The sequence below is a fragment of the Gossypium raimondii genome, chromosome 5 (assembly GCF_025698545.1).
Source record: "Gossypium raimondii isolate GPD5lz chromosome 5, ASM2569854v1, whole genome shotgun sequence".
NCBI classification, from domain to species: domain Eukaryota; kingdom Viridiplantae; phylum Streptophyta; class Magnoliopsida; order Malvales; family Malvaceae; genus Gossypium; species Gossypium raimondii.
This window is the reverse complement of record NC_068569.1, coordinates 48,438,928-48,511,016: the sequence shown is the minus strand read 5'-3', so window position 1 is coordinate 48,511,016 and position 72,089 is coordinate 48,438,928. Positions and strand designations below refer to the sequence as shown.

At 36.4% G+C, this 72,089-nt stretch overlaps 3 protein-coding genes and 1 long non-coding RNA gene across 5 annotated transcripts in view; 1 reads left to right on the top strand and 3 right to left on the bottom strand.

Annotated features, from left to right (window-relative positions):
• Positions 1-5,377: 5,377 nt before the first annotated feature.
• Positions 5,378-6,349, top strand: LOC105767126 (uncharacterized). Its single transcript, XM_012586639.1, has 2 exons — positions 5,378-5,834; positions 5,937-6,349. The coding sequence occupies exons 1-2, from the start codon at positions 5,378-5,380 to the stop codon at positions 6,347-6,349; spliced, it is 870 nt and encodes a 289-aa protein (XP_012442093.1).
• A 6,327-nt stretch (positions 6,350-12,676) lies between these two features.
• LOC128041239 (uncharacterized) lies at positions 12,677-47,475 on the bottom strand. Of its 2 annotated transcripts, XR_008195958.1 has the most exons (5): positions 47,345-47,475; positions 45,611-45,670; positions 44,991-45,032; positions 41,012-41,158; positions 40,032-40,914 (listed from the first exon to the last, which is right to left on the bottom strand). It is a non-coding gene; the product is annotated as an uncharacterized LOC128041239 (long non-coding RNA). The 2 variants fall into 2 exon arrangements; XR_008195957.1 differs by lacking the exons at positions 40,032-40,914; positions 41,012-41,158 and adding an exon at positions 12,677-12,715.
• LOC128041238 (uncharacterized) lies at positions 41,167-43,587 on the bottom strand. The gene is made up of 2 exons (XM_052630826.1): positions 41,811-43,587; positions 41,167-41,737 (listed from the first exon to the last, which is right to left on the bottom strand). The coding sequence occupies exons 1-2, from the start codon at positions 42,385-42,387 to the stop codon at positions 41,544-41,546; spliced, it is 771 nt and encodes a 256-aa protein (XP_052486786.1). The 5' UTR covers positions 42,388-43,587; the 3' UTR covers positions 41,167-41,543.
• A 24,539-nt stretch (positions 47,476-72,014) lies between the features above and the next one.
• The window catches only part of LOC105767701 (senescence-specific cysteine protease SAG39), a 1,727-nt gene continuing 1,652 nt past the window's right edge, over positions 72,015-72,089 (bottom strand). The window contains exon 2 of the mRNA XM_012587276.2: positions 72,015-72,089. This exon is cut by the window's right edge and continues 509 nt beyond it. Coding sequence (XP_012442730.1) covers positions 72,015-72,089 — 75 coding nt within the window.

Sequence of the window (72,089 nt, the reverse complement as noted above, 5' to 3'; positions counted from 1 at the left end):
ACGTCGCTCTTATAGGACGCGCTTAAGAGCTAGAGCTATGGATGTCAAACTCAATGAAAGGATGTAAAGGATGGAAAGGACCCAAAGAGAGTTGTAAGAGCAACTGGCCAAGTCGCAGCAAGAGGCGAGAGATTTGATGGTGAGATCTCGAGAGGAATCACTCGAGCAAAGGGATCAAATGGCCAAAATGATGGAAACAATGACGGTTTTGGTCAAAGGAAAGGGACCTGTGCAGAGCCCTGATATCGTAGAGCTGCCTCAGTCAAGAGCTAATCAAGATCCACTTTATCCCCCAGGGTTTACTCCACCTTATGTCCACGCAATGCAAAGAGGATATCCCCAAAGAGAACCTACAGTCCTGGAACAACATCATGCTTCATCTGCTCATCCAGGGCAAGGAATATTTGTATCGAACCCTGGGGCTAATCCCTCAGATCCAATTATTTCAGACCTAGACGATCCTGTAGAAATAGCAAGGCTAAAAGTCGATGACAATAATGCTCAGGATAAGTATAGGATCTTGAAAGAGAGGATCAAGGCAGTAGAAGGTACTGAAGTTTTCTCTGCTTTGAGTGCCAAAGAGCTCAGTTTAGTACCCGATCTGGTTCTACCCCCAAAATTCAAGGCGCTAGATTTTGAGAAGTATGATGGAACAAGGTGTCCGAAGGCGCATCTTATCATGTTTTGCCGAAAGATGACTGGTTATGTGAATGATGACAAATTATTGGTATACTGCTTTCAAGATAGTTTGGTCGGCTCGGCCCTTTGATAGTATAATCAGTTCAGCAGAGAGAGGATCCGATCATGGAGGGATTTGGCATCAGCATTTTGTGAGCAATACAATAATGTATCGGATATGGTGCCTGATCGACTAACTTTACAAATGATGGAAAAGAAGCCGACAGAGACTTTTAGGCAATATGCCCAAAGACGGAGATAACGGTCCTCTTTATCAACACTCTAAAAGCGCCGTTTTATGATAAGTTGGAAGGAAGCGCCACAAAGGACTTTGCGGATATTAATATCTGAGGAGCTTATTGAAAACGCCGTTAAGAGTGGGAGAATGGAAGGTCCCGAAAGATCAAAGAGGGCAGTACCCGTGATATTAAAAGAGAGGCAGAAGCCCATATGGTTGGAACCGAGAGCCACTGTACCTCCAATCCGTACCCCGCCCAATCACGACCTCATTATCACCCACATTCAAACTTCTACTTTCCTCCTCAAGGTCCTTACTATCAAGCACCTCCGTCTTACCCCGTTTATGCTATGAATAACCAAAGACCATTCACCATGTTCTCACCAAACACCATGCCTACACAAAGCCAACCTAAAAATGAACAAAGGCCAGCAAGACCCAATCCTGAAAGACCTCAGTTTACACCAATTCCTATATCATATGGTGAATTATACCCGAAGCTATTGGAAAAATAATTAATATCCCTATATTATATGGCACCCTTGAAGCCTCCATACCCGAAGTGGTATGATCCTAACGCTAGTTGCGTGTATCACGCTGGGAATCAGGGACACTCTACAGAAAATTACTTGGCCTTTAAAAGAAGGGTTCAAGGTCTCATCGATGCTGGCATTTTTCGATTCGATGGTGTTAGAAATGTGACAGGAAATCCTCTCTCTAACCATATTGGTGGGAATGTAAACACCGTGACAAATGAAGACAATTGGCAAGCTAAAGGTTATGTTGCCGAAGTAAGGACATCTTTGCGGAAGGTATGAGAGATGATGGTTGAAAATTGCTTGCTTTGCCCGTCTAGTAGAATTCTCAAAGAAGAAAGTACAAAAGACCAGAGTTTCTGTGATTTCCATGGCGTCGAAGGGCATGACATCCAATCTTGTAAGGAATTTAGAAAATTACTTCAGGACATGATGGATAATAAGGAGGTCAAGGTCTTTGATAGGGTGGAGGGGGCCGAAGAAGGAGAAATATGTGCCTTTGATAATCAATCGATGGCTTTCTCTTATAACGTCGATAGACCTTTGGTGATTGATTACGAGGCAAAGAAGGAAGAAGTTAGTCGAGAAGTTAAACCAAGTTTGATAATCAAAGTACCTACTTCTTTCTCTTACGAGGACAACAAAGAAGTGCCGTGGAATTATGATGTCAATATCGTTGTACCTGAGGGCGAAAAGTCTAAGGTTGTGAGTGAAGGTGTCAGCGGAGTAGGACGTTTTACTCGCAGCAGAAGATGTTATTCTCCCGAGACAGTTGAACCAAAGAAGAAGGCTGTTGGCCCGAGCCAAAAGGGAAAAGCACCAATGTATGAGGTTGAGGATGATATTGAAATACCGCTTGAGTAAGAAGTTAAAAAGGCTGTGAATGAAGAGGAAGCACATGAGTTCTTAAAGTTTATTAAGCATAGTGAATATAATGTTATAGAACAATTAAACAATCAGCCGGCCCAAATCTCTGTACTATCTCTATTGTTGAACTCGGAGCCACATCGAAACGCCTTGCTAAAAGTGTTAAATCAAGCTTATGTGGCAAACAATGTATCTGTGGAAAAGCTTGATAGGTGGATAAATAATCTGAATGCGGATAATTTCATCTCTTTTAGTGATGACGAAATACCGCCGAATGGTAGGGGCTCTGTAAAAGCGTTGCATGTCACAACCAGTTACAAGGGCTACATAGTACCAAATGTGCTCATTGATAATGGATCTGCACTCAACGTTATGCCCTTGGCCACGCTTTCTAGGATGCCAGTTGATATGTCTTATCTGAGGCATTGCCATTCTATAGTAAGGGTATTTGATGGGACGCGATGAGCGGTCAAGGAAAAGATCCAAATTCCTCTAGAAGTGGGGCCATGTGCATATGATATCGAGTTCCATGTCATGGACATCACGCTTTCATACAATTACCTCTTAGGAAGACCTTGGATCCATTCTGCTGGGGCAGTTCCTTCATCTCTCCATCAGAAAGTAAAGTTTATCATGGATAGCCGCTTGATTACTATCGTTGGTGAGGAAGACATCGTCGCATCTATCTCTGCTGATGCACCCTACATCAAAATAAGCGAAAATGCTGTAGAATGTTATTTTCGCTCCTTGGAATTTATCAATGCTACATTTGTTGTTGAAGGGAATAAGATCCCCACTCCCAAACTGTCGAGGAATACCAAGATGGGAATTAAGCTGACTGTGGGAAAAGGAGCTCGAGTGAGGAAAGGCTTGGGAAAATATCAATAAGGGATGGTTAGAGCTTTGAAACCAACGCACCACCAGGGTCGATACGGTTTGTGGTTCAAGCCAGATATACATCAAAGAAGAAAATAATTATAGAAAGATCGAGAAAGAAGAATCGCGAGAGCTTCAGGCTGAGAATTAGAATGGGAGTCGTTGGCGTATCCTCCTTTGTCAAGAATATTTACATCAACAGGGGTGATGTACCCAGGGCAGGACAATTTGCAAGTCACATTATTGATTGAAAAGGGTCTTCAGAATATCAGCCTAAATGCTATTGACAATGAGAATGATGTAATTGAGAATGCTTCAATGATACGCCCTTGTCCTCCTTGATTCGCTTTAAACAACTGGACTGCTGTGGATCATCTTGTAGTTTTTAAGTCCCTTTTAGAGTAATGCCCAATGTTAACCTTTCATTTTGTGTGTCCTTAAACAGTAGGGTTCCTTTTGTAAGAGCTTATGTTTGCTCTTTATCATTTCAATGAACATTAATGAAGATGCATTTTGTTTTATATTGTCATGTTCTTTTCACTTCTATTAACTTTGCGACTACTCGTTCTATTCATATCCTTTTCTGGCATGTATCTCATATCATCTCATATCATTGTGTGTTGATTCCAATACCTCAATGCTTCTCTATAGCTTTTTCTATTCACCTTTCAGGTGCTTAGATATCAATGGCATGAACAATCCCGTTATGAATCCTGAAATCAATTTTGAGAAGGCCGTTTGTTTAGGAGAATTCAAAGCTGACGAAAATGTTGAAGATTGTGTCTCGTCTCCTGAGTTACTGAAAATGGTAGAACAAGAAGAGAAACATATTCTACCCCATCAAGAATCTGTTGAGGTAGTGAACTTGGGGAATGAAGAAAAGAAACAAGAAGTGAAGATTGAGACTTCCATTTCAGAAGACACCACGCGGGATTTGATCGTCTTGCTCCATGAGTACAAGGATGTGTTTGCCTGGTCTTATCAGGATATGCCAGGGTTGACCATATATATTGTGGTTCATAAGCTCCCACTGAAACCAGAATGCAAACCTATTCAACAGAAGCTAAGAAGGATGAGACCCGAAATGCTGTTGAAGATAAAAGAAGAAGTCAAGAAACAATTTGACGCTGGCTTCCTACAAGTCTCCAAGTATCCAGAGTGGGTAGCTAACATAGTCCCGGTACCGAAGAAAGATGGCAAGGTGCGAATGTGCATGGATTATCGTGATTTGAATCAAGTAAGCCCCAAGGATAGCTTTCCTTTACCATACATCGATACTTTGGTGGATAATACGACAAAACATTCTTTGTTTTCTTTCATGGATGGTTTCTCAGGTTATAATCAGATAAAGATGGCTCCAGAAGATATGGAGAAAACTACATTCATAACAATGTGGGGGACCTTCTGCTATAAGGTAATGCCGTTCAGATTGAAGAATGCTGGGGCAACATATCAGAGAGCCATGGTGACTTTGTTCCATGATATTATGCACAAAGAAATAGAAGTTTATGTCGATGATATGATTGTCGAATCTCGGGAAGAAAAAGAGCATGTTGGGAATCTCAAGAAGCTGTTCGAAAGGTTAAGAAAGTTCCAGTTGAAGCTTAACCCAGCCAAATGTACGTTTGAGGCTACCTCAGGAAAATTGCTAGGTTTCATTTTCAGTGAGAGAGGTATCAAAGTTGATCCAGACAAGATAAAAGATATACAAGAACTGCCTCCCTCGCATACACAAAAGGAAGTCAGAGGATTTTTATGAAGGTTGAATTACATTGCTCGATTCATTGCTCAACTTACCAATCAGTGTGATGTAATTTTTCGACTCCTTCGAAAACATAATCCAGGAGAATGGAACGAGGAGTACCAAGTGGCCTTTGATAAGACAAAAGGGTATTTGTCTAATCCTCCGGTACTAGTACCGCCGACCCCTGGAAAACCCTTAATATTGTACCTGACCATGTTTGAGAACTCAATGGGTTGTGTATTGGGACAACATGATGAGTTAGGGAAAAGAGAAAAGGAAATTTACTACCTTAGCAAGAAGTTCACAGAGTATGAGGCAAAGTACTCTTCAATTGAAAATTTTTGTTGTGCATTGATTTGGACGGTTCGAAGGCTCAGACAATACATGCTATATCATACGACATGATTAATTTCAAAACTGGACCCAATAAAGTACATGATGGAGTCACCTGCACTCTCAGGAAGAATGGCACGATGGCAGCTCCTACTGACTGAGTATGACATCGCATATGTGAGCCAAAAGTCAATAAAGGGAAGCGCAATAGCTGACTTCTTGGCAAGTCAAACCATGGAAGAATATGAGCCTTTGAGATTCGACTTCCCAGATAAAGACTTGATGTATATTTCAGAAAAAGAGAATAATTCGTCAAAAGAGAAATCGTGGAAGATGAGCTTTGATGGTGCATCAAATGCATTGGGGAATGGAATCGGAGTAGTCTTAGTGTCACTTGAAGGGGACCATTACCCGCTTATTGCCAGATTGAATTTCTTCTGTACCAATAATATAGCAAAGTATGAAGCTTGCATCATGGGACTCCATGCAGCTATCAGGAGGAAAATCAAAATTTTAGAAGTACACGGGGACTCAGCATTAGTCATTTATGAAATTCGAGGAGGTTGGGAAGTGAGAGATTTGAAATTAGTCAAGTATATCGATCTCGTTGCGAAATTGGTCAAAGAATTCAAAGAAGTGACTTTTAACTACTTTCCATGAGAAGAGAACCAATTGGCCGATGCCCTGGCCACCTTGGCTTTAATGTTCAAGGCAAACAGAGAAACTGAAATAATGCGTATCCAAACGAGCATATATGAGACCCCCGCACACTGTTTTAGCATTGAGGAGGAGTCAGATGGACGACCATGGTTCTATATTATCTTGGAGTATATCAAGAATCAAAGGTACCCCGAGCAAGCAAATGAGAATGACAAAAGAACAATCAGGAGAATGGCGATTGGATTTGTTCTTGATGGGGATATTCTATATAAAAGAGGAAAAGATCAAGTACTCCTGAGATGCGTGGACGCTGTTGAAGCTAGAAAGATACTTGAGGAGGTTCATGAAGGAATTTGTGGAATGCATGCCAGTGGTTTCACCATGGCCAGACAGATTATGAGACTTGGTTATTATTGACTGACGATAGAAAGGGATTGCATTGGCTACGGACGAAAGTGCCATAAATGTCAAATTTACGGCGATAAAATTCATGCAGCTCCATCGCCCCTATATGTCATGACTTCTCCGTGGCCTTTTTCTATGTGGGGCATAGATGTTATAGGGCCAATTTCCCCGAAAGCTTCCAATGGACATCGATTCATCTTTGTGGTTATAGACTACTTCACAAAATGGGTAGAAGCCACTTCGTTTGCTAATGTGACGAAGGCTACAGTCTGTAGGTTCTTAAAAAAGGAGATCATATGTCGATACGGTCTACATGAAAGAATCATTTTAGATAATGCTTTAAATTTGAACAAGAAGATGATGAAAGAAGTATGCGAGCAATTGCAGATAAAGCATCATAATTCTTTACCCTATCGTCTGAAGATGAACGGAGCAGTAGAAGCAGCTAATAAGAACATCAAAAGGATTATCGGAAAGATGACTGAGAGATATAAAGACTGACACGAGAAGCTACCATTCGCTTTGTACGTATATCGCACCTCTATACGGACGTCTACGGGGGTAACTCCTTTTTCTCTGGTCTACGGGATGGAAGTCGTTCTGCTTATCGAAGTAGAGATCTCATCCTTTGCGTTTTGATGGAGACAAAGTTAGAAGAATCAGAGTTGGTTCGAGCTCGATATGATCAATTAAGCCTTATTGAAGGGAAACGCTTGAAGGCAATTTGTCATAGACAGATGTATTAGAAAAGAATGATCACGGCCCATGATAAAAAGGTACGACCAAGAGAATTTCACGAAGGGGAGCTTGTACTAAGAAAGATCCTCCCGATACAAAAAGACTTTCAAGGAAAATGGTCACCAAATTGGGAAGGGCCATACGTTATAAAAAAGACATTTTTAGGAGAGGCTCTGATTCTTGCTGAGATGGACGGGAAAGAATTAACCAATCCAGTGAACTCAGATGTTGTGAAGAAATATTATGCCTAAAAAAACAAAAACAAAAACAAAAACAGCAAAAAAAAAACAAAAAAATAATAATAGCAGAAAAAACAAAAAAATGAATGAAAAAATCAAGATGAAAACCTGAAAGGGGCGTCTTGATAAACAAAAAATTAGTATGAAAACCCGAAAGGGCGTCCTAACGAAGCAGATTCAGAGTTAGGGAGCAAGACAACTTTAACGGGGAGTCGAATGTCGAGGTTGCAACATTGAAGCATTTTCAGAAGCTTGGAATATTCTACACAAAAAGCCGTGCCCGAAAAAATCCAGGATGAAGAAATGTGGAGAAGTTCATGCATTGGATATCTAGAGCATTTGTGGCAATTGAATTCACATTCCTTTCTTTATGATGCTTCATTTATTAGAACTTCCTTGTCATTTTTTCTCTGATTTGTTGCTTTTGAAAAAATTGAATGTGAGGTATTTGTTTCATACCTACTTTTTTTATGCATCTCGTGTTTGATTTATTTGAATGATAAATAGGAAGATGACATACTCTAAACAAAAGGAATGTTGAGCATTACCTGGATGAGAATTTAATAATTACGAGGGTCCCAAAGCAAGAACAAAGTTCAGCAGGGGCAAGAGGGTGATATATGAGGAAATGTGGATTATTCGCAAAACTTGAAGATAAGTACAAAACCTAAGAGAAAGTCGAGAATGGAGGCAATGAATGAAGGCCCTCACGAAAATCAGAAAGGGTCATGTGACAAACAACCCAGAGTGCATAGCATGATCATGTAGACATAAAAACATTTAGGACAAACTTGTGCATATCATAATAACATCATACATAACATATACAGGTATACCAATAGAGCAAGGAATTTTGGGAGAAAGTTGCACAGAATCAATGAAAAAGAAGGCTTTTAGTTTCACCTGATGTTTTTTGAAACCCTGTTTCTTTCAAGAAATATTTTTTCAGTTTATGTTTTTTTCAAAAAAAAATCAACTTATATTGCGAGAGGTGAGTTGAGCCTCGGGTCACATGCCGAGGTATTTCTTTTAAATTTTTACTTTTCAAAAATCAACTCATATTGCGAGAGGTGAGTTGAGCCTCGGGTCACATGCCGAGGTATTTCTTTTAAATTTTTGCTTTTCAAGAAATCAACTCATATTGCAAGAGGTGAGTTGAGCCTCGAGTCACATACCGAGGTATTTTTCAATTTTTATTTTTCAAAAAAAATTAACTCATATTGCGAGAGGTGAGTTGAGCCTCGGGTCACACGCTGAGGTATTTTTCAATTTTCGTTTTCAATCGACTCATGGTGAGAGGTGAGTTGAGCCTCGGGTCGCATACTGAGGTATTTTTCAATTTTTATTTTTCAAAAAAAATCAACTCATATTGCGAGAGGTGAGTTGAGCCTCAGGTCACAAACTAAGGTATTTTTCAATTTTCATTTTCAATCGACTCATGGCGAGAGGTGAATTGAGTTTCGGGTCGCGCGTCGAGTTATTTTAAATCTCTATTTTTTTTAAAAAAAAAGGGTTTTTGGACAATCGAACAAAATTCAGTGCTTTTAAGTCTTTGCTCTATCACTGTTTCACAGCGACGAGCAAAGAGGGGCAGTTGTAATCACTGAATTTTACCCGGTTAAGGTTTCGGGCCGAGTGGTCTTATATGGGCCCAATGATTGGGCCTATTAGGATTTAATTTTAGACTTGTCTGGGTTTTAGCCCATTTTTAATTTTTGTTTTAAATATTAATAGTAATAATGAAAAATTCTGAAAAAAATATAAAATACAAAAAAATATAAATTACATTTTATCCCTTAAACTTTTCAAAAATTACATTTTGATCCTTAACTTTTTCTAAAGTTAAATTTTGACCCCTAACATTTTGTAAAATTACATTTGGGCCCCTAAACTTTCAAGTAATTACATTTTGGCCCCATATTCTTATAAAACTGTGCTTTTGCCCTAAAAGTTTTGCATTCTCTACAGTTTAGTCCTCTAGACATGTCAAATCACCCCAATCAGCGGCCTCCCTAGGCCAATATTGCTCCACTATCACCTGAAGACAAAGGGAAAGAAGACAAAATCAAGAGGATTAAAAAGAAAAAAACTAAAGGAGAAAGGGATTTTTGGGCAGCAAAGAAAAGAAAAAAATTAAAAAAATAACAGCAAAACACTAAGGAAACAACAGCCAAAGCCATCGCCACCATCACGCCACCACCATCACCACTCCATCGCCAAAATCACCACCTAAAAGCCAATCAAGAAACAACCAAAAAATTCAAGAAAACTAAAAAAGAATTCAAAGAAGCAGCAGCCAAGAACCAAATTTTGGGGAGAAAAAACGCTTACCCTTGAGTCGTCAGCCACCGAGTGCGAAGAGGAGCTGAGGACGAGCACGGCGGTGGTGCCCTCCACTTTGGGGTCGTCGAAATAGAAGAGAAAGAGAGGAAAGAAAGAAAAAAAGAAAAAAAAAAGGAGAGAAGGAAAAGAGAAAAAAGAGAAGAAAAAGGAAAAGAGAAAAGAGGAGAGAAGAGACTAACCATCGTTGCACCACCAAGCCGAGGCAGCAGCGGTAGCGCAAACGGCGGTGGGCTAGGGTTCGAAAGAGGAGGAGGAATAAGAAGAAAAAAGAAAAAAATAGAAAGAACAAAGAAAAATAGAAAAGAGAAAAGAAAAAAAGAAAAAAAGAAAAAATAATATATCAGTCGGGTTGATCCGACCCGACTTGACCCGCACCAGACCTGACCCGACCCGCCTTGACAGCAGACCACCCAGCAGCCCAAAATAACACCAAGAGGGAAAAAACAACAGCGGCCCCAAGAGGCGTGCCGGGCCTAATCCTGTGTAGCAAATTAATCTAGCAGTGCCTAGCAAAGCCAAAGAATAGGCCAACCAAAGAAGGCTGCTCAGCCAAGAAGTCTCTAGGCCATTCTAGCAAAGAGGCAAAGATTCACCCAAAGGCTCAAATGCCCAATCTGCAGAAAAGAAAAGAAAAAGAAGAAAAGAAAAAAAGAAAAAAAGAAAAGAAAAGAAAAGGCCCGAATTACGTAGCCCGTTGGATCAAGCCGATAACTTTGGGCTTTTGGTAATTTCTTTAAATCCATTTTAATTTAGTCAATTTATTTAAATATTATCCCATTTTAATTCAATTAGTATTTTTATGGTATTTTTGAAATATTATTTTGCTTATTTTATTTTATAATTTTAAATTTAAATAATTTCATTTTTAGAATAGAAAAATCATTTTAATGCACAAGGTAACGAACCGATTTAACATTAAGTCATAGAATTCATCGCTATGTTGGGTGAATATCGTTGGCTCGTGTTAAATACGGGACGCCCTTTTAAAAAATAAAAAAGAAGTTTCCTGTGTTTTAATAGAATCACGATTAAATATTAAGTTGAATCGATTTGACACTAGTTCGATGATTTCATCGCCATGTAGGGATGAATATCATTGATTCGTGTTGAATACGGTACTTTTAAAAAAAATCGTGTTTCAAAAATTTTCACGTTTTCAAAATTTCTCGTGTTTCAAATATAATAATAATAAAATTTCATGTGTTTTATATTCTTGTTTTTTAAAAAAAACTCCGTGTTTCAAAAATTTCCGTGTTTTTAAAAAATTTACGTGTTTCAAAAAAAATCTCGTGTTTTTAAAAATTTTCATGTTTTAGAAATTTTTGTGTTTCTAAAATTCTCGTATTTCAAAAATTTCCGTGTTCTCAAAAAATTATTGTGTTTCAAAATTCTCGTGTTTTCAAAACAAAAATTCCTGGGTTTCAATCAGATCACGAGTAGATATTAAATTGAAATCGTATTTTTGAAAATTAAGACAACATGCGTTTAACGAGATGCCAATTTTGGGCGTCGCGAGGGTACTAATACCTTCCTTGCGCGTAACCGACTCCCGAACCCTAATTTTCTCTGGATTTTGACGTAGACCTAAACTTGGCCTTTTTAAAAGAAAATTTATAAAATAATTTTTTATTAAAAGGAGGATTTATTAGGTGTCCAATCACACCTAGGAAAAAGGATCAGTGGAGACTCCCATTTTAAATAAAATCGAAACTCCGTTTTCAAATTTCTAATAATTACTTTTACTAGCGCCCGTGCATTTTTTTTAGGTCGCTACACCTGTTAATAAACAATTAAATAATATTGTAGATCTAATAATAAATCTTTCACAAAAGTTGTATGATACTGATAAAAATTAATAAACTTAAAACATATAATCTAGCAAAAACATCTTAAAATAGCCCACTAGAAGTAAACTTGTTACAAAAAATAATAAATAACCAAGAATTTATAAAATCTCAATTAGAATACCTAACCAAAAGAACAAAAATAATAAATAACCAAGAATTTATAAAATCTCAGTTAGAATACCTAACCAAAAGAACAGAGAAAATTTTAAATAAAGTCGATAATTTCCCATCCAAGAAAGACATAAAAGAACAAATATAACTCCCTAAAGCAGTATGAAAACAAGCTATAAATTTAATCACTAATTTCCAAGAAGAGAAATAAAAGATTTGGAAGAAAAAATTAGTACTTTTGCTAAAACATTTGTAGGGCATTAGATGAGTTTTAACAGTAACAAAGAGATAGTTCTGTATAACAGTACATGAGAATTAGTAGAAAGACAAGTAAGTGAAAAGGGACTCTCAGGTGTGCAAGATAATAACTGTACAGCCCAAATTTACCTGGGCCCAACAAACCCACCTAACCCTAGCCCAAATCAAATCCAACCAAAAGACTTAGCCCAATGCCCCAAATTACACCCTGGCCCAAAACCTAACCCAAAACCCGATTAAACCCAAACCCAGAGCCCAAAACGAGGCCCAACTAGCCTAACCCAAATCGAGGCCCAATCCCAACTCCAAGTTAGACTAGGGTTTCAGAAACTGAAACCCTAAGCGCCACATCTAGGGTCTTCAGACCCTCGGTCCTCTGCTATCGCCACCAACTCTGTTACTGCCGCACCTGCTCTGCCACTTGCCTGCAGAGAAATCATTGTACCAAAAAATAAATTAAAAAATGTTGTAAGAATGGCTATAAAGCCATAACAGAAATTGTAAATGGGGTTTGACCCCTTTTTTTAGAGAAAAACAGATTCAACAAAAATAAAAAGAAACAAAACTTTCTTCAGGGGTGATTTTTTTGTTTTGCTCTTGAGTTCTCTTTCTTTTTCCATTTATTTACTTTTATTTTTTTTGAGTTTTCCTTTAATTTCATCTTTCGAAATATTTATATAAAATAACATTTGTTTTATTTTAAGAAAAGAGTATACAAATATATATACAAAAAAAATCTGACCTTTGAACTTTTCGACCATCAGATATCGGCGGGCTGCCATGCAATGACGGGTTCTGGTAAGGGTCGATGACCGATTCCTTAGCCGAAACTTGGCCGGTTTCTGGGGAAAAAGGGGGAGTTGAGAGAATGTTTGAAGTTTTTTTTATGAAAAAAGGGAAAATGAAATTTTGTTGAAAATTTTTGAAATTTATAGGGGTACAAAACGACGTCGTTTTGGCCTAGCCCTAGAACACCCAAAACGACGCCGTTTAAGGTTAGCCGACTAGAACCGACCTGACCCGCTACAGAATCTGCGTGTGTTCTTACGGAGGGGCAAATTGCACTTCTAGCCCCTCCACTTTTTAATGTTTTCTCGTTCAGTTTTTTTTATATTTTTAAAATTCCCCCTTGAGTTTATTCTGGATTTCAATTTAGTCCTATTTGAACGACGCCGTTTTGGAAGAGAAGGGAAAATTGCCCTTTCAGTCCCTCTATGTTATTTGCGCGTTCAGCGTAGTCACTCCCCTTTGATTTTATTTGTGATTCAACCCCAAATTTTAATTTTTTATTCGCTTTAGTCCTTTTCTTTGTTATTTTGGTTGTTTTTTTTAAATTAATTAATCTAATACTATTATTATTATTATTATTAATTTTTATTGTTATTATTTACTCATTTCTACCTTTTTAATCTTAATTTTGTTATATACATTATATATATATTTCTACAATATATACACATATATTTCGCTAATATAAATATATGTACATTTTAAAGTTATTATAAATATATTTTTATATTTCATTTTTCATACATACATACACTTATATCCATATGTACATATACATATTTATACACACTTCTATTTCATAATTTCAAAAATATATACGTATATCCATACATATTATATATATATATATATGTATGTATGTACTTATGTATATTTTTATATTTCATAATTTCAAAATATCTACATACATATATATACATATTCTATATATTTTAAAATCTATATATTTTCAATATTTATAATTCATATATACATATATTTTCAATATATTTTACAATGTATATATGCACCTATATATATATACCTATACACGTTTTTTTTATTTTTATAAATATAAATATACCTACATACTTTTGACATATTTTAAATATATATATAAATTATCATCATTTACTTGTTTATATATTTTTATTATTATTTTCAAACTTTGATGTGTACTCACATATATATCTTTTATATTTTTATAATTTTGTTCATTTTCTTCGTTTATTTATTTATTTACATTTCCAAAATTATTATTTTTATGCTTTAGTTTTTTATTTGTTTATTACTTGTTATCGTGTATATGTGATTGATTATACTTATGTATATATTTGTCTTCTTTTATTTATCTTTTTGTTTTTGCTCGTATTATTTTTCTTACATTATCATCATTGTTATTTCATTACATCCATTTTTAGCCAGATTCGTAAAAAGGAAAATTTTGAAAATAAAAGCAATACTCAGTATTTGAGATCTTTGAGAGGATTGAGCCCTAACGTATTGGGTTCCAATTTTTTCGTTGAATCTAAATAATTGAGAATGCTCTTTAATAAAAAAACATAAATAAAAGCTCATTATTGGGAATTCAATAAGTTGTGTCCTAACGCATTGGATATGACACGTTGTTTTCTCGAGACGAGGACTTTTCTAAAAAATAAATAAAGGCAACATTCAATGTTTAGAATTTTGAGAAATTGTGCACTAACGTATTGGGCCGCAATTTTTTATTTGACTTAAACAATTGAATATCCTTTTAAATTTTACTATACGATTTTTTGGATAATCTCATTTTTGAAGAGGTGAAATATCATGCCCTAACTCATTGGGTGTGACATTTTCTCTCCCAGAAATGAGAGGGTCTTAACGGCTAATTTGATTTATACAAGTTTTTTTAATACAAGGATCGTATTTTAAAATCTTTGCACATTTTCGATACTAAGACACTAATTAATCAACTATGTACCAATTTTGGGCGTTACGAGGGTGCTAATCCTTTCTCGTGCGTAATCGACTCCCGAACCTATTTTTCTGAATTTCGCAGACCAAAAGCATTGTTTTAATAAATCTAAACCGTTTATTAAAAACAACCGTTTTACGAGGTGACCAGATCACACATTATCAAAAAAAATTAGTGGCGAGTCTCATTTTCGTTTTCATTTCCAAAATCCAAGTCGACCCCGTTTTATCAAAAAAATGGTGTCAACAATAACGTTGTTTCTAGATAAGATAAAGTCCAAGTCCCTCAATTAAACCATGTAATAATCCTTGTGGTAACCCAATTTGGAGATTTGCTCTAAGGCTAAGATTAGAAGTCTTCTCATTAACTACAAACGCTCAAATACAAACCATAAATAATTGTATAGAAAATGTTAAAAGAAATATTGATCGAGTAGCTTAGACTGCAGGATTACCAGGTCCTATGCCAATAATACCTAGATTTGAAATATACAACGATCTAGTAGAAATAGATTTGGTAGATGATGAACGAGATGAAGAAAAGATAAGAAGATGCGCAAAATTCTATAACCATAAAGATTTCTTTAAAGCTTATGAAGAATGTGAAAAAAGATTAAGAGTATTTTATAACCCTCATAGGACAAGAAAGAACATAATACATAAAATGAGCAGTATTAAGAAAAGATCGGACAACGTTATAGAAATATTCAGAATAAGGCAGGAAGAAATAATAGAAAAGAATCTTTAGGAACAAAATCTAAAGAATCCAATAACTTGGTAGAAAATGAGATAAAATAATTTCTAGGAAGAATTCCAAAACAATTAATTGACATGGAAAATTTTCAAAACAATTAATGGTGTGTATTGGGTATATTTGTTTCCATAGGCATCAAATATGGTCATTATTACATGGGCTCCTAAGTCTAGTCTCGTCATTCTTTTAATTCCAACCACTTTTAATCCTAAATGAGTATAGTTCATTCTATTTTCTTGATGCATTTTACAAGATTCTGTTCTTACTAATGGTATTATGATTGTATCATTATCTTCGCATTTTATAGGGGTTTTTGCCAAATTTTTTTTTTGTACAAGTTGGGTTTATTTCCAAAATCTTCCCTTTTTATATAGAATATGTGGGCTAAAATGTTTATGACTAGCTGGCTTAAGGTTTTCTAGATCCTTCTCTATATCTATTGTTTCTGTTAATTCTATTTTTTCATTTTTTTTCAAGGTACTAAATACCGGACAATTTACCAAAAAAAGCCATTTTTTTAAATTACAGAAATGGGCCCGATATTTTATTATTTACTGGAATGGACCCTTTTTCCCGAAATCGCGTCCACGTTAGCGCGATGTCAGGAGATGTGCCAGCAAATTGCGGCAACATCAGCGCGCTTTGCTGACATGGCAACAAATTGTGTCCTCGAGGGCGCGATTTGTTGCCACATCAGCAAAGCACGCTGACGTGGCCGCGATTTGCCTTTTTTCTCACGTTAGGCTTTTAAGGTTTAGGGTTTAGGGTTTTGGAGAAAAAGTAAACAAATAAGTCGCGCCCACGTGTACGCGCTTTTACTACAGTAGGTCCTGAAAAAATAATTTCGAGTTGACGTTTCTGAGCAAATAGTATAAAATCGCTATTTGGTAAGAATTTGTGAAATCGCGCCCTCGTGGATGCGCTTTTGCTACAATAGGTCCTGGAAGAAATAATTTCGAGTTGACGTTTCTAAGCAAATAGTATGAAAAACGCTTGAAGTAGGATGCTTTATGAGAAGAATTTATGAAATCGCGCCCTCGTGGACGCGCTTTTGCTACAGTAGGTCCTGAAAGAAATAATTTTGAGTTGATGTTTCTGAGCAAAAAGTATAAAATCGCTTCTAGCAGGATGCTATTTTATAAGAATTTGTGAAATCGCGCCCTTGTGGACGCGATTTTGCTACAGTAGCATGTTTGGGTTGAGGCTATAAATGAGGCAGAAAATGTTCTCAGAATGCATAAGTCACAGCAGAAACAATTTAGAGAGGCTAAGAAGGTTAGAGTTTCAAATATGAGTGAACGTATTAGTGCTGTTATTTATTATGATGATGAAGTTTGCCACAACCGAGAATGGTGTTGTTTTTTTGTCCGAGAATACGGTGCGACTGGTTTTTAACCAGAACATAGATTTGACAGAACTTCGTAAAAGAATTAGGCATAAAATTTTTAGAACGACGCCAATGAAAGTTCTGTCTATTATGTATCGATTCTTTTCTTTTGTTGATCTGGTGACATATGACTTGTTCGACATAAAAGGTGTTCGTAGCTTGGAGGCAATGGTGCAGACTCATCTTGCTAGTGGAGCACCTTATATTGAGTTATATGTACAATTTACATCGCCAAATGATGTACTTGCGACCAGTGTTCGAGATGTATACACGACCCCTGGCCGACATTCGGTTAGCGGGTTACAAAACACGGAAAATCTCATGTTTGGTAGCGGTGTTGAATGCACATCCCCCGCAAGACACTCTGTCAATAGATGGGACATGTACGTCGGTGGCTCGATGTTTGATGCTGGAAATACGTACTGGAGAACGACATCAAGTTCTAGTGGTTGACAATCTACATCTAATTGGGGACGTTATGAAATGCCTAGAAGAAGGGATGATGTACTCCTACGACGCCAACCGTGAGGGACCTCAGACGCTGCGTATGATTGTGCGTTAGAAGATGACTCGATGTGGATCCACCTCGAGAGCCCCGCCCGATGGTGCGTGGTTGGCTTATTTTCCGAATCAAGCCTATTCCAATGTAACTCAAGATGCCGAAAGGAGTTCAAATGAAGAAGAAAATCCACGATTCAGAGCGCATCACCTCCAAATTTCACATGCATAATGTCGATCTGTCTGCAGATGATGCGTTAGTGTTTCCAGATCTACCACACCGGTTGCGTGATCGTACAAGTTCAAGGCTAGATTCGGGTGAATTTGAAGTTGGTAATCAGTTTACCAACAAGGATAGTATTATTGGTGCTTTGAAACAATATAGCATAAAAACGGCGTTAACTACCACGTCGTTAAATCCAAATCTGATAAGTTTGAGGCGAAGTGTGCGGTGCAAGACGGCACATGTTCATGGAAAATCTACGCCTCGTTAAGGAAAAAGACAGGGTTGTGGGTGATTAAAAAGTACAAAGGTCCACATATATGTGCTGCAGGTACAGTATTGACGGTATCTGAATAATACTTTTATTATGTAATGTTGCATTATTTAATGTACTCTGTTTATAGGTGTTTCACAACATCATCCCAAGATGGATTCAGCTATGTTAGTTAGCTTGATACTACCCACGGTAAAAGTAGATCACAGGAATTCAGTGCCGGTGTTAATTGCCAATATCCGTAGGCAAATGGGGTACACGCCCTCTTACCGCAAGGCTTGGATAGCTAAGCAAAAGGCGTTGGAGAAGATGCATAGTGGGTGTGACGCCTCATATAATGAAATATGGCAGTGGTGTCAAGTGCTAGAGAGATACGTCCCAGGTGCCATCACAAACCTTGAAACGAAACATGCATACTACAATGATCGATTGCTACGTGGATGCCAAGTGTTCAAATGCCTGTTTTGGACCTTTAAGCAATGCCGAGGCGCATTTCCATACTGCAAGCCGTTGGTACAAATTGACGGTACATTTATGTTTGGTAGGTATACTCATCGGCTATTGCTTGCAGTGGCACAGGATGGCGGTGGGAGAATTCTTCCAATTGCATTTGCAATAACACCGGGGGAGTCGTCTGATGATTGGGATTTCTTTCTCTCTAGGTTAAGGAGGCATGTGTACCCCCAACTTGATATCTCTGTTATTTTAGATCGGGGCGCCGGTATACTAGTTGCATTTGATCGACAGGGATGCTTATGGCAGCGCACACACCATCGATATTACCTAAGACACGTTGCTTCCAACTACTACAGGCAATATCCATCTAAGAGCGAACGACGACAAGTGACCAACGTGGGTATTTAGTCTATATCTGTGTTATTTCGTTTGTCAATTTGAATTAGTTTTATTGGTAGAAGTGGTATGTAATATTTGCTATGAACTGATATTGGCAGGGTATGAAATAAATAAAGACCATTTTCACGAGATGTTGGCAATTTTACGTTCCATTAACGGAGAAGGGGCGGACTACCTTTGTAACATACGTTTCAAATAGTGGGAACAAGCATACGACGGCGGCCTATGATATGGCCATAAGACATCAAACCTGGCTGAATGCATAAATTCTGTTCTTAAAAGAACGCGCCATCTATCAATAACATCGGTTGTGCGAGAGACATATTTTCGTTTGGCGGCGCCATTTCCAAAGCGAGCAGCAAGTTATGCAGGCCAGATATAGGGAGGCCATGTATTATAAATTATAAATTTATAAATTTATAAAAAATTAGTTTAGGGTTTTTAATTAATAACTCAAAAAATTTCTATTTTATTACATCAAATAGTATCAAAACATTCAAAATATTTGTACAAATAAATTTAATTACAAAAATAATGTTTGTGCCTGCTGCATTCAGTGTCACATGGCGGCCGTCGACGGTTACGCGCTGGATTCCTCCTTCGTCCAGCTTCCGGCGGCGGTTATGGTTCCTCCGGCGGGGATTCTTGTTCTTCCGTTACAGAAGTTAATCTAGATATGATTGTCGAGTTGGGACGACGAGCCATACATCGATGAATCATAAATTGTTAATCTAGAGGTGTTTGCATCGCCAAACGCGCATTGATCGTGTCTGTACGGCTTGCCCGGTGATTGAAATCGGTACGGATGGTGATTCCTTTGGGATTGGTAAAGGAAGAGCTCGCCATGGATCTGCTCATGTATTCGCATCGACATCGTTCTCAGTTCGGATGTACTCGGACTGAATACCAGATCGGTCATCGAAACACCGTTCTCTGAATCTATCTACATCCAAATTATCGTGAACATCTCATGATCGTCACCCACGGTCACGAGTTGATCAAATCATCACGTACATCCATTTTGCAAGAACTCATCCCAATTATCGCCGAATTATGAAATGATAGAAATATTAGTTATATACATAATACTAATACTAAATTAATTACTTTATTGGTAAATCTCAATTTTAATTTTGTTTGTTTCGCTTCATTATTATCTTCCTAATTATAAATCATTTAGATCTACAGACTTCAATCATTTTGTTAATTACTTAAATCAACGAGTCTCAATACCATCTTAGATGTATCGCTAGTTTTGACAAGTCTGCATCGATAACCTCCAATTAATCAAGAATGTATGCCTAATCTATAGAATTTTGAGGTTATCTGATGCCCGACTTGTCATGGAGGTTATCTGACATGTCGGGCATACATTCTTTAGTTAACTGACAAGTTGAGCATATATTCTTCAGTTAATTGGAGGTTATCTGATGCCCGACTTGTCACGGAGCCGCGTACATCTAAGATGGATGCTGAAACTCATTGATTTTAGAGCAGCTGGTGAATTGAGTTGGGGGTCTGCCGTCTTGGCAACGTTATATCGGGAGATGTGCGGGGAGACGCGATTGACAAAAGCAAAAATCGGAGGTTGCTTGTCACTACTGCAGTCATGGGCACGATTTCGCTTTCCATTTCTACGTCCTCGAATGGACCACCCATATACATTCCCACTCATAACGAGGTAAATTTTATATTAGATTTTACAATTATTATGTAGATTTTTAAAAAATAAAAGTATGCTAAAAATTTATTTAATTAGGTGGAACCATTCGACAAGTCATGCTCGATTACCTACCTCTTGAAGATATACTATTTCTATTAGACCAACAATGAAGCACATGTAAGTATTAAATAAAATTGATATTTTCATCATTCGCTAGTCGATTGGTATTTAGTATTTAGTATTATGTATATAACTAATATTTCTATCATGTTCATATAGTTTCAATGGACACCATACAAGGATCCGGCAATTCGGCAAGAATTCCACATGAGTTCTTGCAAAATCCAAACGCTATATGTGAAAGTCGCTGATCAACTACGACCGCGGAGATGCACAATGTATGGTATTACTTGAATTTGATGTAGACAACCGATTCCTGTGGAACCTGAGGTGTTTGACGATCACCACAAAATCGACCTTCGGCAATTGAATACAGACTGCCCGAGATTCTGGTCCGAGTACATCCGAATGTAGGAAGACCGATATGCATATATACCTACTAGGGAACCGATCATCGTTCCGGAGTTAGCGTGCGTGCCGGAATACATGCCATGGTTTAGGATCCATGACAAGCCGTATTTACTATCACCAGAGGAGAGGCAGCGGCAATTATGTGTCTAAAGGGAACGACGTGGCTCTTTAAATCCAAGAAGGGACGCCGACGCAGACCCATCAACTATGCCCAAAAATTCACCCAGCCCATCATCAGCGCCCGTAGAATCACCAGGCCCAACGAGAGCACAAACACAGTCACCTGATTTAGCAGTTCAACCGATGATACCCACGCAACCGCCTTTTCAGATGATGCCAGGTGCGTTTCCTAGCTCTTTTATGTATCCTAAACCGTATATGTTTCCTTTTCCGAGTCCTATGGCAGGTTGGAGCCAATGGCCCGGTTCAGCTCCATTTCTTGTTACGCCGAGTAGACCGCCGATGTATAGGCCAGCGACGCACGAGGGATCGCAAGAGGGGCCATTGGGGAGCTCTTCCTTTTACCAATCCTCACCACCGTATGGGTTTCAAACACCGTCGCTGTTGGTGATGCAAACTCCTTCAGATTCACAATTCTATCAAGGTGGCTCATCGTCCCAACTCCGAAAACCGTATGCCCTACCGGAAGAACCAGAATCCCCAACGGAAAAACCACAACTGCCACCGAAAGTCGGATTTAAGGAGGAATCCAACAGAATCACGATGATCGCCATGTGGCAATCAATCCCATGCATGTATATTATTTTTTAATTAAATTTATTTGTACAAATATTTTGAATATTTTGATATTATTTCATGTAATAAAATAGAAATTTTTTGAGTTATTACTTAAAAACTCTAAACTAATTTATTATAAATTTATAAATTTATAATTTATAATTAAATGCATAATTTAATTAACAAATCTTAAACCCTTAACTTAAAAACCCTAACCTTAAACCTTAACTTAAAAACCTTAAACCCTTAACTTAAAAACCCTAAACTCTTAACTTAAAACCCTAAACCCTTAAATTTAAAACCCTAACCCTTAACTTAAAAACCATAAACCCTTAAATTAAAAATCCTAACCCTTAACTTAAAAACCCTTAAATTTAAAACCCTTACCCTTAACTTAAAAACCATAAACCCTTAACTTAAAAACCTTAAACCCTTAACTTAAAAACCCTAAACCCTTAACTTAAAAACCCTAACCCTTAAATTTAAAACCCTAACCCTTAACTTAAAAACCCTAACCCTTAACTTAAAAACCCTAAACCTTAACCTAAAAACCCTAAACCCTTAACTTAAAACCCCTAACCTTTAAATTTAAAACCCTAACCCTTAACTTAAAAACCCTAAACCCTTAACTTAAAAACCCTAACCCTTAACTTAAAAACCCTAAACCCTTAACTTAAAAACCCTAACCCTTAAATTTAAAATCCTAACCCTTAATTAAAAACACTAACCCTTAACTTAAAAACCCTAACCCTTAACTTAAAACCCTAAACCCTTAACTTAAAAACCATAACCTTTAACTTAAAAACCCTAAACACTTAACTTAAAAACCTTAAACCCTTAACTTAAAAACCCTAACCCTTAACTTTAAAATAATTTGATAAGTTTACTAACCATTAATACAATTATCAGTTAATAATTTTACATTCACATAATGATAGATTTGGAAAAATTGTTTCACTGGTACTAACAATTAATAATTTGATATAATTTGATAATTTTACTAACCATTAATACAATTTATCAATTAATAATTTTACAACTATAATTTTTTTACAAGTACATTCAACTATTGCGATTAGGGCATGATCAACTTGTATGGCCTGGATTCCTACACCATCTGCACAACTTCTGTTGACTAGCTATTTCTCGGATATCCATATTGTTACGTATTCTAGTCGAGCAAGGTCGACCCTTTGGTTTGCTGACGTAATTCTCATCCCATAATGTACTAAAAGGAGCAAGAGATACGGGCGACCACTTACGTTCATCTGGGACCGGTCGAAAAACGTGTCTCCAGACGTTGTACATGTTTTCAAATTTGTACACTTCATCCACATAGCTCATCAGATCCAGACGGAGATTTTGAAAAGCTGCAATAACATGAGCGCATGGATAACGAAGCGCATCAAACATTCCACAGTCATAAGTTCTCTTTCATAAGTGCACATGATATTGCCCGCCAACAACACTTTGGTGCGGTCTGTCAAACTCTGTCACGCGAAACCATAACTTGTCTCGATCGTGACACATTGTGTGCATGGTGTTTGCCCACGCCTTGGCTTTATTAATTTCTTGAACTACCTTACTGCACCATACATGGCCTCCCTACATCTTGCCTGCATAACTTGCTGCTCGCTTTGGAAATAGCGCCGCCACATGAAAATATGTCTCTCGCACAACCGATGTTATCGGTAGATGGCGAGTTACTTTAAGAATAGAATTTATGCATTCAGCCAGGTGTGACGTCATATGGCCATATCGTAGGCCGTCGTCGTATGCTTGTACCCATTGTTCGAAACGTACGTTACAAAGGTAGTCTGCCCATTCTCCGTTAATTGAACATAAAATTGCCAACATCTCGTGAAAACGGTCTTTATTTATTTCATACCCTACCAATATAAGTTCATAGCGAATATTACATACCACTTCTAACAATAAAACTAATTGAAATTGACAAACGAAATAACACAGATATAAACTAAATACACATGTTGGTCACTTGTCATCGTTCGCTCTTAGATGGATATTGCTTGTAGCAGTTGGAAGCAACGTGTCTTAGGCAATATCAATGGTGTGTGCGCTGCCATAAGCTTCCCTATCAATCAAATGCAGCTAGTATACCGGTGCCTCGATTTGAAATAACACAGAAATCAGGTTGGGGGCACACATTCCTCCTTAACCTAGAGAGAAAGAAATCTCAGTCATCAGACGACTCCCCAGGTGTTATTGCAAATGCAATTGAAAGAATTCTCCCACTGCCATCATGTGCCACTGTAAGCAATAGCCGATGAGTATACCTACCAAACATAAAGGTACCGTCAATTTGTACCAATGGCTTGCAGTATGGAAATGCGTCTCGGCATTGCTTAAAGGTCCAAAACAGGCGTTTGAACACTTGGCATCCACGTAACAATCGGCCGTTGTAGTACGCATGTTCCGTTTCAAGGTCTGTGATGGCACCTAGGACGTATCTCTTTAGCACTTGACACCACTGCCATATTTCATTATATGATGCGTCCCACCCACTATGCATCTTCTCCAACGTCTTTTGCTTAGCTATCCAAGCCTTGCGGTATGAGGGCGTGTACCCCATTTGGCTACGGATATTGGCAATTAACACCGGCACTGAAGTTTTGGGATCTGCTTTTACCGTGGGCAATATCAAGCTAGCTAAATAGCTGAATCCATCTTGGGATGATCTTGTGAAACATCTATAAGCGGAGTACATTAAATAATACAACATTACATAATAAAAGTATTATTCAGATACCGTCAATATTGTACCTGCAGCACATGTATGTGGATCTTTGTACTTTTTAATCTCCCACAACCCTGTCCTTTTCCTTAACGAGGCGTAGATTTTCCATGAACATGTGCCGTCTTGCACCGCACACTTCGCCTCAAACTTATCAGATTTGGATTTAACGACGTGGTACTTAACACCGCTTTTATGCTATGTTGTTTCAAAGCACCAATAAAACTATCCTTGTTGGTAAACTGATTACCAAATCCAAATTCACCTGGATCTAACCCTGAACTTGTACGATCACGCAACCGGTGTAGTAGATCTGGAAACTATAACGCATCATCTGCAGACAAATCGACATTATGCATGTGGGCTGGAGGTAAGTATGCTCTGAATCGTGGATTTTCTTCTTTATCTGAACTCCTTTCAGCATCTTCAGGCTCTGTTGGAATAGGCTCCGGTTCAGAAAATAAGCCAACTTCTGCACTATCAGGCCCGGGCTCTCGAGGTGGATCCACATCGGAGTCATCTTCTAACCCACAATCATCTGCAGCGTAAGAGGCTCCCTCACCGCTTGACGTCATAGGGAGTACATCATCCTTTCTTTTAGGCATTTTATAACGTCCCCAATTGAATGTAGATTGCCAACCACTAGAACTTGATGCCGTTCCCCAATACGTATTTTCAGCATCAAACATCGAGCCACTGACGTACATGTCCTATCCACCGACAGAGTGTCTTGTGGGGGATATGCATTCAACACCGCTACTGAACATGGGCTGTTCCGTGTTTTGTAACCCGTTAACCGAATGTCGGCCAGGGGTCGTGTATACATCTCAAACACCGGTCGCAAGTACAACATTTGGTGATGTAAATTGTACATATAACTCAATATAAGGTGCTTCACTAGCAAGATGAGTCTGCACCATTACCTCCAAGCTACGAGCACATTTTATGTCGAACGTGTTATATGTCACCGGACCAACAGAAGAACAGAATCGATACGTAATAGACAGAACTTTTATTGGCGTCGTTCTGAAAATTTTACTCCTAATTCTTTTACGAAGTTCTGTCAAATCTATGTTCTGGTTAAAAACCAGTCGCACCGTATTCTCGGACAAAAAAATAATACCATTCTCGGTGTGGCAACTTCACCATCATAATAAATAACAGCACTAATACGTTCACTCATATTTGAAACTCTAACCTTCTTAGCCTCTCTAAATTGTTTCTGCTGTGACTTATGCATTCTGAGAACATTTTTCTGCCTCATTTATAGCCTCAGCCCAGACATGCTACTGTAACAAAATCGCGTCCACGAGGGCACGATTTCACAAATTCTTATCAAATAGCATCCTACTAGAAGTGATTTTATACTATTTGCTTAGAAACGTCAACTCAAAATTATTTCTTCCAAGACCTACTGTAGCAAAAGCGCGTCCACGAGGTCGCGATTTCACAAATTCTTCTCATAAAGCATCCTGCTCTAAGCGTTTTTCATACTATTCGCTCAGAAATGTCAACTTAAAATTATTTCTTCCAGGACCTACTGTAGCAAAAGCGCGTCCACGAGGGCGCGATTTTACAAATTCTTACCAAATAGCATCCTGCTAGAAGCGATTTTATACTATTTGCTCAGAAACGTCAACTCAAAATTATTTTTCCAGACCTCATCAGAGTAAAGCGCTGCATATCGCATGCCGACTTATTTGTTTACTTTTTTTATCCAAAACCCTAAACCCTAAACCCTAAAAACCTATCATGGGAAAAATGGGCAAATCGCGACCACGTCAGCAAAGCGCGCTGACGTGGCCTCGATTTGCTGGCATGTCCCTTGACATCGCACTGACGTGGACTCGATTTCGGGGAAAAGAGCCCATTCCAGTAAATAATAAAATACCGGGCCCATTTTGGTAATTTGAAAAAAATTGGCTTTTTTTGGTAAATTTCCCCTAAATACCGCTTAAATATATTATTTTCCTTTTCTTTATTAGTTCCAGAGACGACAGAACCTTCATATAGTTCTAGACTGTCCTAATAAATTGTTTGATACTATGTATGTTTATTAATGACGAATCTATCTAATAATTGGATAGTTTCATGTTTCTTTTTTGATAGGTAAACCTTTTTTCTTTTGTTTTTATAACATATCTATAAAAGGCCTTTAAAGTTTCAAAAATTATTTTCTTATAAATTTGATTTGTTGAAACTTTTGGAAGAGTACAATTATCAAATTTTTGGGCAATAGTGTTTATTCTGCAACTAGGTTGTGGTTGGAACTGGTTGATAGAGTCTCTATGCAAAGGTATCTCATAGGACAATGGAAGAAGAAAATGTCTAGTATTACTTATTTGAATTATTATTTTTTAAATATTACAAAGTCATTTATTCAAACAAATAATTATTTTTGAGAAACTAAATTAATATTAAAAAATATAAAATTTTAAAAATAAAAGAAATATTTATAGAATAATTTTAAAATAAAGTAAAAATTAACAGAAAAAATTAAAATTGTCGCGATCCCGGGGACATCCCCGACTCTGGCATGTAACGGTCCGGATGCCTCCGTCGGTGATGCCGTGCACCTTGCCGAGGCATTTGATAATTGCTCGGTTCGGCATTTTGTGTCCTGTCCGATGTACTTAAAAAGGTAGAATAATCATATACACTATAATTGGGAGTTAATTGGTATTGCATGACCGGAGGTGCCAATGGAAAAGTATCCTCAGTGGTGGGTGTAAGTGCTTCGGGATGGAACTCCAGGTGGTGTGAAGATGATCTAGATCGTGTCAAATATTGAGGCTCGAGGTTGTCACCAAAAATATCTTCGAACGATGGAGGAATTTCATGCAGCAGATCCGGATCCATGTTGTGTGATGATGAGTAGGATGCTTCATATTGGGCCTCGAGATTGGGGTTTAAGGTAGTATCAGACTCGATGTTCCTGAATGGCGGAACTCGATTACTGCGCGGTTGTGCGTTCCTTAGTTGCCATCGAGAAGATTCAGGTTGTGCGTCTCTTTGGATTAGCATGTACTGACTTTGGAATATAAAGGGTTTCCCGTGTGTCATATACCATGTTGCATACTTAGGTGTAAGAGAGAACCCTCCATCTAAGACATACAAGGGAGGGCGCCTCAAGTGTTGCTGATTCCATAGAAAGATATACGGTTCATGTTTTTGTGCCCAATTTAAAGCGTCCCAACCCGAACCCTTTTTATCCATTCTGTGGACTTCTTTGATGTCGACAGGATGGTTCGGGATAGGTTGTGCGCAACTGAACTACCTCAAAACCCGACCTCTATCGTGCCACTCTACCATATGGAAATGAATCATCGGCACATTTGACACGAATAGCTGTTGCTGCTCGATAACCCATGATGGTATGAGTACCGTGATATCTTCCTCATTATATGGCATCCATATAAACTGCAAAATAAAGACAACATGTTATTTTTTTCTTGTGCAATTATTGTATTTAAAAAAGAAATATTCGAAATCGTATTTTACGCCATCCTCAGAATGAGTCTATATCATCATACGATACACAGGTATGATGAACGATCGCCCGATTCCCGGTACAATTGCCCATCTAAAAAAAGAAAATTTATCAAATTATTTTTCCCTGGAAAAAAATAAGTATATTATATTATACAATAAAAAAATAGATGGCAAAATTGAACTACATATTTATCTATTAACGAGTGGCCAGACATACGGTTGGTGGCTCATTGATGCCAGAAATGACATTCGGTATAATGCCTAAGACTGCAGTAGAAGGCAGCAACTCCCCATTGTTTTCGTAGACGGCTTTGTCGCTCGACAAAACTCGCGGTATAAGCATGCCAACACTGCTGAACCACAACTAAATCTTCCGGCAAGCCCGAGATCCTCTAATAAGGGGAGATACATTATTGAGACTTTATTTTGATTGACGTTCGGCAAAAGTATCCCACCTATAAGTTGAAGAATGAATGCTCTTGCAGCGTAGATAATGTCCATCTGCGTTGGACTGCTTGGAATATGTTGGAAGTTTTCTTTTGACCAAGTAAATTTAATATATGTTAATCGTCCTTCCTCGTTGTTCGGGGGCACCCTTCCAAGTAACCGCTCGCAAGTGCCCCACGGATCGGGCGCTTTTCCAAGCCCGGTCACTGCTTCGCCGTTTATAGATAGCCCTAGTTGGATTGCTATGTCTTACAGTGTAATATTTACCTCCCCACATGGGAGGTGGAACGTATGTGTCTCCGGGCGCCATCTTTCAAATAATGCCAATATTAAATCAACCCGTAGCTCAGATATCTTAATGTACGTAGCTACCCTAAAACCCGTGACATTCGGGAAAATAACCGGGATCATGCAATCGAGGCCTCACAATTCTGTAAAAATCCTGCATTTATAGTAAATATATAATGCTATATTTCTTGTTTTAAAAATAATTTAAAAGAATATTTAAAATTAAATAAGACATTTTATTTCTCGTTTACCTTATGCATATTGCCTGCAATGTAGTCGTTGTCAAAAAAAAAATTTTTTTTGGGTGCTAGCCTGTCAATGGCCAGCACCACCAATAAGAAAAAAAAAATTTTTGGGTCTTTGGTCACCAATGGTCGCACCAAGATATTTGAAAAAATAAATTTTAACAAATTTAAAATTTAAATTGACAAAATAATAAATAAATGAAAATATTTAAATAAAATATTAAATGAAAAATGAAATTAGATTTATTTTAACAAATTTAATTTATCTAAATGGGGTGTCGCTTAAAAACCCCAAAAAATGAAATTAGCTTTTTTAGAAAACTTTTAAATTTAAATTGACAAATAAAATATAAAAATTTTAAAAATAGATGAAAAAATTAAATTACCCTGATATTAGGAAAATTTAAATGAAACTAAAATAAAAAGTAATGAAATTAAAATAAATTTTGAATAAAAAAAAGGGTTGAAATGACCCATCTACGTTAGGCCTGTGTCACTGGCCCATTTGGCCTTCCAGTGGCCGACCTTACACTTTTTTTTCTTTTGGCCATTTTTTTTCCAATTTTTCCCTTCAGCCAAATGGTCCCCCCAATATAAATAGGCAACTCCGACGGCCACCGCGATTCACCCTCAACCACCTCCAACGACCGTTGTTGTTCACCTTCAACCACCGCCGACAATTGCCAATAACTCCATGGATCCTAATCTGAATGTTCTTTTAAATGACAACGATCACATTGCAAGCAATGTGCATAAGGTAAACGAGAAATAAAATGTCTTATTTAATTATAAATATTCTTTTAAATTATTTTTAAAACGAGAAATATAACATTATATATTTACTATAAATGCAGAATTTGTACAGAATTGTGAGACCCCAGTTGTATGACCCCTGTTATTTTCCCGATCGAAAAGTTATACCGTATTTGAATGTCGCGGGTTTTGGGGTAGCCACGTACATTAAGATATTTGAGCTACGACTGATTTAATATCGGCATTAGTTGAAAGATGGTGCCCGGAGACACATACGTTCCACCTCTCATGTGGAGAGGTAAATATTACACTGCAAGACGTAGCAATCCAACTAGGGCTGTCTATAAACGGCGAAGCAATGACCGAGCTTGGAAAGGTGTCCGATCCGTGCGGCACTTGCGAGCGGTTACTTGGAAGGGTGCCCCCGAACAATGAGGAAGGACGATTAACATATATTAAATTTACTTGGTTAAAATAAAGCTTCCAGCATATTCCGAGTAGTCCAACGCAGATGGACATTATTTACGCTGCAAGAGCGTTCATTCTTCAACTTATAGCTGGGATACTTTTGCCGGACATTAATCAAAATAAAGTCTCAATAATGTATCTCCCCTTATTAGAGGATCTTGAGTTTGCCGGAAGATTTAGTTAGGGCTCTGGAGTGTTGCCATACTTATACCGCGAGCTTTGTCGAGCTACAAAACCGTCTACGAAAACAATGGGCGGTTGCTACCTTCTACTGCAGTCTTGGGCATTATACCGAATGCCATTTCTGGCATCAATGAGCCACCAACCGTATGTCTGACCACTCGTTAATAGGTAAATATGTAGTTCAATTTTTCCATCTATTTTTTTATTTTATACTATAATATACTTATTTTTTATGGGAAAATAATTTGATAATTTTTCTTGTTTTAGATGGGCAGCTGTACCGGGAATCAGGCAATCGTTCACCGTATCTATGTATAGTATAATGATAGAGACTCATTCTGGGGATGGCGTAAAATATAATTCCGAATTTTTTTTAAATACAATAATTGCACAAGAAAAAAAACGTGTTGTCTTTAGTTTGTTGTTTATATGGATGCCATATAATGAGGAAGATATTGCGAGGCTCATACCATCATGGGCTATCGAGCAGCAACAGTTGTTCGTGTCAAATGTGCTGTTGATTCATTTCCATATGATGGAGTGGCACGATGGAGGTCAGCTTTTGAGGCAGTTCAGTTGAGCACAACCTATCCCGAACCCTCCCGTCGACATCAAGGAATTCCACGGAATGGATAAAAAGGGTTCGGGTCGGGACACTTTAAATTGGGCGTAAAAACATGAACCGTATATCTTTCTGTGGAATCAGCGATATTCGAGGCGGCCTCCCTTGTATGTCTTAGAGGGAGGGTTCTCTCCTACGCCTGAGTACGCAGCATGGTATATGGCACACGGGAAACCCTTTATATTCCAAGGCCAGTACATGCTGATCCAAAGATACGCGCAACCTGAATCTTCTCGATGGCAACCAAGGAACACACAACCGCACAGTAACTGAGTTCTGCCATTAGGGAACATCGAGTTCGATACTGCCTTGAACCCCGATCTCAAGGCCCAATATGAAGCATCCTGCTTATCATCACACAACATGGATCCGGATCCGCTGCATGAAATTCCTCTATCGTTCGAAGATATTTTTGGTGATGACCTCGAGCCTCAACATTCGACATGATCCGGATCATCCTCATACCACTTGAAGTTCCATCCCGAAGCACGTATACCAACCACTGAGGATATTTTTCCATCGGCACCTCCGGTTACGCAATACCAATTAACTCCTGATTATAGTGTAGATGATTATTCTACCTTTTTATGTACACCGGACAGGACACCGGACGCCAAACCAAGCAATTATCAAACGCCTCAACAAGGTGCATGGCATCACCAACGGAGGCATCCGGACCGTTACACGCCAGCGCTGGGGATGTCCCCCGGATCGCGACAATTTAATTTTTTCTGTTAATTTTTACTTTATTTAAAAATTATTCTATAAATATTTATTTTATTTTTAAATTTTTTTATTTTTTAACAATTTAATTTCTCTAAAATAATTATTTGTTTGAATTAATAACTTCGTAGTATTTAAAAAATAATAATTAAAATAAGTAATACTAGACCTTTTCTTCTTCCATTATCCCATGAGATACCTTTGCATGGAGACTTTATCAACCGGTTCCAACCACAACCTAGTTGCGGAATAAACACTATTGCACCATAGCTAATGTCCATCTGCATTGGACAACTCGATTAGCCATCTATAGTGCAAATAATCTTCCAACCCTTAATGGCATAACCTTTAGGTGGACATGACAGTATATAATTCAACTCCATTAAAATATGACAATATATAATTCAACCCCAAAATTCGGTTATACACTACGAAAAACTCCATATATAATCCACTCCAAAGAAACTCATTTGATGATATACTACAAAACACTCTCATTTTGATGGCTCTTTCAATTTTTTTTCTCATTCTATTTACACTATCAAAACTCAAACCACCCACTATATATAAAGTTTGATGCCGACAATCAGAAGGCCAGCACCTAAATTTTTTTCGTATACTGGTGCCAGTCATTAACAGGCCAGCACCAAATTTTTTTTCGTATTTTTGGTGTCGGCCATTGACAAGCCAGCACAAAAATTTTTTTGTACTGGTCGTGCCAGCCATTAAAAGGCTAGAACCTAAAATTTATTTTCGTACTGGTGGTGCCGGCCATTGATAGGCAAGCACCTAAAACTTTTTTCGTATACCGGTGCCGGCCATTGACTGGTCTGCACCCAAAAAAAATTATTTTTTTGTTTCGGTGGTGCCAACAATAGATAAGCCAGCACCTAAATTTTTTTTTCGTACTGGTGGTGCTGGCCATTGACTGGCAAGCTCCCAAAATTTTTTTTTCGTACTGGTGGGATCGGCCATTAATTGGCCAACACCCAAGAAAAAAAAATTTCGTACTAGTGGTGCCGACCATTAACATGCCAGCACAATTTTTTTTAACTGGTGGTGCCGACCATTGATTGGCCAACACCCAAAATTTTTTTCGTACTGGTGGTGGCGGTGATTGACAGGCCAGCACCCAAATTTTTTTCGAATACTGGTGCCGGCCATTGATTGACCAGCACCTAAATTTTTTTTTCGTTTACTGGTGCTTGGTGCTGTCCATTGACAGGCTAGCACCCAAAAAAATTATTTTTTCGTCTACTGGTGCCTAGTGCTGGCCATTGACAAGCCAACACCAAATTGTTTTTTGTTTTTATTATTTTTTGTATACCAATATGATACAATTTAAAAAAAAATACATTGGTGTCAATCATTGATAAGTTAGAACCAAAAAAATTAATTTTTTAAAGTTTGACACAATCATCAGGCAATCATGGGTCTAGAATACCAGGTGGTGCCGGCCATTGATAAGCCAAAACCCCTTTTTACTGTTCATTTTAGGTTATTTTAGTGGTTGTTTTTAAACATAGGTTATTTTTGTAAATATTAAATTTTTTGGACCAGTTTAGTAAAATAGCCACATTTATAAGGTTTTTGCCAATTTTTTTTTGTATAAGTTGGGTTTATTTCTAAAATCTTCCCTTTTTATATAGAATATGTGAGCTAAAATGGGGCAAATTAAATATAAAAGCCCTTTTTTAAAATTTACCAAAATGGGCCCGATAAATAATTATTTACCAAAATAGCCCAATTCCCCGAAAGCGCGTCCACGTCAATGCGATGTCAAGGGACGTGGCAGGAAAACGCGTCCCTAAGGAAGCGTTTGGCCTACGTGGACAGAAATCGCTCCCTCAAGGACACGTTTTCCTGCCACGTAAGCACTCCCTTGGGGACGCATTTTGCCCACGCGTGAATAGTAGCAACGGTTACTTTTTTGATAGTTGGTGATGCCCCCAACGGTAAAAAAAAACTATAAAACCCCCTTTCATTTTTTTCACAACTAAACCCTTTGGGAAAATTACATATAAAAGCCCATTTTGTTAAAAATTTACCGAAATGGGCCCGGTAATTAATTATTTACTGGAATGGCCCTATTTTCCCGAAAATGCGTCCACATCAGTGCGATATCAGGAGACATCGCAAGACAACGCATCCCTGAGGAAGAGTTTTGCCTACATGGACAAAAATCGCTCCCTCAAGGGCGCGCTTTATGTCCAAGTAGGCAAAACGCTTCCTCAAGGACGCGTTTTGCCCGTGTCTCCTATGATTAGGGTTTTGGGTTATTGGTTTAGGGTTAGGGTTAGGATTTTGGTATTTTTTAAGTTTAGGGTTTTAGAGAAAAAATTAAATAAATAAGGGATTAGGGTTTAGGGTTTGTCAATTAAATTAATTATAAATTTTTCAAAATTAGGGTTTAGGGTTACTTGAGTAATTTAATTAAATTTAAAAAAAAATTAGGGTTTAGAGTTAAAGGTTTTATGGAAAAATCAAATAAATTAGGGTTTAGGATTACTTGAGTAAATTAATTATAAATTTTTAAAAAATTAGATTAGGATTTAGTGTTTAGGGTTTTTAAGTAAAAACTCAAATAAATTAGGGTTTGGGGTTTAGGGTTACGTAATTAAATTATTTGTTAATTTAAAGAAGCTCCCACAAGGATGCACTTTTGCTACAGTAGCTCCTGAAAAATTAATTTCGACTAGATGTTTCTAAGCAAATAGTGTCAAAAACGCTTTAAGCAGGATGCTTTGTCAGGAGAAGCACTAAAAGAAGCTCCCACGTGGACGCGCCTTTGCTGCAGTAGCTCCTGAAAAAATAATTTTGAGTAGACGTTTCTGAGCAAATAGTGTCAAAAACGCTTTAAGCAGGATGCTTTGTCAGTAAAAGTACTAAAAGAAGCTCCCACATGGACACGCTTTTGCTACAGTAGCTCCAAAAAAAATAATTTCGAGTAGACGTTTTTGAGAAAATAATGTCAAAAATGCTTTAAGCAGGATGCTTTGTTAGCAGAAGTACTAAAAGAAGCTCCCACGTGGATGTGCTTTTGCTATAGTAGCTCCTGAAAAAATAATTTTGAGTAGACATTTCTGAGCAAATAGTGTCAAAAATGCTTTAAGCAGGATGCTTTGTCAGCAGAAGTACTAAAAGAAGCTCCCACGTAGATGCGTTTTTGCTACAGTAGCTCCTGAAAAAATAATTTTGAGTAGACATTTCCGAGTAAATAGTGTCAAAAATGTTTTAAGCTGGATGCTTTATCAGTAGAAGTATTGAAAGAAGCTCCCACGTGGACACACTTTTGCTACAGTAGTGCATGTTTGGCCTGAGGCTATAAATGATGCAAATTTTTTTCTCAGATTGCATAAGTTACAACAACAAAAATTGAGAAAGGCTAAGAATGATAGAAATTGAAGATGAGTGAACATATTAGTGCTGTTATTTACTATGATGGTGAAGTTTGCCACACCGAGAACGGTGTTATTTTTATCAAAGAATACAATGCGACACGTTTTCAACCAGAACATAGATTTGACAGAACATCGTAAATGAATTAGGCGTAAAATTTTCGAAACGACGCCAATGAAAGTTCTGTCTATTACATATCGATTTTGTTCTTCTATTGATCCAGTGACATATGACTCGTTCAACATAAAATGTGCTCGTAGCTTGGAGGCAATGGTGCAGACTCATTTCGCTAGTGGAGTACCCTATATTAAGTTATATGTACAATTTACATCGCCAAATGATGCACTTGCGACTGGTGTTCGAGAGGTATATGCAACCCCTGCCCGACACTCAATTAGTGGGTTACAAAACACGGAAAAACCCATGTTTGGTAGCGGTGTGGAATACACAAACCCTACGCAACACTCTGTCGATGGATGGGACATGCACCTTGGTGGGTCGATGTTGGATGTTGGAAATATGTACTGGGGAACGACATCAACTTCTAGTGGTTGGCAATCTACATCCAATTGGGGACGTTGTGGAATGCCCAGAAGAAGGGATGCTATACTCCTTACGACGTCTACTGGTGAGGGACCTCATACGTTGTAGATGATGGTGGGTTAGAAGATGACTTCGATGTGGATCCACCATGAGTGCTCAGGCCCGATGGTGCAGAAGTTGCATTATTCTCTGAACCGGAGCCAATTCCAACTAAACCTGAAGATGTTGAAGGGGGTTCAGATGAAAAAGAAGATCCACGATTCAGGGCATACTCACCTCCAGCCCACATGCATAATGTTGATCTGACTGCAGATGATGCGTTGGAGTTTCCAGATCTACCACACCGGTTGCGTGATCGTACAAGTTTGTACTGGATTTGGGTGAATTTGAAGTTGGTAATCAGTTTTCCAATAAGGATAGTTTTATTGGTGCTTTGAAACAACATAGCATCAATAACGGCGTTAACTACCACGTCGTTAAGTCCAAAGCTGATAAGTTTGAGGCAAAGTGTGCAGTGCAAGACGATACATGTTCAGGGAAAATCTATGCCTCGTTGAAGGAAATGACAGGGTTATGGGAGATTAAAAAGTACAAAAGTCCACATACATGTGCTGCAGGTACAATATTTAGGGTTTCTGAATAATATTGTTATTATGTAATGTTGTATTATTTAATGTACTCCATTTATAGGTGTTTTACAAGATCATCTCAAGATGGATTCAGCTATGTTAGCTAGCTTGATATTACCCACGGTGAAGGCAGATCACAGGACTTCAGTGTCATTCTTAATTACCAATATTTGTAGCCAAATAGGGTATACGCCCTCTTACTGCAAGGCTTGGATAGCTAAGCAGAAGGCATTGGAGAAGATGCATAGTGGGTGGGACGCTTCATATAATGAAATATGGCAGTGGTGTCAAGTGCTAGAGAGATACGTCCTAGGTTGCATAACAGACCTTCAAACGGAACATGCGTACTACAACGACAGATTGCTACGTGGATGTCAAGTGTTCAAACGCCTATTTTGGACCTTTAAGCAATTCCGAGACGTATTTCCATACTGCAAGCCATTGGTACAAATTGACTGTACCCTTATGTTTGGTAGATATACCCATCGGCTATTGGTAGCAGTGGCACAGGATGGTAGTAGGAGAATTCTTCCACTTACATTTGCAATAACACCGGGGGAGTCAGCTGATAACTGGAATTTCTTTCTATCTATGTTAAGGAGGCATGTGTACCCTCAACCTGATATATGTGTTATTTCGGATGGGGGCACCGGCATACTAGCTGCAATTGATTGACAAGGAAGCTTATGGCAGCGCACACACCATCGGTATTGCCTAAGGCACGTTGCTTTCAATTACTATAGGCAATATCCATCTAAGAGTGAACGATGACAAGTGACCAACATGGGTATTTAGTCTCTATTAATATAATTTCGTTTGTCATTTTAAATTTATTCTAATTGAAAGAGTGGTATGTAATATTGGCTATGAACTTATATTGGCAGGGTATGAAATAAATAAAGATCATTTTCATGAGATGTTGGCAGTTTTGCATTCAGTTAACGGCGAAGGCGCGGACTACCTTTGTAGCATACCTTTCGAACAGTAAGCACAAGCATACAACGGCGGCCTACGATATAGTCATATGACCTCAAACCTGGCTGAATGCATAAATTCTATTCTAAAAGGAACGCGCCATCTATCGATAACATCGATTGTGCGAGACATATTTTCGTTTGGCGGCGCTATTTCCAAAGCGAGCAGCGAGTTATGCAGGCCAGATGCAGGGAGGCCATGTATGATGCAGTAAGGTAGTACAAGAAATTAACAAGGCCAAAGCGCAGGCGAACACCATGCACACAGTGTGTCACAATCGAGACAACTTAAGGTTTCGCGTGACAGAGTTTAACAGACTGCACCAAGGTGTTATTGGCGGGCAATATCGTGTACACTTGCGAAATAAGACTTGTGACTGTGGGATGTTTGACGCACTTCGTTATCCATGCGCTCATGTAATTGTAGCTTGTTAGAATCTCCGTCTAGATCTGATGAGCTATGTCGACGAAGTGTAGAAATTAAAAAACATGTACATCTGGAGAGATGTATTCCCACCGGTCCCAGATGAATGTAAGTGGCCATCTGTATCGCTTGTTCCCTTTAAGCTGTTACCGGATAGAGAATTGCGTCGCAAACCAAAGGGTCGACTTTCCTCGATTAGAATATGTAACAATATGGATATCCGAGAAACAGCCAGTCAACAGAAGTTGTGCGGATGGTGTAGGAACCCAGGCCATACAAGCTATAAAAGTCAGTAGATCGGATCTTGCAATGCTATATTCGTAATATGCATGGTCCTCCATCACCGTTGGTAGAGAACTACCTACGGACGGCGGGTTTTTTGCACGTGGCGATAGTAGGCCGGGGATGCAAGTTGGATCTGAAACTTATTAGTGCGTTGGTCGAGAGGTGGAGACCTGAGATGCATACGTTCCATCTTTTATGTGGAGAGTGCACTATCACTTTAGAAAATGCCAATTTGCAATTGGAATTGCTGGTGGACGGGTACGCAGTCACTAGGTTTATTCAATTTGATGATTGGGGAGTTGTATGCTACGAGCTTTTGGGCACTATTCTAGAGAATATTAACGGAGGTCAGATCGTGATGAGCTGGTTACTAGATACATTCCCGTATTCGGATAATGATACAACCGAACTAGAAAGAATCCGATATGCTCGCGCATACAATCTTTAGATAATTAGAGGTTATCTGATGCCGGACTTGTCACGGAACCTCGTACATCTAAGATGGCTACTAAAACTCGTTGATTTTCGAGCAGCTGGTGAATTAGTTGGGGGTCTACCGTGTTGGCAACATTGTACCGGGAGATGTGCAGGGCGACGCAACCGAATAAAGAGAAAATCGGAGGTTGCCTGTCACTACTGCAGTCATGGGCACGATTTTGCTTTCCATTTTTACGTCCTCAAGTGGATCACCCGTATACATTCCTACTCAAAACGAGGTAAATTTTATATTAGATTTTACAATTATTAAGTAGATTTAAAATATAATCGAATGCTAAAAAATTATTTAATTAGGTGGAACCATCTTGCAAGTTATGCTCTATTACCTACCTCTTTTGAAGATATACGGCTTCTATTAGACCAACGGTCGGAAGCACAAGTATTAAATAAAATAGATATTTCCATCATGAGATAGCCGATTGGTATTTAGTATTTAGTATATAACTAATATTTCCATCATGGTCATACAGTTTCAATGGGCACCATACAAGGATCCGGCAATTCGGGCAGTAATTTCGGATGAGTACTTCCAAAATCCAAATGCTTGGCATGTGAAAGTCCCATTGGTTAACTTTGCGTCTGTGGAGATGTACCATTCGGACAGAGTATTACGGCAATTTAGATTTCGACAACCGATTCCCGTGGCACCTGAGGTGTTGGATAATCATCACAAAATCGACCTACGGCAACTGCATACGGATTGGTCGAGATTCTGGTCATACTATATCCAAATGAGAAAATATTGGTATGATTATATACCAACTCGGGAACCGATCATCGTTCCAGAGTTAGCGTGCGTGCCACAATACATGCCATGGTTTAGGATCTAGAGTTAGCGTGTGTGCCAGAATACATGCCATCGTTCCAGACTTAGAGGCAGTGGCAATTACGTGTCCAAAGAGAACGACATGGCCCTTTAAATCTAAGAAGAAGGGACGACGATGCAAGCCCATCAATGTGGCCCAGACATTTACCCTGCCTATCATCATCGCCCATACACTTACCAGGCCCAGCAACAACACCGACACAGTCACCAGACCCAGCAATTCAACCGACGATACCCACGACACAACCTTTTCAGATGATGCCAGGTGCGTATCCTAGCCCTTTTATGTATCCTAACCCTTATATGTTTCCTTTTTCTAGCCCTATGACAGGTTGGAGTCAATGACCCGGTTCATCTCTATTTTTGATTACGCTGAGTGGACCACCGATGTATAGGCCAGCATCGTACGAGGGATCACAAGGGGAGCCGTCGGGAAGCTCTTCTTTTTAGCAAACCCCATCATTGTATGGGTTTCAAACAGCTTCGTCATTGGTGATGCAAACACCTCCATAGTCACTATTCTATCAAGGTGGCTCATCGTCCCAACATCGACAACTAGATCCCCTATCGGAGGAACTAGAATCCCCACTGGAGCAACCACAACCCCCGCCTGAAGATGGACAAAGGAGGAATCCAACGCGTAATCGTCGATGACCGCCATGTGGCACTGAATCTGGCGGGCACGGAGATTGATTTTTATTTGTACAAACATTTTGATTACTTTGATATTATTTGATGTAATAAAATAGAAATTCTTCTATATTATTTCATGTACTAAAATAGAAATTTACTTATACATTTTTAATATAATATAAATTCTTTTAAATACGGCAATATGTTGAATATTTCTATATTATTTCATTTAATAAAATAAAACGTTATTTTGAATAAAGTAATTGTAATTTACTTTAATATTTTTAATAAAATAGATTTTCTTTTAAATATTCTGAATATTTGTACCAATTTTTGATTTAAAAAAATATAAATAATACAAAGTTTTTTACAATAACGTTCAACTATTGCGATTTGGGCATGATCGGCTTGTATGGCCTGGGTTTCTACACCATTCGTACAACTTCTGTTGACTGGTTGTTTCTCGGATATCCATATTGTTACGTATTCTAGTTGAGTAAGGTCGTCCCTTTGGTTTGCGACGCAATTCTCTATCCGGTAACAGCTTAAAGGGAGCAAGTGATACAAATGGCCACTTATGTTCATCTAGGACCGGTGGAAATATGTGTCTCCAAACGTTGTACATATTTTCTTATTTGTACACTTCGTCGACATAATTCATAGGATCCAGATGGAGATTCTGAAAAGCTGCAATTACATGAGCGCATGGATATCGAAGTGCGTCAAACATCCTACAACCGCAAGTCCTATTTCGCAAGTGTACACGATATTGCCTGCCAATAACACCTTGGTGCGGTCTGTCAAACTCTGTCACGCGAAACCATAAGTTGTCTCGATCGTGACACTGTGTGCATGGTGTTCGGTCGCGCCTTAGCCTTGTTAATTTCTTGCACTACCTTATTGCACCATACATGGCCTCTCTTTATCTGGCCTGCATAACTTGCTACTCGCTTTGGAAATAACGCCGCCAAACGAAAATATGTCTCTCGCACAACCGATGTTATTGGTAGATGGCACGTTCCTTTTAGAATAGAATTTATGCATTCAGCCAGGTTTGAGGTCATATGACCATATCGTAGGCTACCGTCGTATGCTTGTGCCCACTGTTCGAAAGGTATGTTACAAATGTAGTCCGCGCCTTCGCCGTTAATTGAACGCAAAACTGCCAACATCTCATGAAAACGATCTTTATTTATTTTATACCCTGCCAATATAAGTTCATAGGCAATATTACATACCACTCTTTCAATTAGAATAAATCTAAAATGACAAACAAAATTATATTAATAGAGACTAAATACCCATGTTGGTCACTTGTCGTCGTTCACTCTTAGATGGATATTTCTTGTAGTAATTGGAAGCAACGTGCCTTAGGCAATACTGATGGCGTGTGCGCTGCCATAAGCTTCCCTGTCGATGAATTGTAGCTAGTATGTCGGTGCCTCAATCTGAAATAACACATATATCAGGTTAGGGGCACACATGCCTTCTTAACTTAGATAGAAAGAAATCCCAATCATCAGCTGACTCCCCCGGTGTTATTGCAAATGCAAGTGGAAGAATTCTCCCACTGTCATCCTGTGCCACTGCTACCAATAGCCGATGGGTATATCTACCAAACATAAAGGTACCGTCAATTTGTACCAATGGCTTGCAGTATGGAAATGCGTCTTGGAATTGCTTAAATGTCCAAAACAGGTGTTTGAACACTTGGCATCCATGCAGCAATCGATCGTTGTAGTACGCATGTTCCGTTTGAAGGTCTATTATGCAACCTGGGACGTATCTCTCTAGCACTTAACACCACTGCCATATGTCATTATATGAAGCGTCCTACCCATTATGCATCTTCTCCAACGCCTTCTGCTTAGCTATCCAAGCCTTGCGGTAAGAGGGCGTGTACCTTATTTGGCTACGAATATTGGTAATTAAGACCGGCATTAAAGTCTTAGGATCTACTTTCACCGTCGGTAGTATCAAGCTAGCTAACATAGCTGAATCCATCTTGGGAGGATCTTGTGAAATACCTATAAACGGAGTTCATTAAATAATGCAACATTACATAATAACAATATTATTCAGAGACCCTAAATATTATACCTGCAACACATGTATGTGGACCTTTGTACTTTTTAATCTCCCACAACCCTATCCTTTTCCTCAACAAGGCGTAGATTTTCCATGAACATGTACTGTCTTGCACTGCACACTTCGCCTTAAACTTATCAACTTTGGACTTAACGACGTGGTAGTTAACACCGTTATTGATGCTATGTTGTTTCAAAGTACCAATAAAACTATCCTTGTTGGAAAACTGATTACCAATTTCAAATTCACCCAAATCTTGTACCGAACTTGTACGATCACGCAGCTGGTGTGGTAGATTTAGAAACTCCAACGCATCATCTGCAGACAGATCGACATTATACATGTGGGCTGGAGGTGAGTATGCCCTGAATCGTAGATCTTCTTCTTCATCTGAACCCCCTTCAACATTTTTAGATTCGGTTGGAATAGGCTCCGATTTAGAGAATAATGCAACTTCTGCACCATCGAGCCCGGGCTCTCGAGGTGTATCCACATCGAAGTCATCTTCTAACCCACCATCATCTACAACGTACGAGGTCCCCTCCCCGGTAAACGTCGTAGGGAGTACATCATCCCTTTTTCTAGGCATTTCATAACGTCCCCAATTGGATGTAGATTGCCAATCACTAGAAGTTGATGTCGTTCCTCAGTACGTATTTCCAGCATCAAACATCGACCCACCGAGGTACATGTCCCATCCAGTGACAAAGTGTCGTGCAGGGGTTGTATATTCCACACCGCTACCAAACATGGGTTATTCCGTATTTTGTAACACACTAACCGATTGTCGGGCAGGGGTCGCGTATACCTCTCGAACACTAGTTGCAAGTGCATCATTTGGTGATGTAAATTGTACATATAATTCAATATAGGGTGCTCCTCTAGCGAGCCATTGCCTCCAAGCTATAAGCACTTTTTATGTCGAACGAGTCATATGTCACCGGATCAACAGAAGAACAAAATCGATACGTAATAGACAGAACTTTCATTGGCGTCGTTCCAAATATTTTACGCCTAATTTTTTTACGAAGTTCTGTCCAATCTATGTTCTGGTTAAAAACCAGTCGCACTGTATTCTTTGATAAAAAATAACACCATTCTCGGTGTGGCAAACCTCACCATTATAGTAAATAACAGCACTAATACGTTTACTCATCTTCAATTTCTATCATTCTTAGCCTCTCTCAATTTTTTTGTTGTAACTTACGCAATCTGAGAAAAAAATTTGCATCATTTATAGCCTCAGGCCAAACATGCGCTACTGTAGCAAAAGCGCGTCCACGTGGGAGGTTCTTTCAAAACTTCTACTGACAAAGCATCCTTCTTAAAGCGTTTTTGACACTATTTGCTCGGAAACATTTAATCGAAATTATTTTTTCAGGAGCTACTGTAGCAAAAGCGCGTCCACGTGGGAGCTTCTTTCAGTACTTCTGCTGACAAAACATCCTGCTTAAAGCGTTTTTGATTCTATTTGCTCAGAAACGTCTACTCAAAATTATTTTTCAGGAGCTACTGTAGCAAAAACGCGTCTACGTGGGAGCTTCTTTCAGTACTTCTGCTGACAAAACATCCTGCTTAAAGCGTTTTTTATTCTATTTGCTTAGAAACGTCTACTCAAAATTATTTTTTAGGAGCTACAGTAGCAAAAGCATGTCCACGTGGAAGCTTTTTTTAGTACTTCTGCTGACAAAGCATCCTGCTTAAAGCGTTTTGACACTATTTGCTCAAAAACGTCTACTCGAAATTATTTTTTCAAGAGCTACTGTAGCAAAAGTGCGTCCACGTGGGAGCTTCTTTAAATTAACAAATAATTTAATTAAGTAACCCTCAACCCCAAACCCAAATTTATTTGAATTTTTACTTAAAAACCCTAAACCCTAAACCCTAATCTAGTTTTATAAAAAATTATAATTAATTTACTCAAGTAACGCTGAACCCTAATTTATTTGATTTTCCTTAAAAACCCTTAACTCTAAACCCTAATCTAATTTTTAAAATTTTTTTAATTAAATTACTCAAGTAACCCTAAACCCTAATTTAATTTATTTTTTCTTAAAAAATAAACACGAAAGCTAATCCAATTTTGAAAAATTTATAATTAATTTAATTGACAAAATCTAAACTCTTATTTATTAAATTTTCTCTAATACCCTAAACTTAAAAACACCAAAACCCTAACCCTAGCCTTAAACCAATAACCCAAAACCCTAATCGCAGGAGACACGGGCAAAACGCGTCCTTGAGGAAGTGTTTTGCCTACTTGGACATAAAGCGCACCCTTGAGGGAGCGATTTCTGTCCATGTAGGTAAAACGCTTCCTCAGGGACACGTTTTCCTGCTACGTCCCCTGACATCATGCTGACGTGGACGCACTTTAGGGGAAATAGGGTCATTTCGGTAAATAATTATTTACTAGGCCCATTTCGATAAATTTTTATTAAAATGGGATTTTATATGTAATTTGCCCGCTAAAATGTTTATGACTAGCTGACTTAAAGTTTTCTAGATCCTTCTCTATATCTATTGTTTCTGTTAATTTTATTTCTTCATTTTTCTTCTAAGTACTAAATATTGCTTAAATTTATTATTTTCCTTTTCTTTATTAGTTCCCGACAGAACCTTCATATATAGTTCTAGACTGTCCTAAAGAAGCCAAATAAATTGTTTGACAATATGATGCTTATTAATGACGAATCTATCTAATAATTGGATAGTTTCATGTTCTTTTCGATAGGTAAATTTTTTCTTTTGTTTTTATAATATATCTATAAAATGCCTTTAAAGTTTCAAAATTATTTTCTTATAAATTTAATTTGTTGAAACTTTTGAAGAGTACAATTATCAAATTTTTGGGGAATATTTTCATAATGTTCTTGTTCATTAACAATACTATTTGAGGTTTGGTTAGACTCTTGAGATTAGTTGGAGTTGAAGCTTGCAAAAGTATTGGTTCTCCTAAGGAAAGGAAACATCCTCTTGTTTTCGTATTTCCTACAGGGAGGTTCTACTATCAGAATTTTTGATTACTAAAATTGTCTACAGAGATAACCTGTCCTTAACACACTTAATGCATAACTAACCGGATTGTGTATCAATATTCAACAAAAATAATTATACATTAATAAAAACAATTAAACCATAACTCAAAAATAATGAAAACAAATTTGAAAATTTTCCAAAACTTAAAATTACCTATTCCTCTTTGGCTCGAATATCAGACGAGTTCCAAATTACCTGAAATAATTTATTTAAAAATTTTAACCGAATCTAACTCGTTCCAATGGTATATTGAAAACTAAAACTTTGAAACATTACAAGGCTGTTCTGCACTCTAATTAAATTCAAAATACGTAACATCAATAACCTTTTGATAAATCACATCATCTCGAGTTTAAACTTTCTATTATCACATTTGCTAAATTTTCACCTCATGGTAATTTACTTGCAATTAGCATAAAAATATTAATAATGATGAAATTAAATATTATAACGATTTTATAGCGTAAGATGAAAAATAAATTAAATGCATCTCGCACTGCCCTTCAAATTCACGCTTAAATCTTATTTTGACCAACACATTAACGTTTTAAAATTCAAAATCTACGTATTCAACTCCTTTTTTAAACTCACTACGAAGGTATCCTTTCTCATCAAATCCAATTTACATGCACAGACGATCACTTGACATACTGCAAATTTAAAAATTAAAAAAGTTTAAAATAATCATATGTGTAATCAAAGTGATACTTTGTATGTGAATTGTAAGCTAAGGTTTTGCAGTAAATGTTCATTTTATTCAATTTAATGATAACCTGCAAGTGTGCAGAACGGAGATCAGCCCCCACAAAAGCTACAACCTATCAAGCAAGCATCTGCGACATTGGAATTCAAGAAGATATATCAACGTTTTAAATTTTAAAAAACTGAGGATTTAATTAAAATTTTTCAAAGATTAATGGGAGTAGACTTGATTATCAGCCGAGTTTGGTCAATATAGAATTTTAGGTTTTGATTCAATTAGAATAATAGGTTTAAAATTTTGTCCAAATCTGAATTAGATAAAAAATGTTAAACTTGAGCGCAACCCAACTCATATTAATTTTTTATATAAAAAATTTAAAAATATAATATATCAAATGCACTCAAAACATTAAAATAAATATTTCCCAACAAATTGAAAATACATTAAAACAATCTTAATACTTAAATAAGATTAAGATAGTGCAATTTAGCAAACAAATACCACTAAAGTAGTAGCAAAATTAATAATAAAACAAGTGGTATATAATAATCAAATAATAACAATAAAATAGTAACAATATAATAGTAAAATGACAACAAAACAACACAAAAGTGGTAGCAATAGTAGCAAAATAACATTGAAAATTTTTTTAAACAAATTCGAGCCAGCTCTAGGCAAAAATCTTACCCGAGGCTCAGTCTGTTTAGAAAACAAACTTTTTTTTCTAATCTCATTTTTTAAGCATATATTTGTTTTAAACCTTCCTACTTTTCAGACAGACCTTCATACCTGTGCAAGTGATGGCCTGACCATGACTAGATCTAAATGAGAGTGTTCAAATAATTTTTTAAAAAACTATGGTTAGAATTTATAAAAATTTTGAGGAGATGTAAATTAAAAATTTTAAAACCATGATAAAATACTCCAAAATTATGAGGACTAGGTCCCTTTGTGTCCAAATGAGGTTTCACTTTCACCCTTATAAGACCTTGGACAGAAAATTTTATTTGGAGTAGCCTAGAGATAATTCAAAAATTTTCATATAAAAAATAAATTTTATATAGTGTATATCATACAAACAAACAATAAAAACAAAGCGTCAAATCTGATGAAATGAATCCCGACACGAAAAAGAAATTAAAGTAAGGTGGGCCATCATCACCTCAGTTATTATCTTATTACCATCCCATCCGAAATAAAAAAAAAAAACTTAATATGCATGTGTCTCTGCCATCATTACTGTTTGACGCATGATTCATGAACCCTGCTATGTTAACTGTACTATGAGATGCCTTCATCCAAAGCCACGAGAGGGATTTTCCCATGAACCAGAACGCCCCTACCCCTACCCCGACCCCGACCCCGAAATCCAAAGCCAAAGCCTCTCTCTCTTTCTCTCTCACACACACTCCCTTCGTTTAATTGTTTCTCTTGGCCAGCTCATTCACATCCCCAAGATCCACACACAAACAAAACAAAAATTCTTTGTCAGCATACAAGGAAATGCATTTAACAAAATTTGTAAGTGTATGGTGTGTTTTGGTCGTGTAAATATAACGATGACCAAACCAGCAAACAAGGAACTACAACACAGTTGCTGTATATCAAAGCATCAGTCAGGCAACACCACCAGCGAGAACAACACAGCAACAGGATTAAATTTAAAACCAAGCTTTAAACATCTATTCTTTGTCGTTGCCCACTGTGAAAAAAATTCTTGATCTCTAAAGCACAATGACCGATAAACACAAATAGTAATTTTTGAGTAAAATCCCTAAAAGGAGAGATCCAAAGAGTACAATACCTAAAGTGATGATGGATTGTTGGAGATTCAAAGAGCAAAACACCTAGATCGGCTGCCTTTGTTTGAGAAAAATGAAAAAGAAAAATATAAAGAGAAAAAGGAAAAGTAGAACAACTTAAGGGAGAGTCCTGTTAAAGTCGTTGCCTCCCTGTTGTCTTATATATATATAATTTTAATACAGTGGTTTTTTTCCTTGAAAAAAAAATTAAAACAAAGCGTCGCACTTTTTTTTTAAAAAAAATTCTTTTCTTTTTTGAAGGCTAAATTCTTTTTATAATTTAAATTTGTTACAATAGATTTTCTTAGATTTATAAATTTATTTCAACTTTTTTTTAAAATTAATCTTATTGTATCTATTATTTTTGGTAGAATGCTTAGAATTACTCATAACCCCTTCCTAACCTTAAATAGGAGGATAATACATTTTAGCGCACTCAAATTTACGTCCTTCTACACTAACAACAATGCCGATGTCAATCGAGTTAAGACCCAATCGGCATAAATTTATTTTAAAAATAAATCGATTTTAAAATTAATAAATTAGATATGTAGGTCTATTAAAAAATAAATTAGTTATTTAAAATTAATTTGATTAATTAAATCAATCACATGTCAGTCACAAAATCTATCATTATTTATAATTTCAATATTTGTGACAGAAATATTTGTCACAAAGGATTATTGAGAAATAATATAAAAATTGTGATAGAATATGATTTTTGTCACATTTTTGTTACAAGTCCGTTACTAAATTGTGTCACGTGAATGGTTAACTTGTACATGTTATTTATATTACTAATTCGTCAATAGTCAAACACTGCTAAGCTATATTAGTGACGGAAAATTGTAATAAATTTTTTTCGTCACTATTAAGACATTTTCTAGTATTGAAAATAGAGTGCATTTCTTTGACATTTAGTTGCACCATCTTCGTATCAACGTCATTTCATTTATCTTCCTCCATGGTGATAATGACAACGCCAACTCTTTTATTTGGAATGGGTGGCCCATTTCTAATCACTCTATGTACTTCGTAGTCATTTTCTTAGATGAATAACTTCATTCTTGTCCTCCAATAAGAGTAGCTAATGCCATTGAATAAAGGAGGGCTCATAATGGAATGACTTTCTCCCAACATGGTAGAATTTTTCTCCAACGTCATGAGACAAACTTCTTGGTTTCTTGTTTCCATCTTGAACTTCGTGTGGACCTTTTCTCTTGGTAGCAATATTGTCTCTAGAGATCTAGCTTTGATACCAATTGTTAAGCTCAATAATCATCAAGAGGGGGTGTTTAAGAAATATGAAAAATAATGAAGGCTCAAGAATTTATAGTCCAATTGCCTACCTCCACTACCTTTGCTTACAGCAACTAAGGATTTCTCAAATTCATTAGATTTGAACTTTTCAATGATTAGGTTTAACCTTTACAAACAATATCTTTTCAGTAGGTAAGATAGAGTCATTTCCCTTAAGGTTTCCTACCCAAAAACCTTAAGTAGATCCTTACAAAGACGATAAACAAGAATAAGGATTAATGACCTCTCAAAGGAAGATATAACAATGATCAAGCTCACTAAATGACAATAAAACACTTGAAAGAATGAAAGAGGTTGTTACCCCTGTGTATTTATGAATAACATAAAGAATATCTATGAAAGGATTGGACTTTTTTACAATTGATTTTACAAATTGTTTCTTTTATTCAATATGGAGCTATTGACTTGTATTTATGTCCTCTAACAACTTTGGGGACATTCGGAGACGTTGAGAGTAAATTAGAGTTGTTACAGCAATAAATTCGAGCACTAATTGCAAACAACAGACAACTTGTATCGATACAAATGGACTTATGCCGGTAGAACTCTTTGAAAAAGTGACCATTAGAGCCCGATCTACTAGTAGAAGTGTGCGTTTATTTGTAAAAGTCTTAGGCTTTTAAGGTTTGACTCGTGTCAATAGTTGTATCGGTAGAAGGTGCAGGGGAAACTATAATTGCTCATTGACTTGTATTGGTAAAATAATCCTCAAGTATCGGTACAACTTAATAGGTATCGCTAGAAGTCTAAAGGATAACTGTGGATGGTCTCTTACTTACTTCTATTGATATAAGTGTGCATTTGTATCAATAGAAGTCTCCAAGTTTAAGATTAGTTTTGAATTGAAATTTTCCAAAGTCTTTTTTATAAATTTGACCATGAGTTTGTAAAACACTTGAAAATAATTTTATAAGGTTTATATCAATTGATTGCAAATTTGACTAAATGAAAGTCTATAGTTTGACTTTGTTATATCAAGGTATTTAAAAAACTAGGGTTCACAAACTGAATGTTGAATCTGCTAAACAAGAGTGTTGTGTTTCTAAAAATGAAAATGAAGATGCTGCTTGAGAATAATTAAGAGATTTTGTAGCTAATTTCATGTGGTTAGACTATAAAAAAAATGAATAGCTATTATTTATTGATTTTTTATTTGTATTTGTATTTTCATAATCAAACCTTTATTTTAAAATGATTACATTTAACCAAAAAGCATTGGTTGCAGTGGCAAGGCACATTGCACTCCTCCCAAAGGGAGAACAATGTTCAAACCTTAGAGATGACATTGTTGGTAGCGGCAGGCATGACTCCCAAACATGGACCCTAAAAAGGATAAGAGAAGTAGCAAAAATTGATTGCATTTTATTATTGGGTAAACGGCCTAGATAGTCACTCTAAAATTACCTCTTTCCTGTTTAGTTATTCTAAAGTTTTTTTTGTTAAATATAGCACTATCGTTAGTAAGTATTTCTTTTTTGTCACTATTTCGTTAAAACCCAAACAAAAAGCTGACTAGGCTGCCACATGGTTATATAATTTTACATGTATTAAAAATAAAAGCAAAAAAAAAGAAGGGGAAATGTCATTACAATTAATGGAAAAGAAAACACAAAAAAAAGAATTGGGGTAAAACATAGGTGTAATACCAATTATTTTCCCGGGCCCACATGAAAAAAATAATGAACCCAAATAAAGGGTCCACTCACACGACCCAATATTATCAATAATCACAAGCCCAATAACAAACCCTAACACTAAAAACAATTAAACCACCAGCAAAACCCTAGCCAGATATCCCTAGTAGCCATGCATGACAATTTCGCCTTACGCATGCCGTGAATGTCGCAGCACGACCCTTCGCGCATGTGAGCCTCCTCCACGACTTTCGTACCTGCGAGAAAAGCGGAACCAACACCAGAGCAAGCGCAACAATAACAGAAAATAAGGATGTTTTTTATTTTTACGGGATTTTGAGTTGTTTATTTTTCGGTTATAAAAACCGATGGGAAATCTGTAAAAGGGGAGGGAGTTTTCAGTGTAAAAAACAGACGAAAATAAAGAGAGACTGAGATTCCAATTTTTTTTTCCGAAGGTGAATTGTGTTTTTTTTATTTTTCTTATTTATTTTTCATTTAAAATAAAAAGAAAGGGAGAAGAGCCTTACCTGGTCGCCGAAGTCGTCGATCCGACGTCTTTTCCGTCGAAATTGGGGCATGGAGGCTGAGCGGCGCGATGATGGGTTAAGAAAACCCTAACAGAGAGTGTTTTTCCCTTTTATTTTTTTGCTTTCTACTGCAAATAGGTTTTTAGCGAAAAAATTGTTTTAAGACTAAAGAACAAAACGGCGCCGTTTTGATGACCAGACCCGCGCGGTGACCCGACCCGGAGGGGAGGATCCGCGCGTTCTGGCCGAATGGGATATTTATGCAATTAGTCCTTCCTATTTTATTTTGATTTTAATGCAGTACTTCATGCTTTTCAATTTTGCCACCAGATTGCTTTGTTTCAATTCGGTCCATGGACCAGGTTCGCAGATTTCGTTGAAACAGCGCCGTTGGATCCTAATGGGCATATTTCCCTTTGGGTCCTCCTTTTGTGACGCGCATTTCGATTTCATCCTTTCTCGTGTTTTCTATTTTTAAATGCGGCCCTTAAATTCTGTTTAGTTTTCAATTTGATCCTTAATTGGTTTTTTTATTTCTTTTATATTATTTAACATTGTATTATTATTATTTATTATTATTATTATTATTATTTTCGTTTTATTATTTTTATATCCATATGCATGCCTCGGTTTTTATGTAATATATATATTGTTTTGTATATAGTTCACGTATTTTGGTACATATTTTATACATAGTATATTTTATTTCCTCACTTTTATATACATATATATACTTCTATACCTTGGTTTCAAATTTTTTACTTTTATAAATATATATATACGTATGTTTTATATCATTTTCATTTTCTTTACAAATATATGTACATATATATATATATGTATTTGAATATATACGTATGCAAATTTTCACGATTTACCTATGTATATATACTTATACATTTTATTTTTCTATTTTGTAAATATATATGCATATGATTTAAATTAAAATAATGATTTCATGTTATGCATTAACATTTATCACACTTTCAAAAACATATATTTTGGTTTTTCAAAATTTTGTTTTAAAATCATCATATTTTATAAATTTTCAAAATATTTGGTACTCATGATTCTCGAGAAAGATCGTATCCTAACTTCTTTGGATTGCGATTATTTTTCGATGAATTTAGAAAACCAAGTATTTATTTTGCATTAAATTCGCAAATTTTAAATAAAAGCTTATTCTTGGGAGTTCAAGAATGTTGGGTCCTAACTTCTCGGTCCCGATATTTTGACTCCTCGAGATAAGAATTTTCAAAAGGAAAAGGCAATATTCGGGTATTTTGAAGATTTAAAAACATTGTGCCCTAACTCACTGGTGTGGTGTTTTATTTCTTTGAAATAAGAATGTCTTACTATTTTGATTCATTCATGAAATAAAAAGTTTTCTTTTAAAATCTTTTCAAATTTTTGACACCAAGGCATTAAAGAATCAATTTGGTACCGATTTTGGGCGTTGCGAGGGTGTTAATCATTCCTCGTGCGTAACTGACTCCCGGACTCATTTTCTCAAATTTTGTAGACCAAAATCATTTTAAGGTGAGCTGATCACACCTTAATAAAGGATCGGTGGCTACTCCAGTTTTTGTTTTTAAGCCGACAACTAAAATTTTTGTTTTCAAAAGCCGGTTTCGACAATAGGGATAACTTTTGGGGATATTTTGGGAGTGGTTTAGAACCCTAAAATATTGTAATCATTCATTAATAAGGAAATTATTTGGGTGGAATATTTTTTTGAGATAAACAAATAGAAAGATTAGTTTTAAAAATCATCAATCGAGAGGATTAAGATTGTTCATGGATAGGAGAAACCTACATTCGAAGGGGGTGTATCAATTATTTATTGTATGTGTTCAATTTAAAAGTTTTTTTGTTAATTTTATTTTGTTGAATTGGTATGAGTTTTGTAAAATTTTATTTTTCATGTTGAAAATCATTCAGATATTGTTGGGTTTAGGGTTTTGATATGTTATGGTTTAACGTATGTGGAGATTGAAATTAATGAAGTCTAGTTTGAATGTTTGTATTATTTGGGTATATTGGGTTTTGATGTTTGGGTTATGCAAGTTGTTTCATGTTGAAAATAATTTAGATCTTAAGGGGTTTTGTGTTACTATTTTGTATGGATGCAGTTGTGCTTGTGGCTAAAATATTTTTAGTTGTTATTTTTCTTGGTTCTATCACAATCACATGGAAACTTATTTAAATGTAAAATTGTTATTGTTTTGTTTGTGACGTGAAGAAATAAAATAATGAATTTTGATTGATTGTTGCTTTTCAAAGATTCTATTTTTTGCACCGTAATGTATAATAACGGTTGGCAAATGCATGTTTGTGTTACACTCGAAATTTTGATAAAAAAATTGGCCACATTGGATCGGCCACCTTGAATTATTATATAGGTTTTGATTAGATCCTACAACATCTTATATGTATCGAATTGTAAAATTTGGGGGATGAATTGGGCATTAATGATGATTGTCAATTTTTCTGAGAGGTCTGTTGGGAAATAATGTCTTGTTTTTAATATTTTTATCTTAATTTGGGTTAGTGCTTGCGTGAAAAGAGTTGAATGGACAATAAGAGAGTGGCTATTTGGGGGGGGGGAGAAATAAAGGTGAACATATATTTTTTTCCTTCTCCCAACTTATTCATAACTATCATATTCCCTCTGGATGTTTTGGAAGAAGAGACAAAGGAACAAAGGATCAAGCTGCATGCTGGAAAATATATATATACACATAGCAAAGTAGCTTAATCAAAGGAGAAATTTGTGAACTGGTAATATTCCTATTGTGTCTTTTGATTTTGAAAGAAAGAAATAAACTACGGACAATCGACTAAATGCTAGTTGCGGATTGTAAGGAAAAGAAGCATGTTAAGTGGAGAATTTACTCTACATGTTGTTAGAATTCAATTCTCTTAGTCATAAATGTCTCACAGTCGGTCCTATACGGTTGTTACTATTTAGTCAGTGAAGACAGAGAGAGACCAAACGAAAAGGGGAAAGTTGAGCTATGTAACGCCCTCCACCTGACCCAAATGACTAGATCCGATTATTGGGTGTTACATCCCAAACAGATGTAACCTAAAACCTTTTCTACTCACCCATGTAACTACTGTAAGGTTGACTAATAAAATTTCTTAAGTTTTACTCTGAAATACCTCATGACTACTATTATGAATAACTTTATGTATAGTGTATGTTCACATTTACCTTCTAAATAAAACTACAAGGATTGTTTCTTAAGTCTTGCTTTTACTATATACATGTTTGAAGTACTACTTAATGAATTATGCACAGATTTTAACTTTGCCATATGGCTTTCCGTATACATTTAACGTTATCACTGCTTTATGAATTTTCATATATCTTTCTCTTTTAGCCTTTCTCTTTCTCTCTATATGCATAACAACCCAATTTGCCGCTCCCTTAGTGTAGTCCTGGCATTGTCGCTTGACGCACTCTTCTAATCAATCCTAAAATAAAAAACATCCATAATAAGTTCATAAGAACTTAGTGAGTTAACTTTCAGATACCTGTTTGTTGTTTCATATTGAGTTTGGTGCTTTGCACTTCCCTTTTTCTTTTTGGGTGGGTACTTGCTAAGGTCATTCCCTCTTGTTTTGAGGTTGCACTTACCGTGCTCTCCCTTCATATTCTATAAGAGATCTTACCTTAGCCAAAATTGTTTGTCTTACTTGCGGGCTTGTACTTATGACATACTCTTGGACCCTTCTTCTCATTTTTGTAAATAAAGTGGGTTGCTTCCGGTTCTCAACATGAAATGTTCATCACCAGCCTTTCATCACTACAAGCTCGTTGATTGTACTTACACTTCTCTTTCAGAGACCACCCAATTGGCATTGTCTTCAAATCATTTCCACGAAGGCTATTCCATATACTGTGCCATAAAAGCATGCTTCTTGGAAGTAACTAAAGAAGTCTTCCCTTTTGACATAGATAGCCACAGATGCATCCTTAAACAATAGATAGACATAAATGTGTCCTTAAATAAAGATAGTCACAAAGGCATCCTCAGACAAAGATAGCCACAAAGGCGGCCTCAGACAAAAATAGCCACAAAGGCGTCATTTATAGATTTTCCACAAGGCACTTCCTTAATATTCGCCATGAGGGTGTCCTTTGCTAGAGATAACTATAAATGTTTCATATATTAGAATCAACCACAAAGACTCACGTATAACAAAATCAGCCACAAAGGCTCTTATATAACATAATTAGCCACAAAGGTCTCATATAACAGAATCAGCCATAAAGGCTCCTTTTTCGGTAAATAGTGTTTTCAACAATAGGGATTTGCCTAAACTCACCATCATGAGGTTTCCCCTCATTGCCTGGTACTCACCCAACCATCCTTTTCCTCTTTTTCCACATGATTCCAAAGCCACCATGACTAGGTCTTACATTATGTGGTCTTCATTTCCCCATATGATGCCATAGCCATCTGGACTAGGTCTTACACTATATGGTCTTCAACTACCATGGCCATGGACTTTCCATATTAGAGATTCTTTTTTACTTTTCCGATAGATCCTTTAGATAGACACAGCCTCTTCATGCAGACCCATGCTTGACAGACTCACTTCTTTCAGACTTCATCATATCAGATGCATTCACATTTTTAAACATGTAACACATTTTCCTTCAACATCGCACACAGACTCTTTCCATGCGAAGACTTGCCCATAACAGACATAATTGTACTTTCAAACATATTCACACATGACATAATTGTACTTTCAAACATATTCACACATGTATAAAACTTTCTTTCATAACAGAGGCATATCATCAAGCAACACATGCAAGTTCATTAGGTTTACATTCTTAATAGAACCAACATTTCACACTTGTATAGTTTACTTTCTCGTTTCACATATCAGTCATTTATTATAAAAGAGATTAACACGAGTATATTTATATATAAGAAATTATTTAAAGATTTATGAAACTCTCACAATTCTCTCACAAGAATCTTATAAGGAGTTTACGAGGTGCTCACCTTTAGCAACTCCAAATACCAAATCCAGACTTCCACGAGTAGATCAGTAGCCCAAAAATGATAGATCACAGAAACTCATCAAGATCAATACATTTGAATCATTCCTCCTTCCACTTTGAATACTCGAATCTCATAACAAAACTTTACCATACTTGTTTTAACAAGCTAAACATATTTGTTCTCTTGGTAGCATAGCATATAAGGTCACGAATTTTACCTTAATAGGGGATTTTCGAAGCTTAGATCTATTTCTCAGCTTCTGCTTAAAGGATGCGAGGATTTTTCTCTCAGATCCTCCTTATATAAACAAAGACTACTTCTTGAAGAAGTACGAGAATAGTTACCTTTACTTACCTAGTTTACGTAGATATTTTTCTTGTCCCTTTAAGTGTTTGACATGTGTATCAATCCTTGTGATTCACCATATAGATGCACGATAGCTGTAAAGAAATGTGTACAAAAATACAAATGTACACATAACATACGATTAGGTCTTATCCCATTTTTCGGTAGAGCGTAGCTTATAGTTCAACAAGTCGCACTTGGCATATCATGCCTTCTTGACGTCAATCCCATTATCTGAGTCTCCTCACTACCTTGCTAGGTTTTCTTTCCTTTCTCTACATTCCTCTCTAAGGGAATTTTGTATCATATTTTAATATGGACTACGTGCCCACGTACACGCCAAGAGTTTTAGTAGGGCAGATAACATTTTATTTATATATAAATTTTAGAGCTCACCCATATATCGGGTGTTGCCTTACCTTAACCTCGTCTAATCATCGAGGCCTTAGATTTAACTCAGAGCACCCTAACTTTTTTTTGGCCTCTTCCTCTTAAGGAAAGGATGAGAGATGAGATATTTTTTAACCTATCTAAAACTCTTGACTTAACCTAAGTCCTTATTGGAACTTAACAAACGTCATATTAGTTATTTGGCAATCTTATCCAAATATACAAACTCCAAGTAAACTAATCAGGTGTTTCTTTTGGTTCTTAACTATATTGGTTCACATTCGGTTGATCCCTAACTATCATTTCTTATAACTCAACTGGTTCAAGGCCATCATCATAAGATTTCTATATTGTTGACGTAAACTCACATCATGGGGTTCATTTCCCTAATACTCATAAAGGAATTTTCCCACCCTAAGTATGTCAATAGAGGCTTCTAGGGGTGAACCTTCCATTATTGGACTTACTTCTTGATCATTACGTGCTAACCCAGTGTTTGCCAATCCAAAAGTGGCATTGGCGCATTCAGATAGTTCTTATTTTTAAACTAGCTTTAGCACTATTTACTTCTATACTCATTGTATCCTTCTCATTTTTTAAACAGTATTCAAATACTAAGATTTCCGTGGACGGGATGTTATAAGTTAGTAGGTGATGCGTCCTTGAGGTGTTTTGTTAGAGACTTCCTGAACTCAAATCTTCAGTGTTTGTCTTACATGCTTTATACTGTGATGTTCAAGTTGTATGTTATGCTCTTAAAGAAGGGTTACCTTTACGTGGGAAAGTTACCACAATCATAGATGTATTTACGAGATAAGGTGCATGTTGGTTGTGAGCTTGAGTCATAGTATTGATGAATTGTTTCAATTAGTACAATGTTATGGTGTATGTTGGTTTCTAAATTGTCCACTAGTTACCTTGTATATTTGTGGTTTTGGGTTAGATTTTTGTTGTAATGTTGATGCATGTTAAGTTGGTGTGCAAATGCATGCCATTGTTATAAGCATAATCTTGTTGTATTGATAAGTTGTTGGTAAAGTGTTATTGATTATGTTATATTGTTGAATGCTTGATATGTGTTATTTTGATGAAAATGAAACATATGCGGAGGTTTGGTTGAAGGAAACAAAGAATGAATAGACATGTTTTTTGGCTTTGCAGAGGTTCGGTTGGACTATACAGGGATATATACGCACAAGTATGTGATGACCCTACAATAGTTCTTCTTAAGAATGAGAGTTTACGAAGCCTAAGGCTCTAAACTTCATGTACATATGCAAGTTCACATGGACTATCTTTCAAGAAAGAGTTTGTAGGAACTAACTAATGAGTATGAATCCTCAAGCCTCAGTTCACCAAGATATTCACAAACCTAAGTCTACCAACAATGAGTTCGCATGCATGTATCCGCACATGTGAGTCCACATGTGTGAGCCAGTAAGAGCTTGTCCACTAATTAGAGACCCACAGATAGAAACTTGTATATATGAATTTGCATGTATGAAATCAATGCATAAGTGGAATAATCGTACTAGATATATTAATGCATGAATGATGAAAATGGAGAACATTCTCAATGTATAAAATGTACCAATTTGTAAGTTGTGTTAAGCTGAATGATGTCAATAGTGCAACAAGATTACGTACAATTCGCCCTGATGCAAGTGATGTCAAACATAAGACCAGACCATTGAATTCATACCATATTACAATAATATCAAGATCGGGTATGTTATTTTAATAACTCATGAGATTCATTCGGACTTATCTAACTTCTTGTTATGCTTTTCAAGTAAGGTGGTGTCACATCCCAAAAATCGAGTTAGAAGAAATTGGGTTAGTGAAACCAAGAGATGTCACGTCTTGATATTTAGTTAAGATTGTGAAAATTTTCTCAAGTGAGTTAATTTGGTTCAGTGGTTAAGTGTTGTACTTGTGTGTGAGAGGTTCTGGGTTCGAATCCTTTTTCTTTTATTTTTACTTTTTTTGTCTAAATCTCTATCTTTGAACATCTAATTTGTATATTATTTTTGCTCAATTGTTAGCAAAAATAAGCATGCTGCTTTAGTGGTAAGGTTTCAGGTTAACCAAAGGTCCTATGTTCGAATCTTGGGTGTACAAAGTGGAGTTTTGTTTTGTTTTAAACTCTAAAGAAAAGAATCTGATTTGGATAATTATAGGAGTTAGTAGGTGGTTTTTTTAAAAAAAAGAGAGAGATTATCTCCTAAAACTTCTCCCATTCTCTTTCTCTCTTTCCCCTACTCTATTGTCTCTTTCATTTCAAATTTTTTGTTAATTTATTTTGTTTTCTTTTGTTTCAATTTTCATCTTCTCCACTCTTTCTTTTCCATCGAAATTGCTATCTTGTTCATTCTTGCTTTCTTTTTTTTGTTGGTTCATTTCTCGTTGGTGTGGCGTTCCTATTTTTTGAATACTTTTCCTATTGGGTAAGTGAATGATTTTTATTTCGGTGGTTGTTGTAGGGATTTTATTTAGTAATTTTTATATTTGCGTAGGGGAAGATCGAGAGACGTTGGATGGTCCTCTAGCGGTCTAAGCATCGTTTTAGACTATTACTTTGCAAGGGTGGGTGTTTGAATATCAATTTTAGGGGTTAATTTTTAGTAAAAGGGGGTTAACTTTTGGTTGTTAATTAGCATGAATTATTATTTTGTGTAGGATTTGTGAGTTCTCGGTTGTGTGGTTGGTCAGAAAAATCATCAGGCGTGTGATTCTAACCCCAAAATGTCATTTAGAACATGAAAAATCTGGGGAAACGAGGTTGTTTTTAAGACTATTGTTCGTTAGATGGTCATGTAGTTGGCTGTGTGCCAAGCCGTGTCCACCACACAAGCATGTGGTTAGCCGTGTGTCAAGCCGTGTGGAGCACACTAACGTGTACAATTACATGGGCAATTCTGGTACGCCTTGTACCCCGCACGTGTGTATGGTCGACCAATCGCTAGGACCTGTGGAGCACACGGGCTTGTGTGATTACATGGTCTAGATAGTTAGGCTGTGTAGGCCACACGGACTAGCTTGTTAGGCTGTGTGGGCCACACAACCATGTGGGCCTATTTTTTAAAATTTTTTACTTAGACTCATTTGACTCAGAAAGTCATAAACAGACGTTCCGTGGGGTTTGTTTGGCTTAAATAAGACTCGAAATGTGACATTTGTCAATATGTGTCCGTATGTGATATGGCTAAGGTAGGTGAAATTTTTATGTACGATCTGTGTTTTGATAGCTTTGAAAGCATAATTACGTGTAAGAACATGCATGACACATGTTTGTAGAATAACTATTACTATAACCAATATGATATGTTATGATCTATAAAAATATGTTTAGGTATGCATGTCATACCTTTCATTGTGATATGTATGTATGTTATTATGATTATGCATGTGCAGTGGGTGGGTTTAATATGGTGGTGGAAGTGTTTTCTTACTGTATTACTACAATTTTGGCGGTTAAACTACAATATCTATATGGCAACTCAACTGCACCATTATGAGTGGCATACGACCATGACCCAATGTGATTGGATGGATGGACTATTGTAGTCCTATTTGGTGTGACTAGTTCGATAGACCTAGTGTGTAGCGGATGGGGGTAATATTTGTTCTAATTTAATATGACATTCTATTCTGATATATGTTTCTGGAGTTATGAAATTTTGATCTAATATTTGTATAAGTGCTTGTTATAAGTAAAAATTTAGTTTGTGGACCAAGTCACACACTGGGCTTCTAGCTCACTCATTTGTTTAATACATTTTAGGTGATCTTCAGGCTTAGGAACGGATGGCATACGGGAGCTTTGATTGGTTTTCCACATAAGATGGCTTGAATTATTTTAATTAAGATCTCTGGACTTTTGATTTTGGACTAAGTTTTCAGATTTAGTTTTGTTTTTTGGGGGGTTTGATCTGTTAGTCGATTTTGGGTGTTCTTAAACGTAAAACTGCAAAATCATACGAATTTGAAAAATTAGAATGCGGTTTTCGAAATTTAAAAACTTTGAAAATATCCACTGCAGCTAATTATCAAACTAAATGTTTTTCCATAAATGAGTAAGTTCTACGCATGAGTTTTTCTAAATGCTTTTCCGTAAAATTTTCTAATTACGTGATTACAAAAGTTGGAGTGAAATTTTTAAAAGTTTCCGCTATTTTTATAAGTAAATTTTTAAAAGTTTCCGCTAATTTTAAGATTTTAGATCACACTATTTTTAAGCTAGATTTTAAATTAGTTTTTTTAACGATGTAATTTCTCCAGATTCGGCCATAACGTCTAGGCTGGGTTTAGGGTGTTACATTTGTTGGTATAAAAGCTAGGTTGCAAAACTTGGGCTGTGGTTTTTAGGTTTAAAATTGTGCATAATCTGTTTTTAAAATTTCGAATTTTTAAGAAAATTTTTGGAAATCTGATGTGGGTGAATTTGTGCAAAAATTTACTTAAGTTTTGAAAATGTGTATCCAAGTCTTCGACGTCGGTCCAAGTAAGTATGTGTATTTTAGTTAACTATACTTTAGTCACTTTTACTTTAGCACTTTAGTAAAATTTTCAGATGTAAAGACTGTTAAATAAGACATCTCAATTTTAAGATAAGTATATTTGCTAAACTCTAGACTTAGGGTTTAAAAAAAACCTAGGCTAAACTTTAGGCTTCTGAACTGTAGATAAGTAAAATGAGGTCACACGGTATTTGTGGTCGTGGTGCGCGAAGACGTCATGGTCGTAGTCAAACGGCTCCCGCTGAGTTCTTTTATCGGGGCAGCCTGCCCAATCTGGAATCGAGTGCGACTGTGGAGACGCCCATTTTTTAGGATGGTAGTTGGGAAGTCGGGGACAATGCTATGTCCCATTATGTGTTTAGATATTTGTAAAGGATCGTTAAGCCCAATTTGGAATTGTGGGTTAAGGGTCAGTGACTGAGCGACTTTAATAAAATAAGATAAAAGAAGCGGAGGAGATCAATTGCTTAGAGAGTAAGGAAAAAGATTAAAGTATGGAATAAGAGGATTTTTGGTCCTTCTAGCTCGAATCCATGACCTAGGAAGCGGGCCAGAATAGACTGGCCTCAAAGGTTGAGGCAATAGTAAGCATAAATCGAGTTCTGATTTGTTTTTACTATGATAAGTGCCATCTGGGATAATGTTAGAGAAAAACAAGGGTTTGTTTTAGATGTGGATCCGTTGAGTATTGTGTTAGGGATTGTTTACGACATTCTCTAAGTCAGATACAAGCTAAGAGAGGGAATCAGATGCTAGTTTGTGCTACTAGGCCTCGAGAGGATCGAGACGTATCTGGTAGTAATACATGTATATTTACGATCTATGTCAGTTGCACGTTGTATTAACTAAGTGTTTGGTTGAACTCAAGTGTTTGATTGTCATTGGAGTTTTTGATACTCTAGGGTTGTGGAATTGTTAGTGATACTTCTGTAGAAAGTTTCTTTACACAATTTGAGGTAGTGAATAGGAAGTTCGTTAGAATTTTTTTTCTAGTATGGGAGTCTCATATTGTCTAGATTTGAATTGAAATCAGAGTTACGCAGCGATGGCGTGGTGATCAGTTTGGAATGTGAAATTTCAGATTTTGTGGTTAAGTGAATGGTGCGATAGTGGGAATTTCAGGGACGAAATTCTGTTAAGGAGAAGAGAGTTGTCGCATCCCAAAAACCAAGTTAGAAGAAATTGGGATAGTGAAACCAAGAGAGGCAACGTCCTAATCTTTAATTAATATTGTGAAAATTTTATCAAGTGAGTAAATTTGGTTCACTGGTTAAGTGTTGTGATTGTGTATGTGAGATTCTGAGTTCGAATCCTTTTTCTTGTATTTTTGTTATTTTTGCATAAATTCCTATATTTGAACATCTGATTTGTATATTGCTTTTGCTCAACTATTAGCAAGAATAAGCCTGTTAATTCAGTGGTAAGGCTTCAGCTTAACCAGAGGTCTTATGTTTGAATCTTGTATGTACAAAGTGGAGTTTATTTTTGTTTTAAACTCTGAAGAAAATAATCTAATTTGGATAATTATAGGAGTTAGTGGGAGTTAGTGGGTAGTTTTTTAAACCAGAGAAAAGAAGAGATATGTCCTAAAATTTCTCCATCTCTTTCTTTCTTTTTCCCTACTCTGTCATCCCTTTCCTTTCCATTTTTTTGTTAATTTATTTTGTTTCCTTTTGTTTCAATTTTCATCTTCTCGACTCTTTCATTTCCACCAAAATTGCTATCCTGTTTGATATTGCTTTCTTTCTGTTTTGGTTCAATTCGTGTTGGTGTGGTGTTCCCTTCGTTCAAATACTTTCTATGTTGGGTAAGTGAATGATTTTTGTTTCGGTGGTTGTTGTGAAGATTTTCAGTTAGTAATTTTTGTATTTGCATAGGGGTTGATCTTTATAAGTGGTTTTTGGTGACTAGTTTAATCATTGAATGTACAGTTAGAAGAAGATCGAGAGACGTTCAGTAGTCCTCCAGCTACCTAAGCATCGTTTTAGACTATTACTTTGCAAGGGTAGGTGTTTGAATATCAATTTTAGGGGCTGATTTTTAGTAAAAGGGGGTTAATTCTTGGTTGTTAATTAGCATGAATTATTGTTGTATGTAGGATTCGTGAGTTCTCGGTTGTGTGGTTGATTAGAAATATCATCAGGTGTGTGATTCTAACCTAAAATGTCATTTAAAACTTGGAAAATTTGGGGAAACAGAGGTTGTTTTCGAGACTAGTGTCTATCACACGGCCGTGTGGTTGGTAGTATGCCAGGTCGCGTACACCATACGGGCGTATGGTCGACCGTGTGTCAGGCCGTGTCGATCATACTAGCTTGTACAATTACACGGGCAATTTTGGTAGGTCGTGTGCACCACTCAGGCATGTGGTTGACTATGTGCCAAGTCATGTGGAGCACACGGACGTGTATGATTACATGGGTTGGCTTGTTGGGTCATGTGCGCCACACGGCCATGTGGGCCCCTTTTTTGGAAATATTCACTTAGGTCTGTTTGACTTAGCAATTCATAAATAGACCTTCCATGAGGTCCGTTTAGCTTAAATAAGACTCGAAATGTGACATTTTCCAATATGTGTCAGTGTGTGATAAGGCTAAAGTAGGTAAAAACTTATGTACAATCTATGCTTTAATAGCTTTGAAAGCATAATTACGTGTAAGAACATGCATGACACTTGCATGTAGAATAACTGTTAGTATAAGCAATATGATATGTTATGATCTATAAAAATATGTTTTGATATGCTTTCCATACCATTCATTGTGATTTGTATGTATGTTATTATGATTATGCATGTGCATTGGGGTGGGTTTGATATTATGGAGGAAGTGTTTTTTTGTTGTATTACTGCAAATCCAACGGTTAAACTACAATATCTATCTGACAACTAAACTGTACCATTATGAGTGGCATACGACCACAACCCGGTGTGATTGGATGGATGGACTATTGTAGTCCTATTTGGTGTGATTGGTTGGACGGAGTTGGTATGTAACGGATAGGGGTAGGATTTGCTCTGATTTAATAGGACATTCTGATCTCATATATGTTTTTGGTAATATGACATTCTGATCCAATACATGTTTTTTTGGTAATATAACATTCTGATCTAATATTTGTATAAGTGCATGTTATAAGCCGAGTCACGCACTGGGCTTCTTGCTCACTCGTTTGTTTAATACGTTTCAGGTGCTCTTTAGACTTAGGATCAGACGACGTGCGAGAGCTCGGATTGATTTTCCATATAAGATGGTTTCAATTTTTTAATTAAGATCTCTGGACTTTTGATTTTTGGACGAAGTTTTTAGATTTGGTTTTGTTTTCTTTGGGGGGTTTGATTTGTTCGTCGAGTTTTGGGTGTTCTTAAATGTAAAACTACAAACTCATATGAATTTGACAAATTGGAATTTGGTTTTCGAAACTTAAAAACTCTGAATATATACGCTACAATTAATTATCAAACTAATTTTTTTTTCGTAAAATGAGTAAGTTCTGCGCATGAGTTTTTCTAAATAACAATTTTAAAGTTTTTGCTAAAAATTATTTTTTTTCAAATCACGTGATTACTAAAGTTGGAGTGAAATTTTCGAAAGTTTCTGCTATTTTTATAAGTAAATGTTTAAGAGATTATGTTGTGAATTAGGTGTTTTCAAACTTGATAATTTCTTGAAGTTTGTATGAGCTTAGCTAAATTTAAGATTTTAGATCACACAATTTTTAAGCTAGCATTTAAATTAGTTTTTCTAATGAGTTGATGTAACTTCTCCAGATTCGGCTATAACATCTAGGTTGGGTATGGGGTGTTATAGGTTGGATATATGATACGTTGAAGATGGACTAAGCCAAAAATCTTTTGAGCCAGTGTGAACTATTCTTCTAAGTTGTAGCATGCATATAGTGGGGAAATTAATAGGCTAAGCCTCAGAATCAGGGATTAGTGTACCTTAAATTGAAGAACAATGTAATTAATTCAATGTGAGCTGAATGTCATAAATTAATAAAAAAATATTTTACTAACTATCATTGAATTAATTATTTCAGCACGAACTTAATGGGAATTGTAGCATTTCCATTTGACTGGTTGACCTGTTGAACGTTTGGGTTTTACATCACGATGTCATTCAAAACTTTTGAAATCTTTGTAGGTTGGTCCTCATTCGATCCCGGGTCAACATTAGAGCTTGTGCAAGCTCTAATATGAATCAGGAAGTGTTTTAAAATTTTTTGAATGATTGCATTAATGGAATTTAGTGGTTTTCGTTTAGAATTAATCAATTAAGTTTTGTAACTATTCCATATTCGACTGTAGCATTCTGTAGCTCTAACCCAACAATTGGGTAAGGCGAGGGGTGTTATAGTTTGTGTGTGGACCATATATGTTTTGTGGTGGTAATAGAGTGAAATAATGGTATGAATTAAGAAGGTTATTGAATTTTAGTAGGTGGACCAGTCAATGAGTTTTAGAAAGGCGAAACTTGGGGTGGTGAGGGAAGAAAAAGGGGTAAGGGATCATGAATTATAATGAATAAAAAGGGTAGGCGGAACTTGCGTTTTTTGTTTTTCTATTATTTACTATCGTAATTGTTTGTTTAGGGTAGTGTTGGCCATTGAGAAATAAAATTTGGTAGGTAAAAGCAAAAAACAGAAGGGTATCCAACAACGAAGTGGAGTTCCTTATGTTGGCTATGCATGCATAGTCTTAGTTTGGCCGTTGTCATTGTAACGCCCCAAAATTTTAATTTTGGGTATTGTGAATGTGTGACACAAGCATTTGTCAGCTTTAGTGGTTATATGTTCTGGGAGTGTTTGAGAGGTCCCAGGTTCAAGCCAGGACTTAGGCAACTTTTGGTATCTTTGGTCAATAGGCTTTTAAGTAAAAGTTGGCAAATAATTAACAGAATGAGCCTGTTGGTCTGGTGGATAAGTGGAGTGTTGGTGTGAGGGAGGTCATGGGTTCGAATCTTTGGGATGGTAAAGGTTGCATTTTTACTCCTAATTTCGGCAAGAGTTGTGCTGAACTGGTTTTTGAGTGGTGGACGTGTAGTGGGAAGTGAGAAAACGATTTTAGGAGTGAATTAAGGGATTATAGGGGAGAATATCCAAAATCTGATCACTTTTTTCTTTTTCAAAAAAAAAAGAGTCGTTTTTCTCTCCATCTTTCTGACGTTTTCACTCCTCCATCTCTACCGAATTTTTTTCTTCTTTGCTTCTTACTCGATTATCTTTTCTTTTCTTTCCTCTACTGCCGAAATTCCCTTATTCCCCCTAAACCACTCTTTCCTATTGATTTCGTAGCGTTAAGTAGCACTTGTGCAAATTCAGTAAGTTGTTGGGTATCATTTTAAGAGATTATTTTGTGTTCAATAGTCTAAGTCTAGGTTCTTGGCAACAGTATTTCACGAGGATTAAGGTTCTCTTCGTGATTTTCGTAAACGTACAGATTTAAAGTTTTTACGGTAAGTGTTCATCGTTTTATGAGTAAGTATTTTGGTTTTGGGATTTTGATTAATCGCAAGGTAAGATTGGTTGTGGTGTTATTTGTGCAATTATAGGCTTTGGAGTGCTCGGGGACTGTTTTAGCATCAAACAAAACTAGGTGTGTACCCGAAACACAAAAATAAGGGATTCAGCGAAATGCCGAAATTGCTTCTTGTTTGGACAGCAGTAGTAAGCTAACTTTAAAAATTCACCATAAATTGTGGAAATTGAATTAGAAGATGAAAAATATGGGATTAAAGATATTTGAGTCTAGTTTCTCGTAGGAGAAACAAAGCAAGCTAAAGAATTTCATATTATGAGATATTTGAATTTTAGTGAGATAGGGTTAGAATGATTTCAGAATCCTCTGCCCTGATTTTGGAAAATTATTAAAAATTGTATAAAAATAATTATGGGTTAGAATTTATATGTTTAAAATCCTATCTACTTTCAAGAGAAACAAATAATAACATTATCCGAATTCTGTACGAGAAGATAATTAGTTTTTAGTGTAGAAATGTCAAAATTGTCAGACAGCAAAATAGGGGAAATTTTAAAGAATAAACTGTACTTATTGGCTAAACCAATAATTTTGAATATTTTATGGTAAGAAGATGTGTGAGTCTGGCTTTAGGAAAAATTTGCTATGTAGCTTAAGATACAAATAATTTAGTAACAGTGACTCAAGTAGACAACTTTGAATGATCATATGAGTAAATAGTGGAAACACATATGAAAAATTAACTAGCATGAGTTACATTAAATAGATCACGAGGCCAAGGCCAATTTGGGTCATGTGGGCCACACGGGCGTGTAGGCCCACACCGGTGAACATCATGGGCTTATAAGCCCATTTTCACTATTTGACTGATAAGGTTGCACGGGTCGTCCAAGTCGACTGTGAACCTATTGTAGGGTCGGTAAGCTTACCTAGGCCCCTAATTGACTGAAATGACTGTATGACTGATATGATTAAGCCTGATGATGTCCCACTGGGTTGATACTGTATGCCTTGTTTACATGCATGATATTATGCTATAGCATGTCATATCTGTATATTGCATTGCATTGGGTTGGTGGATTATAATGTTAGGAGGATGTCTACCGAAAGGCCACAAGCCTAATTTACTAATAGCTCAGCTGCAAGCTACTGTCTAGTGCCGCATTCGGTACTACTTGGAGTGTGGGGATGGGTGGGTTGATTATATCCCCACATGGAGTGTAGGGTTAGACGGAGATGGTGTGTAGAGGCTGGATGGGTAGGATTTTTTTGACTTCATATCTCTTACTGCTATTGATACTGTGATGGGCTAAAGCCCTACTGCATGATTGTTATTGTACAGAGATGGGCTAAGGCCCAAACTGGACTAATACTGATACTGAAAAGGGCTTAAGCCCAAACTGTGATTATCTATTTACTGTCTATTCATTTGTATAGGGATTACACACTGAGTTTACGTAAACTCACCCCTTCTGTTTAATCTGTACAGGTAATCCCTAGATTTAGGCAGATTGGTGCGGCAGAGGACTCAGTGGTGGCCACACAACTTCTTTTACAATATTTATTACCTATTTATGATTTTAATTTTATCTGAGAGTATTTTGCTGTAATTATGGCCTTTACGGATTTTGGTTTAAATTTTCTTTTTATACGATTTTATGATTTAAATATGCTAGTGTTAGGTAAAACTTGGGTTTTCAAATGAAATTAATATTTTATCAAAAATACCACGAATACGCAAACTGTTTAAAAGCTTTCGTAATAAGAAAACGTTTTGAAATTGAATAACGATTTGTAAATGAATAATGTTTTGGAAACGAATGACGCGATTTGAAATTAACATAAGATAATGAAAAAAAATGGTTAAATAGAAATGGGGATTTAGTGACGACATATTTTTCGAAAAGCACTACCTTGTGACATCGTCAGATTCGGCCATAACATCTAGGCCAGGTCTGGGCTGTTACAGTCATAGTTGTTGTTGCATGCTTTTCTTTTAGATTGGAAAAAGAATGCTCAACTGTTCCCATTTGAAAAAAAAAACAAAGGAAATATGTTAAACAATTGATGAATTGAGAATGTATATTTCACTAAAAGTGTTGACTCTTGAAGGCATGTTTTCTTCCATCCACGTTTCATGGATTGGCGGAGAAAGCTTATTCTTTTGATGGGTTTAGCATTTATAACACGCAAGTTCTTTCTTTCAATTTAATTACTAGTATATTGTATATAATGCTGGTGGGTCCCTATTCACTTATTAATCGAATATTTATTTGGTCAATATGTAAGATATTTTAAAAAAACTGTTTAGATTTTCTTGAAGTCCATATCTTCAACAAATCATTTGCCAACCTTATCCCACCAATTAGATTATATGAAATTTGAATACTTAGAATGTTAATAGATGAATATTATATATATAGAAGTAATGGGTTTCATATGATTATGAGAGGAATTTGATTTTACAGTGTTAATTGTCATTTAGCTATTATTGCTTCAACAGGGCCAACGATTCGAATGTTGCTTCACCTCTCGAGACCTTGAGATCTACTGATACATGCGCTCGAAATAAACAAACCATATGTTGAGCGATAAAGCTCAATGGTACTTTCATGATTCATGTCATTATAACATTTGCATTAACCAAATGAACACAATCCAAATCAAGTTCAACATTTAGCCAGTTCATATTCCAATCAAGCCAAGAGTTTCCATTAGCATATGATATATGCATATGTCAATTTTGCATACCAATTCACTTGAAATTTGCATTAAAACTTACCATATCATACATACCATTCAACAATAAGATACCTATACCTTCATTGCATAACATACCAATTTCTCATTTATTTACCTTGTTTCATTCTCGAATCTATTGATTTATTTTGTTTCCATATCAGGCCTCAAGGCTTGTAATAACTGATTCGCATGATCTTTTACATGTTTTCTCTATCATAAATTACCTATATTCACATATAGTTTCATTTCATCATATCATTTCAATCCAATACCACTTCTCAAGTTTATATTTTATAATCCCTATTAACCTGACTCGGACTTGCGACGGATACACAAGTTGTCCAACCAACACACCAATATGGTACCCAGTGCCTCATCAAAATGTCTAAAACAAATATAGCGCTCCGCGCCTCACTAGTAAAACTGAAGTATAAACTTGTATACAAATCTAATCCTATGGCGTGCCAACTATATCTGACTCTGCCTGAATAGTTAATAGGGTAACCAATGATCCAATCACGTTATATAACCAATTTATAAATCATAATCTCATTTTGTTTAATCATCAATTCGTGTATATCAAAATTCACATAACATGGTTCATATCATGTTCATAGCGCATATCACATACCAATTATATCACACTCTTTTATACTATATTCAATCCAGTCCAATTGCTTGACATTCAATATCATTCCATATGAATCATTTCATACAACAATATAAGCTCATCTTGATAGTAAATCATTCAATCAACATGCATATGTATATATATTTAATTATCTCGAATCATAAAAGTGCAAACCGAATTCTCTCCTTACCCATCAACAACTCTCACTTTTCCTTTCTCTCGCGATGGCCCGACGTTGTCTTTAGCTACATTCGATAATTTAATAATAGAAACAACACCAGTTTAAATCCAATTAACATTAAAATACAAAGGCAAGCATATTTTACATTTTATTCAATTTAGTTCCTACACTCGGGATATGCATATTTTTCAATATCTAGCATCGGATCAAAATCTGATTTCACATTATTTCATTAGGGACACTATACTCTCTATTCATAATATAATTTCATGATAGGTTTTCAATGTATTCAGTTTGTTCCCTAATGTTTCAATGTTATCGAACAAGCTTAATTAGCTTTACAATTTAGTCCTTACCATTATCTAAGCTTAATATCGATCAACTTCAAGCTTAATTTATCAATTTCTCTATAACGACAACTTGCTAAAAACTTAATAATTGAATAAATTGATACATGGGCTAACTAAATCAAGCTCCCATGATCAAGAATTATAAAAAATGATGAAAATAGTTTGATTACCTTGGTAATTTTGGTATGGTCAAATGAACTCTAACAATAGAGTTTTTCTCTTTCTTTCTTTGGATGGTGGAAGAAGATGATAACACCTTATTTCCATTATAATGTTACATATATTAGGATTAGCCTTTAGTTAATCTTTAATTAATTAGATTAATTAGGTTTTATTATATTAATTTAAACTAAGTGGGCATAACCATCATCATCCACTAACTCACATTGAGCATTGCTTAAATAATCATTTCAGTCCTTTGAATAACTTCTATCTAGATCCTAAAGCCTTTTCTAAATTAAAACTCAATATTGATTGCATTTTTACAATTTAGTCCTTAAATTTTAATTAACTAACTTCTCGGTTAAATTACTTAAAAGAACTTTAATATATTTTCATACTAACATCATAAATCCTTATATTTCATCCTCACAAACTCGATTTACAGAAATGAGATTCCAAAACCACATTTTTTAACACTACTGAAATTCGGGTCGTTACATTTTTTCTTTCTTTCTCTCTATTAAAACTTTATCTTTCTTATATAAACTCCTACGTTTCCCTTTTTTTTTTTTTTTTAGTCTAAGCATTCTGTTGGATAGAGTGCAAATAGTAGAAGGCAAGCTAAAAATGAAAAAGAAAAGAAACTATAAAAGAGAAAGAGGTGGCAGTTAGTGATTGAAGTTAAAAGGAGAGCAAGCAAAGCTAAATGACAAAAGATTTGGGTATATTAGACAATGGACTTGTCCGATTAGGTTAGAAAACCAAAAGATTTGGGCTAAAACATAATTAAAATCAATTTTACTGATTTTTTAACCTGTTTTTTTATTGCACTTTTACTGGTTCTCTACCATTCATGAAATTTCTAGTTCATGGAGGTAGTCGGTCCAATCTGGTTTCGAAACATTAGGTTATGAATTGAGTCAATGGAAAGCATGTTGGGACAGCATCAAAGCTGAAACAACGAAGACAATCTTCTGTATTCAAAGATGGTGGAAGTCTATTGATAACATTGATAATTTAATCTCGCAAAATGAAACAACATTGAAAAATCATGATGTTATAGGTGATGATTATATTGATCTCCTGAAACTCATTCCCAAACCCATTTTGATATTCCTAATAGTTCAATGAATAAAAGATGTAAAAAAAATTTTGAAAAGTTGACAAAGACATGAAACTGCATAAGAAGAGTATGAAATGGTTCACTCTTGAACTTATCTCAAGAATGCTATCCATGAAAAGGTCAACAAATGCTATGTTTGTTTTATAAAAACACCCTGCATGAGAAAGTTAAAGCAACACTTTTATCCTTTTGCAAATAAAGATATAGTAACAAAAGGAAAGGCCATAATTATATGAACTCATGCAACTGGATAAGAAGCTCGCATGGCGATACCACATTTATTCACCCCTCTTTGAATCTTCATAAACCCATT

What these genes read in the sequence shown, in the direction of transcription:
- LOC128041238 (XM_052630826.1), bottom strand. Translation starts at nt 42,387, where the DNA reads ATGCCTAGAAAAAGGGATGATGTACTCCCTACGACGTTTACCGGGGAG. An exon ending in TCCACATACATGTGTTGCAG is followed by an intron (nt 41,738 to 41,810) that starts GTATAATATTTA and finishes CTCCGTTTATAG; the next exon opens with GTATTTCACAAGATCCTCCC.
- LOC105767126 (XM_012586639.1), top strand. Translation starts at nt 5,378, where the DNA reads ATGGAGTCACCTGCACTCTCAGGAAGAATGGCACGATGGCAGCTCCTA. An exon ending in CATTTATGAAATTCGAGGAG is followed by an intron (nt 5,835 to 5,936) that starts GTTGGGAAGTGA and finishes TTCCATGAGAAG; the next exon opens with AGAACCAATTGGCCGATGCC.